Source organism: Centroberyx affinis, unplaced genomic scaffold (genome assembly GCF_046629955.1).
Source record: "Centroberyx affinis isolate AG114_WGS23_722 - 3 ecotype Tasmania unplaced genomic scaffold, CSIRO-AGI_Caff_v1 ptg000670l_1, whole genome shotgun sequence".
Taxonomy (NCBI): Eukaryota; Metazoa; Chordata; class Actinopteri; order Beryciformes; family Berycidae; genus Centroberyx; species Centroberyx affinis.
Genome location: NW_027279293.1, coordinates 1 through 72,089, shown reverse-complemented (window position 1 = coordinate 72,089; position 72,089 = coordinate 1). Strand labels below are relative to the sequence as shown.

The 72,089-nt window shown below is 39.9% G+C and overlaps 1 protein-coding gene across 1 annotated transcript; it reads right to left on the bottom strand.

Moving 5' to 3' along the window:
- Window positions 1–34,461: 34,461 nt before the first annotated feature.
- On the bottom strand, window positions 34,462–71,440 carry rnf31 (ring finger protein 31). Its single transcript, XM_071519183.1, has 24 exons — window positions 71,223–71,440; window positions 66,777–66,975; window positions 66,279–66,425; window positions 64,694–64,849; window positions 61,795–61,851; window positions 60,016–60,241; window positions 59,688–59,850; window positions 59,150–59,283; window positions 58,053–58,225; window positions 56,799–57,032; window positions 55,809–55,994; window positions 53,473–53,640; window positions 51,747–51,932; window positions 47,659–47,865; window positions 47,367–47,540; window positions 45,966–46,064; window positions 44,933–45,022; window positions 44,581–44,695; window positions 44,108–44,220; window positions 41,444–41,554; window positions 38,511–38,556; window positions 37,469–37,565; window positions 37,077–37,242; window positions 34,462–35,875 (listed from the first exon to the last, which is right to left on the bottom strand). The coding sequence occupies exons 2-24, from the start codon at window positions 66,972–66,974 to the stop codon at window positions 35,825–35,827; spliced, it is 3,297 nt and encodes a 1,098-aa protein (XP_071375284.1). The 5' UTR covers window position 66,975; window positions 71,223–71,440; the 3' UTR covers window positions 34,462–35,824.
- Window positions 71,441–72,089: the final 649 nt, after the last annotated feature.

Sequence of the window (72,089 nt, the reverse complement as noted above, 5' to 3'; positions counted from 1 at the left end):
TCTTTCTGATGCCTTTTCCTTTACATTGGAACAAAAACAGCCCCGAAAAAACACACTCTGGTGAACATGACTGATTATGGGCAGTCATACAGATGAGAAATTCAAGCAAGATATCAGAGGGTATGTTTACGTGCAGGCAGATGTCCCTTCATAATCTGGCTAGTCAGTAATAAAGGTTTTGGGTTGATGCATAAACATCATAACTGGGTTAGAATTAGGGCTGGGCTCTCTCTTTGTCTTGTTCATTTCAGGTTTTGCAAAAAATGAATAGAGACACAGTTATCAATATATAAAACTTTAAATATATATGATATACTGTATGTGCTCCTCACTCCTCATCTGTCTCTTTACTGTAAAAAAAAGCCTATCTCCTCGTAATCCTAACCCTAACCCTAATCAAAAGTTATATTTCTATATATTTCACTACCTATATCACTATATTACTACAACCTAATAGTGAACTACTTTGGTTTGATGTATGGAAACTTAACTTAACTTAACTTTAAGCATAACTCATTTTAGAAGTAAATTATTTAACCTGTGATGTCCTTCTGTTAGGAAGCTGATATTTTCAATGCCACATCAAAGATCACCATGAAAAGCCTAATCCATTCTGAATGGCTGGAGTCTACCAGCTTAGTAAAATATACAGAAGCACAAATCAAAAATTACATTTTTAAACATTTTCTCACATTTAAGGGAAACAATGTCTTAAGTTGAAAATAATATAGATGTTTCATGTGAAGAGAATTAGTTTCTGCATTTAATGTTCAGCAGCCCACATAAGTAAACCTGAATGGGAGGATTCAGTAACTAACTGACTAACCAGCTGACTGGAGAGAAATAGTAACAGTTTGTTTACAGTGATCCAATATTATATTGAAGATGTTGAGCTAAAAAAACAACAACAACAAACTGCTGTATCTTGTAGGCATCTGACCATGAAGCATCAACCAAGTGTCAGTCCAAGCTAACACTCCAGTGTCCATCTGGCCGCCTGTTAGTCAACTCACCACCACACAGCTGACTGATTTTTGCTGTCTTTCCAGATATGGATAATCAATCACTTGATTAAACTAACCTATAACATATCTTACCTTTCTTCCTCTTTTGAAAACGAAGATCCATATAACCTGTCTTGTCTTTTCCTGACATTGTGTTTCCTGGCTGTAGCCCACCTTGCCTTCTCTGACCTAGACTAGGACCGACTGATTAAAATCATCCATAACGTAGCCTATTCCTTTAGTTCGACTCAAACTACACGATGACAGATCGGCAGAGCCCCCTACCAAACAGACACACATAGCAAGCAGCAACAGGTGAGTTCGATTCGTGTCCCGGCATGTGCCTTGATGCACCCAAAGCCGGGCTTCAAAGCTGGCTCACGTAAAATAACCGGCCCACTCTGACTACTAACTGGAATTTACCTCGCACTCTGTGCAGGCAGATCTCTGTAGAAAGGCTCACAATGGAACGTGGATGGTGAGGGGTGACAGAAATCTTGAACAATGTAAAACTTCACTTAGGACTACATAAACTGACATTAACTGATCAAAAATATTCAGGGCTAATCTCAAAATATTGAAGAAAGACCCTGGCGACGCCACTGCTTGGTAGCAGCCTTCTCCAAAACAACTGAAGTCAATGGGGACCAGTTCTTTAGAGTTCCAAAACAAAAACAGCCAAACAATCACACTGTGAATAGAAAGACCTATACACCATTATTTGTTGCAAATCAATCAGCTGTAGTTAAGATTTGCACTAAATGATGGTGTAAATATACTGTAGGTCTTTTTGGAACTCTGAAGAACTGGTCCCCACTGACTTCAGTTGTTTTGGAGAAGGCTGCTATGGAGTTGTGCTGCCAACCTCCCTGTGTGTTATATGGACAAACTTCACCTGTGTTTCAACTGGCATGAGGGTGAGGAGATGATGACAGAATTTTCATTTTTGGGTGAACTATTCCTTTAAGAGCAGTTGTATTGCTGGTTTTGGACTTGGGAATGCCTGATCATAGCCTCAAGCAGGGCACTGGAATCCAGCCACTAACACAACCTCCTTATATACAGAATTTCAAAACAATATGTGATGAAAGCACATATTATAGGAGCCGACATAGGCCAAATGGGCATATAACACAGAAGGAAACAAATATTTTCCAAGCCAAGTCATAGGTTCTTAAGGTTGATACTGCTAACCCTTTCCTAACATAGCTTTTGGCACAACCTACTAAGACATTATTGGGTTATTTACAGTAGGGGAGTAGGGGACGAGTGTGTGTGCCCTATTGGAGTGTTTTTCCAACTTAGCCTCTCCATCTGTGTCTGTCTAGGCCATTGTAACAGCACCCAATATACAGTATGAATAAATGATTGATTAAGATGGTGTGTCCTCCAGTCAAACCCCTTTGTTTGCTGTACATGCAATATTAATAGCCTAATACACACACACATCATCATCATCATGAGTAGAAGCTGTGGTTGAATGAAATTGGCTACTGAATACCAGCTGACTAAATGGATGGATGGAAGCATGGATGACAGATAGAGGAAAGGATGACAGCAAGGAGTCACTAAAGAAGCTGTTATCAATGACACATAGTTGCTCAGCAACAGCAAAATTTCTAAAGACGCTGTGTGTATGTGTGTGTGTGTGTGTTTTGTGATTACAGCGTGGAGAGATTTGAGATCTGCCAAGCTGAAAGGCAGCCAGAACTCTGCTCCCTCCTTCCAACACAAACACACACACACACACACACACACACACCTAGACCAGCAAACCCAACCTGTCACAAGCCACAAGTCACAGTCACAAGTGTGTGTGCGTTTTCTGTGTGTGTGTGTCTGTGTGTGTGTGTAAATGTGAGAGAAAGATTGAGAGAGACAAACAGAGATAAATAGAAAGAAAGAGAGACTGAGACTTTGACTTTTATTAACAGTCATCTATATAGAACTTTTTCAAACAGGTGTTACAAAGTGTTTTGCAACAAGGATAATAAATAAAATGAGAGGAGAAATAGAAATAACATAGAATATAAAAATAAATACATTGCATAAAACATTGCATAAAACTAACAGATAACAATAAAATGTAAAAGCCCAGGGAAGTACACACAGGCCTTCAAATAAAAATGTAGGGGTTCTTTTATTTTGAAAAATTTAAAATAGCAATAAAAAATATAGGTTTCCAGCAATAAAAAAATATAGATTTCCAGTTGACAAAAATTGTCCAGTACAGCACAAAATAAAAGCAAATTGCTTATAACTATACTGTGTAACACAAAAACTGTAGTGGCAACTTCATATCGGCAAAATAAAAATAAACATCATTAGTCAAACACCACTGTACTTTTCCAGAATAGAAAGTAATTCTAAGCAACCCAAAATTAAAAATAAAAATTAATAAAAATTGGATGCATACAAATTAAAAATAGTTTCTTGGGGGATAGCAGTCCAGCATTATCAACAGTAACAACTACAAATAACTTTCTCCTTCCAGTTAAACTTCTTACTTATACATTTCAATAACCATGATGCAGTTGTTTAACATTTTTGGTAAAACTACATTTTCAACTAACCTCAATGGTGCAGAACCGTCAGGGTGCACAGGGAAATCCTTCTATCATCATCTGCAATTACCAACTATACATCCCCAGTAATAAACATCTACTGATGCAGAAAAATATTGCACTATTAAATTCAGTACTAAATAAGGATTATCACATTTTCTTACTCCGTAGTCACCGGCAGCTCACAGGCATCTAAGCATGGACAGAACAACAACCTCAACCTTCCTGCTATTTGTTGAAATTTTTACATCCCAACTGCTATCAATAAATCAAATGCTCTGAGAAAAAATCTCTGTGGCGCTGTAATCAGCCACTTCAAAATCTCAGGGTGCCCAGATCTTAACAACCAATCAGGACAGCTCTTCCGCAAGGTCAATCACACGCACAAACAGTCTAGTCCTGCCTGCCCTGCAAACCGCAGAGAGGCTGGCCAATAGAGGGCGCTAGGGCGCTACCCTCCCTGATGGAAAGTGTTTTTTATTTTTTATTTTTAAAATAAACATTTTTAAAATAAACAATAATTACTTCTTTTAAGTATGTGTGTGTTTAAAATGCACAATAACGTGTAATATATAAAATATAAATCATTATGTTTGGGGGAAAATTAGCTTCCTGTTTGTCCCCTCTCTCTCAATATCTCTTCTGGGGCGATAGAAACATCGCCCAGTCAGTGCAGCAGCGCAGCCAATTGCTGACACAAGATATGCACATAGCAACATAAATTTAGCCAATCAGCGTCCTCGAATCTGATGCCTAAAGGGCGATTAATTTATCGCCCCAAGCAGAGTCAGTTGGTGGTGGAGTAGGGACACCTGACGTTATTGACAATGATGAATGCGGGTACTCAAGACACAGGATTTCAGCCGCCCACAAATTCAATAAGATCTCTTCTCCAAAATCCATTTGAGAGGAGAACTTTGGTGGAGAAACTACAAGTCAAAGAGCTTGGGCCCGATCAACCTGACATCAAAATAAATCAATCAAAAACAGGCTAGCGAAAAGGGTAAATCGTACATGCAAGGCTTCTCCTGTACAACAGAAAGGCTTGGCTAGCTGGATGCAGTCATGTAAATGCCGTATTTTGCTTCCCATGCTTACTTTTTAAAACGGTGGGGACAGATACAACATGGACTGTTACAGGAGTAAGGGACATGAAACATTTATCTGAGAAGATTAAGAAACATGAGTGTACGAGGGCACACATGGAGAATACGGTCAAGCTAGCCATGCTAGGCAGAGTTAACATCGCTACGCAACTGGACGAAGGCCACAGGATTAGGGTGAGGAAACTGTGTTCAATTCTGCGGGGCCTTTGAGCTGGCTTTGCGTGGCCACAATGAGACCAAATCCTCAGACAACCCTGGTATGTTCAGGGGTTTAGTATATCTTGTCGCCTCGCTAGACAGTGTGTTGGAGGAGCACCTTAAGACAGCTACCGTTTTCAAAGGCACCTCAAAGACTGTGCAAAACAAACTTTTGGACTGCATGCTGTCAGCCCTTAAAGATTACATTCTGGAGGAAGTAAAAAATGCTGATTATCTTGCTATTCAGGCAGATGGTGGGCATCTGCCTGAATCGGCATCTTGGTGCTTGTGCTACGGTACATCGACATCCATAAAAGCGTCCAAGAGCGTTTTTTCGAGTTCATCCCTCTTCAGAATGCAACCGCTGACACAATCGCCACAGCGCTGTTGGAGAGGCTAAGCACGATCCTCCCTGAGGGACAAGAGAGCAGACTAATGGCCCAGGCCTATGACGAGGCTGCCGTGATGAGGGGAGCCACAGGTGGAGTGCAGCGTAAGGTAAAGGATGTCTACGGAAGTGCACACTACGTTCACTGCTATGCTGCCTCATAATGCACCTCATTATGCAGCAGGCAACATCACACATCCCCAGGATCAGTACTTTTTTTTCAGACCTTGGTGGATTTGCTGCATTCTTCTCCCGGTCATTCAAGCGAACCGCCGTGCTCGATCAAGTGGTGGCACGCAGACTTCCCGGAACTTCGACAACAAGATGGAACTTCCACAGTCGTGCTGTTAACACTGTGTATGAGCACAAGGACGACCTCCTACGGTGTTTCCAGACCATCAGAGACTCTGGTAACTCCAACTGTCAGAGAGGCCGGGCGCTTTGTGAGAATGCTGGAAGATGAGGATTTCTGCTTTTTCCTGGCATTGTTTCACAAGATGGACACGCTGTTTAACCAGCTGCAGAAGAGGAACATCGACTCTGTCTACATCACAGGAATCATCCAGAGGTTTACTGACAGCATGCAAACGATCAGGTAAATAATTATTTATCATTGGCTGAGAAAATTCTTATTATGAAAAAACGTAAATGTGCATGGCTGAACACACTAGAGCAACTCATAAATACTTGTTTCAACATTTTAAAGACAGTGAATAGGAAATCCAGTTAGGATGATAATGTAGATACAGTTTATTAAACACAGTACACAATGACAGACTAATTTTTTGTCATCAGTAGGTTAGTTTCTGAAACAGTAATTGTGGATGTTGACTTGTGTTTGGATCAGGGACTCCATTCCTTCTCTGCATGGGGAATACAGTGGATCTGTGCAGCAGCACCCACAAAGAAATGGAGGACACTAGGACAAGGAGAACAACAGTGGTTGGCTACAGAGGTAAGCTGTAACATAGTTCTGTTCACAAGACACTCAATTAGGTGTTTTTACTTATTTTATATTTTATTAATGTGTAAAGATGTGTAAAATTACCCTCTGCTATGTTTCACTATCTGCCTTCTTCAATTCCTGTGTAATAATAAAAGAGTTATACATTTTTTTTATTCTGCCATGTGATAGGTTCCATTCACCACGCAGCTACTGAGGAAGGCTGACACTGAAGTGTTTAGATGTGGTTATTTCACATTCCTGATATTAAGCAGTAAGCTGTCCTTGCTTGTCACAAAATAACATGCTCATCTTGTAAGAGGATACTGATGACATCATTTAGACTGAGAGATGTGAAAATTTAATTCTGCTGTTTACTATGTGTACTGCCCTGTTTTTTCTTAAATTATGTATCATTTCATAGGTATGTGATACCGTTTTGAGTCATGCCAAGGAGCGGTTCTCTTTCACCAAGCACCTCATCAGTGGCACTCTGTTGCAAGGAGACTTTTTCCAGGAACACACCGTAAAGTTCCCGGATTCAGCACTGGAAACCACAGTGGAAGCCTACCCCATGTTGAACAAGGCCAAGCTCAAAACAGAACTATCCCTGATCTATGAGAACGACGAGTTCAAGGCTTGCAGTGGTGCGCTGGCTCTGTTCCAGTTTTTCATGGAGAACAACCTTCAGGGCACGTTCACTGAGCCAGTCAGTCTTCTCAAGATTCTCATCACCACACCCATGACAACAGCAGAATCAGAGAGGTGCTTCTCTACTTTAAAGAGGATCAAGACCTTCCTGAGGAACACCATGACACAGGATCGCCTGAATGCTCTGGCTATGCTCTCCATGGAGAAAAAACGTATCAGAAACATTCCTGACTTCAATAATAGGGTCATTGAGAGGTTTGCCACTCAGAAGGACAGAAGGGCAACATTCCTGTACAAATCAGATGTCAGACAGACACACACACACACACACACACACACACACACACACACAAGTTCCCCTGACCCCATTTTTCTTTGTATATAGTTGACCTTAGCATAAGACATCATCCAGCAATATATTTGTGCAATATGCTGTTTATGTTTTTGTGTAAGAACGCCTCAACTTTTTAATATTGGCATTAAATAATTACTGACTATTTCACAGCACTGGTATCCTGCAGTTTGTGTTAAATTGTATTGGGGAGGTTACTGAAACTGACTGAATATGGCACAGCCCCACCTAGAATATTTTTCACCAGCCGCCACTGGCAGAGAGAAAACTAATATATCCACATTCACGAGCAAGGACCAAACCATCAAAAGAATGCGATTTGAATGTTTATTCAATGATTATGTTAGGTTTTCAGTTAGCACAGTTTGTAGCGTTTGGGCTTCTTCTCAGATATGGGTGAGACGTTGATTGCGGTGTGAGGAAGGCTTTGGAGAAGAATCCACCTGGGCTCAGCAGACCCATTGAGGACCCTATGAGAGAATAGAGAGAGGGAGAGCGAAGAGAGCGTGGGTGGGAGGGGAACGGAAGAACAAGGACAAACAGGGGTGCAGGGCAGGTAGGCATATGAGACGCTGACTGAAGTGTGGGGAAGGCTTCGGAGAACAATCCGCCGTAGCTCCCAGGCTCAGCAGACCCGCAAAACCTTCCTGATGAAATAGAGATGACTGTTCGGAACATGGATCTGAGCGGCTATAGAGATGATGGACTTGGGATGACCAATGACCCATGAGTTCCATCACGTGCTTCACTGCAGGAAGATGTAGTAACGGCTCTGATGCGAAAGGAGTGGCCGGAGAAGTGAAGGGGAGAATGAAACCAGATGCATGACCGGTTTCTGAGATGAAAAGTAGATCAGAAGGGGCAGCATTCTGAGATCTTCTGAGATGAAGGTAGTTTGCCAGGCTTTTTTGAAAGGACTTAGGAGTTGAATTTTAAGTTGAAAACAGGTCGGTTGACCAGTTTGAGCGGTCTTGGTCAGTTTGAGTAGAAGACAAGAGTGACATGGGAAAAGAACGACAGATCAGATGCAGGGCTGACGAGACAGATCGAAATCTATGGTTGGAGAGAGAGTTGGCAATAGCCTTAACCTTTAGGCGGCACGGTGGATCGGTGGATAGTACTGTCACCTCACAGCAAGAAAGTCGTAGGTTGGAATCTCTGCCCTGGTCCTTTCTGTGTGGAGTTTGCATGTTCTCCCCGTGTTTACGTGGGTTTCCTTTAGAAACTCCAGTTTTCTCCCACAGTCCGAAGATATGCAGGTCCGGTGAACTGATAACTTTAAATTGCCCATAGGTGTGAGCGTGTTTGTGTGTAGTATGATATATGATGTATATGATGTGTATGTATATGACATAGTATATGATGTATAGTATGTATATAATGTAGTAAATGATGTGTATATATATGTACCATATTTCCTCTAATAGTGGCCGGTAGTCAATTAAAAGCTGGGTCTCCGATAATGGCCGGGGCCGTGGTCGACATGAACAAATAAAGGCTGGCCCCAAATACAGGCCAGGGAAAAAAACAAAGGAAAAAACAACGGTGGATACCGGTAAACTCCTGGTGCCTGTTATATAATGTAACTGTAGTTTGTAGTAACGTACAAGTGCCACAAGATGGCAGTATGCCACAAGATGGCTCGGCCGGCGGAAGTCTCTGGAGCATGCTGTCGATTACCGTAATTATCGGGAATGCATTGCAGTAACAAAAACGGCTACCTAACGAACACCAACAGAAGCAGATCAGAAAACAAGGAGGCTTCGTACTAAAATATGAGCAAATATACTTCAAACAGAGGGAATTAGAAATAAAGGCCTGTCTCTAATATAAGCCTGCTTCCAATAAAGGCCTGGTACCCTCTGCAGTAGAGGTAAATAAAGGCCCGGGCCAATATTAGAGGAAATACGGTATATACACTATATGATGTTATGTAAAGCCCTTTGAGACTTGACTGTGATAAAGGGGAAGACTAGCCTAGCCTTACAGTGACCAGGAACATAGGCTGCATGGGGGATGAACTGATGTGTCGCAGACAACCTGGGAAGACGGCGCATGAGAGGCATGGTGGATGCTGAGTTGGAGCAGCCTTTGTTGACGATGTCCATGACAGAGAGGTTGTTCAAGTGAATGAGTATTGATTTCTCAGATCATTTGTGTCTCCATAGAAGAGTAATTCATCAACCTACTAGACAGTTTAGAACTAACACAACATTGCATATAACAATGCTGTACATGCTGCAAGAAAAGCCAGCATGCATCGCCTGCAGCTGCGCCGTGATTCACAAAAATAGAGCATGCACAGATAAGTTGGGTAGGGAATGGCCATCAGTTTTAGCAGCTATGCTGGGGCGAGTTAAATAATTGTGCATTTGCCTTGCCGGTGAGCTTGGAGCAGACAAGGATGGCAGATTTGATGGGGAGCATGTTGTCTATAGACCACTTGCTGGGAGCTCACCTGGCACAATGCCACCAAGACAAACGCCTCGGCTGGGGTGTTGTTACACTCTGTCAGGGCGTTGATGCTGTTTCTCAGTGGGTGACGATCCTCTAGGCCCAGGTCAAACAGCGGGACAATAGATTTTATCGCCATTGGCCATGTCACTTCAGTGTGACGCTACTTCCTGTTTATAGTCACGTCGCTTCGGTGAGATCAGGTTGAATGGAGAGAGTGAGGGCAAGCAGCTAGCTAGCTAGCTAGTCAACTAGTTCACAGAACACTCCAATGTTCTGATGTTCTTTAATGAAAGATTCTACTTAAAAGTTAAAAAACCACACATGCCAGCACAGCCCCTGTCCAGCCAACGCATGCATATCACGATATGGGAGACTCAATCAGCTTAATGACACTACTTATGACTGGATCTGTTCTTTGTGGTCTGGCTAATTCAGCTTCACTGTACTTGGGAACTGTGAGAAGACCCACTTGGAATTCTTCCTCTTCAAACACAGCTGGAATAGCGTCTGGATGGATTGCGAGAGACTCTATTAGGCAAGAAGAAAGCAAGTATTCTTTCACATGTGCAACAGTGTGGTTCTGACAGGCTGCCTTGACTGTTTCCACAGAGAAGAAACTGCTACTCACAGGATTCAGATGATGAGAGGTAAACTCATGGATTCTTAGACTCTCTTCTTGACTGTCGTTGGCCAACTCACCATGCAGCCTCCTCAATAGGCCAGACACCGTTATATGCGTCAACCTTCCATTTGCATAGGTTTGAAAGGAATTCATTGATGTTTTGAATCTTTGGTTCATACCAAGTTGTTTAATCTTTTTTGCCTCCTCCGCAGACAACAAACTGCTTCATGTGCACCCTCTTCAACTCAATCAATTGCTTATTGTATTTAGCATAGTTTTGCGTAACCTCTTGCAGGCATTCATAATCGTCTAGGAGCTCATTGATTTTATTCATTCTGAAAGTGAGTTTGGGAACCTGTTCCTCAAAGCCTTTCCTCAAACACAGATTCCACATTCTCACAGATAATTGCAGACTCAGCTGCCCCTCCAGAATCCTTTCCAGCCATGCTTTGCAGATAACACTCTTTGATGCAGAAACACTTCACCAACCATGTAAGCACTTGCCTTGTGCTACATGGATATAAGTTTATTATAAATGGATATTATATGTTTTATATAATGTTTTGGTCAAGATAAAGGACCATAAACATTGCGTCACTAAGAGACATGCTGTTGTGCCTGGAACAATTGTAAAAAGACAGTTTAGGTTGGCAAGATACAAGGTGCCATTCCAAACACCAATTAAAGGGACATGCCAACAAAAGTGTTTTCAGAGGCTGACCTCACCAGTGTCACATGAACAGTGTTGGGGAAAGTTACTTTTGAAACTAACTAGTTACTTTACTTCGTTACTTGCCCTAAATAGTAACTTATTACGTTACTAAGTTAGTCTTCATTAAAAGTAGCGCATTAGAGTACTTTCACGTTACCCACGTAAAATCATGCCTTTAAAATACGTCTTCTGCTGATGTCATCACTCTTAATGTACAGAAATCATCAGGTTTGGGACACAGCCTTAGGTAACAATCTACTGTTGTCTAAAGAAAACATCAAGGAGCTTTCAGTTATCTGGTTCCACAGTAAATACTCAGTGGGGGCTTGGACCGACTGGATCCTTTCTGCCGTCACTGCATCACAACCGGTCCGCAGGTGATTTTGACTTTATCAACACTATGAAACATTGGCTCCGTGTTTCTCTCTATAAAAAAGACTAATTTGAGAAAAAAATATGCTATCGACACGGAGCTATTGACATTAAAAGGTGCATCAACCGGTGAATATCAAACTTCAAACTAACTTCATCCCGGTGATCAACGGAGCCTGAACTGATCTGCTCTGGTCTCAAAATAAACGGCAGACTGCGCTTTTCAGGTTAGACAGTGAAAGCTAAACTTACAATTAGCAATAATGTTCTTATCCTTCCCTCCTTTATTTCCAAGTTCTGCAGTTTATTGTTATGTTAATTCTGAAAGCGAGTTGTAACCTACAAGCCTCCACTGCACCGCAGCCTGCTGCATAGTCTGCTTTTAATAACATCATGTAGCGTACAATACCTTTTTTTTTTTTAAAAATTTGCACTAACTAAACGTTTAACCATTTGAAAGAAAAATAAAAGTAGTTACTCGTTACTCGTTACCACAAAAAAGTAATCTGATTACTGTAACGCATTACTTTGTGAACTAATAATCACAACACTGCACACCACACACAACACTGCACCCCCAACACTGCACATGAAATGAGGAAAAATGCAGAAAAAAACAATTGTATCACTCAGACCCCACAACAAGAAAATGCTTCTTTCTCATCTTGATCCTCACCCGGATGAGAACTGCTAGTTTGCAGCTATGGCTGACCAATTAGCAAACCTGGGAATATTTAGGTAATCTGCAAATCTATGAGAGGAGTTTGTATCAGATTTAACGTCCAATCATTTTGCAATAGATGGGATCACATAACACTCCAAAGAACAGCAGAAATCTACCAAGTTCAGTTTCTAATCATCTCAAGTCCTAGCTGTGATGCTACCTCGATAATGTCACCAACAGGATACTGTGGAGATACATTGAGGCCATTGAGAATGTACTTTCTCATAGGATACCAGCATGCAGAGGAGACATAGGACCAGGCTTCAATAGAAGACAGGAGATGGATTTTAATGCAAGTCATCAAGAACACATGTCTGTGCTTGGTTACTGTGAATATGATGACAACGAATCTAATTTGGAGATCCCAACCCCTCCTCCACTACCTGAAGATAATCTCATTAATAATTAAGTTCACCCTTCAGATGGACATGTCAATGTGAAGAGCTTTCAACAGGGTCTCACACCTTTTCAGATATCTAAGCAAATCTTTCTTACCCTGGATTTATGTACAAGAGGCATTGGCAGACGATCTTAAATTGGACAAAGACAGAGATTTTTCCATCAATGTGATGAATCTCTATAAAGCTTCTGGTTGAAACAGTGGTTTTCACAACAGCTTTTTACTAATGGATGAAGGCCACTCGAGGTTGGTAACATTTTTTTTATAACTTAAGGATAACTGTCCTTGAACTCAACTGCATCTTCAACCAAACAACGGCTGCTCATTTTAAAGACAAGAGTGCAAACTCATCCAGGTTTAGTGAGATAAATATGGCAACAACACATTGTCATGAGCTTAGAATTATAACGTTCTATCTGCCTTCAGGATAGTTCTGAGATATTGAGCTTCAAAGTTTTCAACATCCATTGAGTTAAATGGAGATGGGTCCGTTTGTTTTAGAAATTACAGACTCAAAAATCATTATTTTCAAAAAATAACACCACACATATGTTGACAGGACAAAGTCAGATAGAATCTTATAATTCCAAGGTCACGACATTAGTGCTGAAATGTTGACAAAATTACCGCTGTTGTATTTCGTAACCACATAGTACTAAATATCAGTTGAAAACTGAAAAAAAAGTGTTTCAGTGTGGAATTACTCTTTAAGATACATTTTAGATGAGAAGTCATATGAGGAGTGGTGAAACATGCCTTTGATCAACATTGTGTAAGCAAATGCAATGTGATTTTTGAATGTGCACATTTCAATACGCAGAACCAAGAGCCAGGAGGTGTTGGAGCATTTGTTACTGCTGTCCATAGCCTGGCAGAACATTGTGCATTTGAGATGCTCAGAGAGGAGGTGATCAGGGAGAGATTCGTAGTAAACGACATGCAAGATGGTCTGAGAGTTTGTAACTACAGTAGACCCTGTGCTGAAATTAGCAAACCTATAGCCAGAGAATGGCAGAGGGGGGAAGGAAAGAAACAGCAACCCATTCTGTGAGGTGACTCAAGAGAGGAGCAGACAGCTGAGAACATTTAATATAATAGATGCAAGGGCAACATCAGATACAGAGAGGCCCAACGGGTCAAAAACAGTTCCTACAGCACCTCAGAGAAAAAAGATAGATCCTGCAAGAAGTGCAGATTAGGGGATCATCAATCACATCACAGAGCAGCATGCAAACCAGTGGATGAGAGATTTCGCCTTTCTTGGATTGGTGATTATTGAAGTGGACAATGTGAAAAATGTATGAATAGAAATAAGCAAACAGGCCACTGTAGCCTCCTAAACTATCACTGTATGGTCCTGGAAGGCATTCTCTGGGTGTGAAAGGATATTGTAAAGGAAAATTGGACATCAGAAATAATACAACTGAACAGGACATTTACAAGGTACTCTAACTAGACTGTTAGGGCTTCTTGTTATTGAAGTATTAAACTTCATTAAACATATACTGTCCAAGTGGGAGACGATGTCTAAAAGTTATCTCAGTGTTCACAAACCTGGGGAAGTTGAAGGAGCCATAAGATTGAGCTGGAGCCATGGACTGGGCCCATATCATATGCCCTGTCCATTTCACAGAGTCTCCATTCCACCCATATATTTAAAGCAGAATTGTATTGTATGGGAGGTAGGGGGTAGATAACAACCCGCTAAATGTTGCACTGACCTGGCCATCATCCTGAACGCCAGGGCCAAACAGAAAATTCACCTGTGTGTAGAAGTTAGACCTGTGAACAAGAGGGTCTGGTAAGAGCGAAAGAATCTCCCAACAATTCACCACACACTAGCCATGCTCTCAGGTGCAAAGATATTCACAAACCTGCGAGCCACATCAACATTTTGGCAAATCCCTCTAGCAGAAGACAGTCCCCTCTTGACTAGCCCCAGAGCATTTCCAATGCAGATGCCATCCTGGTGTATGGCCAAGACCGGAAAGAACATGATTCCAGACTGCACCAGGTTTTAACAGTGACAAATGTGAATTTGCCAAGAGAAAAATGGTTTTTTGCCTTGGGTCAGGATTAAACCTGACCCAAGGCAAAGGGAATTCTGGAAATGCCAGGGCCTGCCTGCATTGCTGACATAAGGAGAGTGATGGGCATGGCTAACTTCCTAGGAGTTGGTGGGCCGGAAACAGAGTATGGTCATCCCCAGCTCTATGAAAGAGGAAATCCTGGATTTTATTTATTAGGGTCACCAAGGAAGAGTCGCATGCACTGCTAGAGCTCGTCAGTTGTTCTGGCACCCGGGGGTATGTCTGGAAAATGTTCCACATGCATAAAATACAGAACAGCACTGAAAGAACACTGAGACAACTCCTATAGAACATATACATAGTAGAGATCAACTACTTGTCATAGTAAATCTTTGTGTAGCCTCAGCCAATATGGACATTTCAGCTCTGACTGTCTGTGGTCACCACGGGGTTCCAGAGATTCTGGTGTCAGAGAACAGCCTACAGTATGCTTATGCTCTTTTCAAAGGCTTTGCTACAGAGTGTAGCTTCACCAGGAGCGCATCTATGTTCCCAGGGTCCTATGTTCCCAGGGTCCTATGTTCCCAGGGTCCTAAGTTCCCAAGGTCCTATGTTCCCAGGGTCCTATGTTCCCCAGTTCAATATTCTGTTAACACACATTAACCCTCCTATTGTGTTCGGGTCAAATTTGACCCGTTTCAAGTTAAAATATTTCATAAATATTATCCAATTTTTTTTTTATTGGAACAAGGCTTCAAAACAGCTATATAAACACAACAAAACCAATGGTTATCATTTTATTTGATTTTGAAGGTCTCTAAAAAAAATTGTTACATCTGTGGTGTTCCGGGTCAAATCTGACCCGGCAGAGAATATTAAAGAGTCTGGGTGGTTCTGTGGATAAAATTTTACTCAAACTTGACTCAAACTCTTGTTTGGGTTGGGTTTGATCCACAAAACTACCCAGAATGTTTTATTGCTGCATGCCATGCAGCAATAAAGAGAGCACATATGTAGAACTGGGGAACATAGGACCCTTTGTCATGTTCCCATTATGTGCCATATAAATCTGGGGAAGATTGTCACGGGTAGGTGTGGTGAGGACCCAAACGCAGGACAGCAAGGCAGGTTGTGATCAAACCCCAGGACTGGGTGTTTAATTGAACAGATAGCAGGTGACACAGGAAATCCAAAAACAAGAGCTCTACACAAACTGACATAACACAATGATCCGACCAAGACTGACTGGGGAACAAGACTAATATACACATGGGGGTGATTACAAATTAGACACAGCTGGGGCAGACAGGTAACATGGTACACGAAAACTAAAAGAACTAGACAGGGAAACATACAAAGAAATACAAAACCTAGACAAAGCAAAAGTCACAACCATGACAAAGATAGGACCCTGGGAACATAGGAATGACTCCAGCTTCACCCACATAACCAACCGCCCAAGATAGCCTTAAGCAAATGCAGAAGGAGACCATGTTGTGGCCATTGTGAAAGGCCAAAGGAAGGAGGGAGGAGATCATGGAAAAGCCTTGCTCACCTACCAAGCTACCTTGCTGGATAGTGGCTATTCCCCAGCACTGCTACTTCTCAAGAAACAGCTGAGGACCAATCTACCTCAGGTGCCAAAAGGTAGGCCTACTGTCTCCGTGATGGCAAAACATCAAACAAGAGGAAGGAACGACAACAGCACTGCTACAATAAGCGCTATAGACATTGTCACCTGCCTAATGTTCATCCAGGTCACAGAGTATAGATCTCCTCAGATGACACCCATGAAACCCATTATTCTAAAGGCAGCAACTCCCATGTCCCATAACCTGAACTGCCTAAAGATGAAATAAAGAGAAACACAACGACCCAAAGAGTGGGATCTGATGTGATGTCTTCCTCATTGAATTTATACAAAATGGATAAATGTGAGAAAAAGACACTCAAAACTTCGATTTTGTTGTTAAAATCCACTTTAAACGTCTCAGAAACGGATTACTCCATGTCCAAGTCCACCCCATTGTCTTACCGCACAAGTGACATTTTTTGCTTCCGTTGGCCTCTTAAAGGAATAGTTCACCCAAAAATGAAAATTCTGTCATCATCTACTCACCCTCATGCCAAATGAAACACAGGTGAAATTTGTTAGTCCATATAACACACAGGGAGGTTGCCAGCACAACTTGGTAGCAGCCTTCTCCAAAACAACTGAAGTCAATGGGGACCTGTTCTTTAGAGTTCCAAAACAAAAACAGCCAAACAATCACACTGTGAATAGAAAGACCTATACACCAGTGGTTCTCAACGTGGGGTCTGGGGACCACCAGGGGTCCTTAAGGGCGTTCCAGGGGGTCCCCGGCAAATTGATAAATTATTAAACTTCACCATTATTTCATTTACAAGAAGTTAACACAGTTAGAGAATGTAGAAGAATGACTGTTTTGATCATAGTTTCTCTGTTATCTCTCTAACTACAATACAGCTAGTCATGGAATTCTGGACAGAATCATATCTAACAATAAAAATATTCTCAGATTTGAGACAGAATCTCATCAAATGGGGGTCCGTGGCTCTAATGTGTGCAAAATTAGGGTCCTTGATATGAAAAAGATTGAGAATCACTGCTATACACCATTATTTGTTGCAAATCAATCAGCTGTAGTTAAGATTTGCACTAAATTATTGTGTAAATATACTGTAGGTCTTTTTGGAACTCTGAAGAACTGGTCCCCACTGACTTCAGTTGTTTTGGAGAAGGCTGCTATGGAGTTGTGCTGGCAACCTCCCAGTGTGTTATATGGACAAACTTCACCTGTGTTTCAACTGGCATGAGGGGGAGTAGATGATGACAGAATTTTCATTTTTGGGTGAACTATTCCTTTAATATGCGAAGACTAAATTTCGAAATGAGATACATGGACCAAACATGCAAATCCTCATATACACCACCATAATGCTGTAGTAAGCGTATTTATTGGGTTTGTTTGACCACTCATGTATCAGGCTCTAAATAATAATGAATGGGCTTTTGTAACATTTCTACGCATATCAAAAGCTTTTGACACTGTTAATTGTGATATTCTATTTCACAAATTATACAAACAAAACAAACAAAACTGCATTCTTGACAGACAACTATTTATTGTTGGAATGCTTACATCCACATTGCCAGAAGAATAGTAACAAAAGCAACACAACAACCCTGCTGCACTGAATATTTCCTGCTCAGATTGTAACTTGAGAGAAAACTGGTCCTCATTCTCCATCTTTCTCCCAGTACTGGTAATTTCAGAACCAACTCATTATTGTCCCCCACCAAAGGGGGGACTATGGATCGGTCTCCGTCCGTCCGTCCGTCCGTTCGTTCGTTCGTTCGTTCGTTAGTCACACTGTAACGTTGAGTTTGTGCCACTAGGGGGCAGCATTGACAATGAATGGGGACTCAGTGGTAAAGCAGGTCATACAGTTAAAGTTATCATACAATGTGGGGGACAATGAATGGGGACTCAGTGGTAAAGCAATACAGTTAAAGTTATCATAGGTAACATAATAGTCTACACACGTTACATTTCTTTACTGTAAAACACTGTAATTATAGAAATCAGCTAAAAAGGGGTCACTGTCAATGTTATATCAACTCAGTGTATTGACAGTATCTTAATCTCTCCAATAACTCAGTCTCAACTTGCCATGCATACACAGTGGTAAGGCTGTCTTATTGCTCAGCTTGAAACTGTAATGGATCTTCTGCATATGAAGTAAAAAGGGTAGATGCTTTTGGAGAAAAAAAAGCAAACAAATGGCTTCTAAATTTTCCAACAATCCTACATTTAACATATTGTCTCCTCCACAAAGAGGCCTAACATGTAATCAGCGAATTGTGCAGACCAATTCTCTGTATATTCAACCACCAGCTACAAACCAAGCTTGGATGTTAAAATGCACCCTACATGAAAAATCTAAATTGCTGGACACATTATTTTTGTCAGATGAATTACCTCCTGACAGGGAATGTGTTTCAGGTATCAGACAGCTTGCTGAGGAGCTGTCAATCAAATATCTGCTCAGCATGGAGTGAATGTATGTATGCGAAGTAGCAGTTAATATTCTGTTCTGACAAGTACCGAGTAAATGTAGGAGGAATCTGCAGTGATAGCATCTGGCATGCCATCATATCTAATCTGACTTCGGTGTGCCGGTCGATAATGTGTTTGTGTCTGTTATGATGCAGAGAGCCCGAGGCACAGAAAGATGCAGTATGAGCTCTACCTGGTTTAATTCAAGTTGTAATCTGCAAAATCCATGTTTCTTTTGAAAATTTTGCCTCTACCCCGCTAAGCGGTCATTGCTGTGGTGTTTCTGCACTGCGCTTCCCAGAGATCACCTGTCAATCAAACAGCATGTCCAGGTCCAACACTGTGACGTCTTTTTACTTGAATTTTCCGTCGATGAAGTTTGAGTTTCTACGGAAGCCGAGAACAGCCCTGCTTGCAATTATTTTTTTAATGCTCGTTTTCTTGAGATAACGGGTTAATTTATCACGTTATCTCGAGAAAACAAAAGGCTGATTTCTCGAGATAACAAGATAATTTATCATGAGAAAACGACTTTTGTTTTCTCAAGATAACAAGATAATTTATCACGAGAAAACGACTTTTGTTTTCTCGAGGTCACGGGATAATTATAGAGAACTCGAAAATGAGAGTCTGGTTCATTTGATCACACCTGATTTTAGCCTTCAAGATCACTGTCATGATTGTCGGGGAGGATTCATAACTGCTAGTCTTCTCCTTAAATGACGAGGACTGATCTGAATGTTATCTCTAACAGAAAGACACAATGCAATTTCTGCCTGTGTTAGACCTTGACTGAAGTACAGTCTGATGCATTGATCAATAATGGATACTCCTTGATCTGACATTTTCAGCTTAAATCAGTTGCTACAGTTGTCAAGACGCCATCTATGCATGCTGGCATGGCACTCCTGATCTCTGATAAACATTATAAGTAATAAGAGGAAACAACATTTTGTTTTCTTGTGATAACGGGTTGATTATCTCTTTAACTCGAGATAACTTGTGATCTCGAGATAAAGGCATTAAAAAAAAAAATTGCAAGGCTGTTCTCGGCTTCCATACGTTTCTGTAGGTGGCGCTCTTTTCTTTGTCTGTTCAGCCATGGTTGCCATTACTGCTCATACTAACTACCCAGTTCCTCTATTTGGGTCTAAACCGGAAATGTAAAACACATCACTTCACTGTGTGCCAGAGGGTTTTTCCAGAAAAGACATACCAGGCAGACACATCAATCGGTGATAGAAAGTACCAAAACAGACAGTTATTTCTAAGAACATGTTGTGGATTATTCCTTTATTACTTATTACTGAACAGTGAATCAAACATTCACCACACAGTTTTGCTTTTCATGTATCATTCATTAGTCAATGTTGTTTTCAAGTTGAGTTGTCAACCTTCAGTTTCGCCTGCACTTTGTATGTTCCTCATCCTAATTAGCGCTGTAGCCAAAGTACCTATTTGACAGTGATTGCTGACTGGTCAATATTTTAACAGCTTTGGTTGAAAAAGAAACAGACAGACAGATGGACAGGTTTAGACTGGCAGTGAAACAGAAAGAGACAGACAGACACAAACAGACAGACGTGGAGTGATAGGCAGACAGGAAACTAGATAGGGAACTGCATCTCTTTTCTTCACATCTGATTACCTCACTGCTCCTATATCAACTGCCCATTATAGTAGGCAATCTGAGGACAGTTACTGGCACAGAGATTACAGCTACTAGTACAAGGAATAGTCACACTGAGGAACCTGAATGGAGTCATTCCTATGTTCCCAGGGTCCTATGTTCCCCAGTTCTAGGGTTAGGGTTAGGGTTAGAGACCTTCAAAATCAAATAAAATGATAACCATTGGTTTTGTTGTATTTATATAGCTGTTTTGAAGCCTTGTTCCAATAAAAAAAACTGGATAATATTTATGAAATATTTTAACTTGAAACGGGTCAAATTTGACCCGAACACAATAGGAGGGTTAATGTGTGTTAACAGAATATTGAACTGGGGAACATAGGACCCTGGGAACATAGGACCTTGAGAACTTAGGACCCTGGGAACATAGGGCCCTGGGAACATAGGACCTTGGGAACTTAGGACCCTGGGTACATAGGACCCTGGAAACATAGGACCTTGAGAACTTAGGACCCTGGGAACATAGGACCCTGGGAACATAGGACCTTGGGAACTTAGGACCCTGGGAACATAGATACGCTCCCACCTGAATTACCTCATGTATTAGTAATATGATTTTTTTATACTGAAAGATATTCAGTGAATGATACGTTCTGCCTGCAGTCACCATGAATGTAGTTCAGTCAGGAGAGACTAGGATGAATGCTCAAATTAAAAACTTTATTCATGACATGAAACATGATGGAAACTTTGGCGTAAGCTCCATGGAGGAACTCCTCCCATTCGTGAAGTTAGGAGTACATCCAGGATGGACGTAGGAATTAGGAAGCCCCGCCCCCCTGGGGAGTTCCTCTGGAGCCTGGACACTGGTGGTGATGGGGTGGAGGAGGGACGAAGGTAAGCACAACGACTTAGGAAGGGCGATAGCATAGTAGGTGACGTGTATATACTCCCGTCACTTAGACTATTGGCCCTTTGAATAAGAGAGGGCAAGTGTTCGCCAACTCTCTTGGGTAAAGAGAAAGCATGAATGAAAGAAAGATAGGTAGTCTTTCTGATTGAAATTGCGTAATACTTCACTAAACATGGCAAATGGTAATCATGATTAAAAATATAATAGATACTGTTTTTGAGTTCCTCCTTTAGCCTCTCTGACATTATACCGTATTTCCTCTAATATTGGCCCAGGTCTTTATTTACCTCAACTGCAGAGGGTACCAGGCCTTTATTGGAGGCAGGCTTATATTAGAGACAGGCCTTTATTTCTAATTCCCTCTGTTTGATAAGTATATTTGCTCATATGAATACGAAGCCTCCTTGTTTTCTGATCTGCTTCTGTTGGGGTTCGTTAGGTAGCCGTTTTTTTGTTACTGCAATGCATTACCGATAAGTACGGTAATCGACGACGGCATGCTCCAGAGACTTCCGCCGGCCGAGCCATCTTGTGGCATACTGCCATCTTGTGGCACTTGTACGTGGCCGGGGCCGTGTCGACCACGGCCCCGGCCATTATCGGAGACCCGGCTTTTAATTGACTACCGGCCACTATTAGAGGAAATACGGTATGTATAAGCATGCAGCAGCTAGGATTGTAACACATACAAACAGACCAAATCACATCACTCCAGTTGTGGCATCTCCTCACTGATACCCCGTTTGGTTTAGGATTGATTTTACGATTTTACTGATCACTTTTAAAACACAGTTAGGCCTGACCGCAACGCTGTGTCAGACCTATGAGACAAGACTAATCTTAATGTAGTGACTAAAATTGTGTATAGGGCTGATATAATTGTTACTTCCCAATCTGGTTCCATACACAGCTAAGTGTCCAGAATAAACAGGAAGGGAGGCCGATGGCTCAAAAGATAGAACATTTATTCACAAGATTTTGCACATGATAAAAAACCATTACAAAGAAGCAGGCAATCGAGCGAGCCTGCAGCTACACAGTAGCAATTTTTAAGAGTGTGCAATAAGCTAAGCACTGACACAATCACTTGATATAAATAGCAAAGGTGCACAGGAAGGAAATTAGAGGCTACTAATATATTTAGGACCCGACACACTCAGTGCAGAATAACCAAATAAGATCCCATAGGGCAAAATACCACTGCACACATTAAGAATCACAAATCGCTTACAATTTCACACAAGGAATAATAGGTAGATTAACACCGCAACTACGTTATGCTATGAGCAGACAAAAGGCGGTACCTAAATTTATATGGAGCCTATAACTCCCAAATAATTAAGCTACAGCTCAAAGATTGCACAGTGCCCGTCAAAAATATTGCATTAAGACTAAAGGTGATCAGGGGCTGTATTTATCTTACAATTAAGACTCCTCTAAAGATACAATTTAGGGGTAAAAACGCTTTGCTAAAAGTTGAGATTAAATGAATAGTTTGGTATTTTGAACCCTGGGCCCAAATAACATATTTTCCGTCATGATCCCTATTAGTAGAAACCATAAATTCGCTAGCTGCCTGCTCTGCAAGGAGGTAAACCCATTTCATGAAAAGACTTGAAAACTTGTGAGGCCTGATCCAGTATCTCTCACTAGCTCCTTTCACACTGCAGCAAAAACCCATTTGCAACTGGGTTAGACAGGCTGTGTGAAAGGGTCTACCCAAATGGCCCTCCAAGCCCATACAGTACATCACTTGCCGAAAACGCGCACCTGAGGCAATGAGGCAGCTGGGTCTTCTTATGAACACTACTGATTTTTCCCCCATTCATGAGGCCACTGACCCTGAGGTTAAGGTTATGGCCTTCACTTCCACTATTGGGTCCATCCTGGATAAAGCTGTCCCACTAAAGAGAGTCTCAATTACTAACAATGACAAGCCCTGGATGACTGTACAAATTAAAAAAGATTAAAGAGAGACAGCATGCGTTTTGCTCTGGCGACAAAACTGCCTACAGTAATCTACAATCAACTATTGTCAAAAAAATCAAGAATGCCAAACAGCGATGCTACAAAATGAGGTGGAGGAGCTGCAGTGCTCTAACTCAAAACAGTGGTTTAAGTCTGTTAAAGCACTTATGGGGATGGATGATGATGGGCGAGCTGTGGTACCACAAGACCCCAACATCTTGCAGCGTGAGTGTGACAGTCTGGCCAAGCATTTTGCTTCAGTATGGGACCAAGTGGACCATTCCATCTGAGGCGGATGTTACTCACAAGCTGGCAAATGGTGCTATACCTCTCCTGAGCATTGGGCAGGTTAAAGCTAGACTCTGCAAAGTCAATGCGAGGACAGCAGCCGGACCTGACTGCATTCCCTCTTGGGTATTAAAGACTTTTCATGAAGAATTGGCACCTGTGTTATGTGATGTTTTTGATACATGTATCCAACACAATATTTTCCCAAATCAATGGAAAGAAGCCTTGGTCAAAGCTATTCCCAAAAAAGCAAAGCCCAGCTTTCCAGCTGACTACTGTCAAATTTCATTAGTCAGTTGTGTTTGAAGGGGTCCTAAGGGATGCCCTTCTGGAGGACACAAATTCCAAAATTGCCCCAGCACAGCATGGGTTTATGGCTAATAGATCAACTGTCACTGCTCTGATTCAGATCCTGCAATGCTGGCATGAAACACTCAATAATAACCCCAAAATGGACGTTCATGCTGTTTTTGTTGATTTCTCCCATGCTTTTGACACAAAGCACTGTCAGTTGCTTCATACACTGGCTGACATGTCTGTCAGACACCCCTTTGGATCATTGTTAAGAGCTATCTGAGTGACAGAGAGCAAAGGGTGCAGTGGGGTTCCTGTGTGTCTGATCCCTGTGCAATACCAGCTGGTGTCCCCCAGGGGGGGCTATTATCCCCATTGCTCTTTGTCATTTGCATCAACAGCCTAGATCAGGCCTAATCAATTGGCGGCCTGCGGGCCACATCCGGCCCAGAAGCAACCTCCGAGTGGCCCAGCGAGCTTGAATTAAATAGGCTATTTTAATAGCGATTTTAATATTTTAATATTGTTCTTATAAAAATTTGGACTCGTTTTCACTCCGTGGCAGAAAAAAACGTTACACGAGCCTACAGAAACTCCTGCAGGTTAAACTGGACTAACAAAACACTTTTGGGGCTGACTCTAACAGACTCACTATAAACAGACTGTAAGACACTCCAACACTCCGTGTAGGAGTCGGTTTTACACCGGTACTTTATCCATTCAAAAAGAATATCTGATGTTGTGAACACGTTTGTCTAGTCCTCGAATATAAGACGACCCCCACTTTCTCTGAAAATATGTCTCTGTCAACCCTGAAACGTAAAATTGACAATGAAAAGCGTCGGTTTAACCCTGCCTGGACTAGCAAATAGTAGTTATGTGTAATCAGTGGTGGAAAGTAAGTAAGTACATTCACTCAAGTAGTGTACTGAAGTACAGTTTTGAGGTACTTGTACTTTACTTGAGTATTTCCATTTTATGCTACTTTGTACTTTGTACTCCACTACATTTTAGAGGGAAATATTGTAGTTTTTACTCCATTACATTTATTTCACAGCTATAGTTACTAGTTACTTTTCAGATCAAAACATTTGATCATCTTTATAAAATAACTATAAAATAGCATTGTTATAGATTAGCCTACCCAAAAGTATAGCTAAATTGTTAAGATTAGCTTCACGTTGACAACTTTAAAATGCTGCTTACATGTACATGTATGTCAAGAAATCAGAATTAATATTCCAATAATTTATGAAAGATATAACTCTCAAAATGGGGACACTTTCAGTTTACATAATGAGTACGTTTACTTTGATACTCTAAGTACATTTTGCTGCCAATACCTATGTACTTTTACTTAAGTAAGATTTTGAATGCAGGACTTTTACTTGTAATGGAGTATCTTTACATTGTTGTATTGCTACTTTTACTTAAGTAAAACATCTCAGTACTTCTTCCACCACTGTGTGTAATAGAGTGTGTTATTGGTTACTGTTATTGCCACTTGTTATGATTCTGTGCATTGAGCTCTTTTTTATTCTGTTTCTGTACTTTGTGATGTGCCTAGGTCAGATATGTGACCAAAAATATTTTTTTTTGTTTCAAAAGTGAAACAATAAACATTGCTATTTTTTACTACATTCATTTGCGTTTGTTTAAATGTATCATTACCAAAAGCTAAAAAAAAGGTTTTAAATAGGCTGCTGAAAATGTCTGGCCCATCTACATTTCCCGGTTTTAAAATCTGGCCCAACTGAATTTGTAATTGAATAGCCCTGGCCTAGATTCACGTCTGCCTCCTTCTGTTATCCCTGTGAAATATGCTGATGACCTTACAATCACGGAGCTCCTCATGGGGTCTCTACCTGGCCTGTCTCAGAAGGCCTTGGATTCTGTGGTTGAATGGGGACAGGAGTTTTCACTGGCAATGAAGGGAGCTAAGACCATGGACATGGTAATCAGTGTCAGGAGAGGGGACGACATCCCCTCTCCACCGCCTCCAACAATTTCTGGACAAAACATCAGTAGAGTCGCCACCTTTAAACTGCTCGGAGTTCAGATATCATCTGATTTGTCATGGGATGCCCACGTTAAGTGTATGCTCTCAAAGACACGGCCAAGGATCTATTACCTCAGTGTTGCCAAAAAAGCTGGTCTTCCATGTGACGTTCTAAAACAAATATACCTGACCTTCATTCGTCCAATCCTTGAGTATGCCAGCCCAGTTTGGGGCGGGCTGACAAAAGGCCTCTCCGAGGAGCTGGAGCGGGTACAAAAGCGATGCTGCAGGATTATTGGCATTCCGTCTTCTGCTCTTCCATGCTTGAGTGAAAGGCGTGATGAGGCCGCCCTGCGTGCCCTCACCAACATACTCAATGATAGCTCATCCCCCCTGCATGGTTTTCTGGTTGCACCCACTTACTCGCTTTGTCGGCGCAGGGAATACTTTGTGCCCACAAGCAGAACCAAAAGACATGAACTCTCCTTTATTCTTCGTGCTCTTAAATTGTTTTTTAAATGATCTATTTGAATGACCTATTTATTTTAGGGTTTATGTTTTTAATTTCATGCTTCTGCTTATGATGTTGATTGCTGTAATGTCTGAGGCATTTCAGGATTCACTGTTTAAAAACTGTGTTTTTATGCTGTTGTGCCCTGCCTTGTCAAACTTTAATAAATGAAACTGAAACTGAACCCATTTGATCTCAACCAGCATGTCTACCCTGGACTCAATCAGGGTAGAATAGCTGTTTGCACCCTGATTTGCTTTTGTTGAAGGATTTAGTATAAACTGATTAATAAAGCAAGTAATCAATAATTCAAGGAGAGGTCTGTGTCTTTCCAAAAAGGTTTATTATATATACACGGAGAGAAGAAAGATACAAGCTGGTGGCAGGTTCTTTGCTCTCTGAATAGTGAAGCAGACAAAAAGTGATATAAGTATGAGTTTCTGTATAAAGACAAGTAGATAAGGGAGGGTTGAAAATGTAAAAATGTGAGTTTCACACGTCCTTGACTTTCTGATAAAGACGGGAACAGAACACAAAGATCTGGTCAACAAGTTAGATTCAGTACTTTCCCACTCTGCAAACAGATGCACACTACAGTACATGAATAGCACCTGCAACTGACTCTGGGCCTCGTTTCCAAATAATGATCACTTTTAGAGGTAAAGAGTGTTGTTAAGTGTGATCCTACAAAGGTTCATTCATCACCTTTGTGCGTTTCTCAAAGCAGCACTTACAGCGGGAGCAAGCCCACTTTAGTTGAGTGCATCTTAAAGCCGCTGTGATGCTGTCTATATTGTATTGGGATATTGTGAAAATATATCAAATGCTAAACAAAAATGAAACACAACAGAAACAATTATATATGTGCTTGGAATCATCACAGAGACTACACCTGTAGAGAGCTTACAGTTAACTGTTATCTCATATATTGCAATAGGCTACAGTATGTTCGTGGGTTTAATGTTAATGCATGCTTTGACTGATTTTTCTGTTGCCTGATATACTTGCTCTTACAGATGCGGTAGGCATGTTTCTTTTTGTATTATTTGGTGAAAATGCTATAACACAAACCATTGTATATGGAAATGTCCAAGAATTAGGGAATTTTGGGAAGAAGTTGGATTAGTAGTGCAGGAGATTTTATCAATCCAAATAGCTCTGGAACCTAAGTTTTTTGTTCTTGGCATCTATCCGGAGGGACACGATATAAAACGTAGAGAACAAATATTTGTAGACATGTGCTTTTTACAAGCCAAAAAATCTATAGCATTAACATGGAAAAGTACCGGCAGACCAAGTATTGGACAGTGGCTTAAGGAAATTTCTCATTGTTTACCTTTGGAAAAAATTACATACACACTCAAAGACAAACAAGAAAGGTTTCAAAGTATCTGGGGCCCATTTATAAATTATATTAGGGACAAGGATTTATCTCATATGTTGGACGAGTCTGGGGAAGGATAATTATAGCTTCTGCAATAGAGGTCATTTAAGCAATTGTTTTGGATGAATGTTGTGCAATATAAGTGATGAATATTTAGGTATTGTAAGTGCTTCTATTCTATAATTCTATAATGTACCCCCTTTGTGTTTTTTTTTGTAATTATTGTCATTACTATTATTATTTTACCAATTATGTAATGGGAGTTAATTTAATTATTATTTTTTTTTAAATCATTTTAATATTGTTTGTTCATTAATATGTATGTATCTATGTATATATCATGTATAAGCTTATATTTTTATAATACTGGATATTTGTAAGTATAGTACATAATGTTTGTTTGTTTTTTAAACTAATTAAAACTAAACTGAAATTGAAAACAAAAAGTCAAAACAAAATAAAAATAAAAACTAATGAAAAATGCAAAACTATAATAACCTTGGTGTAAGGAAGCCAGTTATTTTTCCCATGGCACAAGACCTGTTCAGCCACATTCAGGTCAGTCAGTTAACGGGTGTTAGGTAGCTATAGCTTTGCTGTGGTGGCTAATCTGTGTGAATGTTTTAGTTACAACTAGACTGAGCTAGCAAAGTTGTGGTTTGTGTAAAAGGTTTGGGGTTTATCAGGTTTTCTCAATGCTAAGGAGATGGCGCTCTCTCTCCTGTGTAGAGTGAACCTCGCTTGACCAATGTTCGTATTTCAATGTGTATTTGTAACTGCAATTGCGAATCTATGCTGACAAAAAAATATTTTTGCTGATGAATGTTTTATTTACAGCTAGATTGAGCAAGCAAAGCTGTGTTAAATTTGCCCCTCAGTTGACAGGCATATAGCCTCGTTGGAGATTTTTTTGTTCTATACTTTCAAATTATTGCTCATTTCTCCCAAGTTGCCTACAGCAGTTTTAAGCAAAAATGAATAACTAGCCTTATCACACCATTGCTGTCTGAGCGAACCACTACGTGACTGAGAGGAGGATGAAGAGAGGAGAAAGAGGAGGGGGAGAGATCTCCACAGCAGCTCTACATCAGCCGAGGATTGAACAACACATGACTGGTTTCACTGCATGTAAACAAGTTACTGAACATTTCTTTTGAAAATATTTTTCCCCCTTCCCTGTCCCTTCTCCAGAAGCTTACCACTCCAGTTGCATCAATTGCCGATGCCATCCATTTGATGTTTTGTCTCCTTTTTCATGGTTCCTTCAGCACCTGAAGACTTTTTTTATATATATACATACAGTATGTATAATTTCAGTGTTCCCCTCTCCCGGGGCATACCACTCCATTTCACCACACCCATCCATTTTATACAGAGATCATTAGTGGGAAAAATATAGGCCTAATAAAGAAATAAGATAAAATGAGATGGAAATAAATTAGATAACATTAGATATTAAAAACAAAGCCTAATCAATTTTAAAATCATAAGTTAAATATTTGCAATGAATCCTACAGGTGACACGGTGGGGTGTATTTTTCTGTCTCAAGACGCACTTAGCGTTCTAGGACTGATCAGAGGCAGCCATCATCTACACTAATTTTTAAGAACGTGCTAAAGAAAGACGCTTTTCCGAAACACCTCACAAACTAAAGAGGCTTTGTAAGATGGATGCTACGATCATCTTAGCCCTTACCCTTAAATTCCCCCTGAAGTAGCTTCAAAGTTAGAAAAAAGAAATCCTAAGTGTACAACAAGGTCACATTCATATTCTGTATCTGCTGTTCCAACGCTTTCTTGAAGCTCTAGCTGCTTATATTGAATGAAATATTAAAATACAAGACGCCATGTTTTTATGGCTGCACCATTACATCGCATGGAAAAAATCTAGATGTTTGTGCATCAATATACACATTTCCCTGTAATTCAGCATGATATATTTGGTGTCTTTGGAAAACTTGTTATCTTGACTAGAATTTAAAATAACATTTTTTTTTTTACAAAGCTTGGCCATGCAACCGGCGTTTGTAATGATGGACCCAATGGCGTGATTGCCAAAATGCCACAAAGCCATAAAACATGGGGATATTACCTTTAGCCCGTATCACCCACCCCTAATATCTGGGGATTTGTCTCACAAAGTGAGATTAGTGGGTTAGTGAGCTAACTTTGGGTTTAACCCTGGCTTTTCATCTCACGCTGAGCAGGGTACATCACCATGGTAATTTAGGTTTAGGATGTACAGGCTTTCAGATCCAAACATGTAAAATGCCCACCTCCTTACCAATCTGCCCTTGTTAACATTATCATCAGTTGCCTTTCTAAATCAGCCTGCTGGCTAGTTAGCTAGCTAACAAAGCCAAAAACCAAATGTGTTCAGGTTAAGTGAGCTGACTCTTCTCAAGTGTTTTGGAGTAGAGACTAGGGCTAAAGACAGGGTACTTTACTGTGTCACAGTAACCTACATTTGGAAATAAATCAACCTCATCAGACAATTCATTTTTACTTACAATAACATTACTGAATGCACCTACACCCACACCACCCACAGCTATATTTTTATAGCTATATGTCTCTTTTCCTAGCCTGGTTGTTATACATATTTAGCCATTTGCACACAGCTAATTCTGCAATGAACCTTCTGGCACCAGCGTTTGTGACAACTGCAAAGCCTCAATAACCACTTTTTAAATTCATATAAATCTTCACAATGTATTCATATTGAAAAAAGTATTATCCAAATGATAGAAGCTGAAAATAGGCTGTATTTCAGAAAATAAGCGCATTGTGCTGGTGCTCGACCTCAGGACGATCATTGACAGGGGTTCGTGGTCTATTTTTATTTACCATGACGTCAGCGCATGGGAGGAGGGGACGACATGAGGGAGGGCTGAGGAGAGAGCTGACAAGCCTGTCGAGAAGAGGTGGAGAGAAGAGGGAGGGGAGAGAGGGAGCGCACAAGCTGTCAAAGACAGGAGGAGGAGGGAGACAACAGCAAGGCTGACAGGTCTGTCTGGAAGAAAGAGGGGGGAACAGAGGTTGGTGCACTCTTAAAAAACATTTGTCATTTGTAACACATCGGTGTGTCCCAAAGAAGACACACGTGTTAGTAGGACGGAGATGGAAAAGAAGGGAGGTGGAGGAGTAAGGAGGTGGATGAGTGGGAGAGAGGTGGAGTAGGAAAGGAGACGGAGGAGTCCGAAGGGAGGTGGAGGGGAAGGATTGGGGTTGGAGTAATAGGAAGCAGGAAAGGAGGGGTAGGACTAGGAAGGAGATGAGGGTGAGGACGGGCGAAGAGGTGTAGGAAGGAGGTGGAGGAGGGAGATTTTTCTGCCTGCACATTTTCTCCTCTAAAATAAAACAGGCACCAAGGGTTTTTGGAAAGAAGTAAAACATGTGATGGACAGAATCACCTCTGTAGAGGTCCCTCTCCAACCTAAGATTTACATTTTGAACTTGTACCCTTCCAACCTAAAACTAAGGAAGAAGGAATATACACTTACAGACATGTGTATCTTGCAAGCCAAACAGCTTATTGCTCTTTATTGGAAGAAAACAAATAGACTAGAAGTAGAAGTATAAAAGAATAGAAGTATTAAAGAATGGGTTAACGAAATGACATCATGTATGGTATTAGAAAAGATAACTTACATATTGAGGAATACACAAAATGTGTTTGAGGAAATCTGGAAACCTTTAATTACGTTCCTTAGAAATTAAAGATTTTTTTTTTTGCCCATGTCCCCTTTGGGGCTCCGTAGAAATGAAAGTGTTAGAGATACCCTAACATAAGGCAATAATGTTAGAATTTCTTAAAATAATATACATAAGTATCACCTTTGAGACAAGAATGGCACTGAGAGTACTACCTAGAGTGTAGGCATAATTTTGATGTTTCCCTTTTTATTTCTTTTTGTTTATATATTTATTTTGGTACTGCTGTGTTGTTGTTTTCTGTATGGGTTTATGCCACCCATTCGTCTTTTGTTAGTAACACGTCATTGTTAGTGTAATGTTTTGTTATTGTGTTATTGGGAAGGGTCTGGGGAAGTGGTGTGGGGGGAGGGGGAACATTGTTTGTTCTTGTCATTTGTATTTGTACTAAAGAAAACCAATAAACATTGTTTACCAAAAAAAAAAAAAAAAACAGGCACCAAAAAATGCCTTTGTTACAGGCTCCATTTTGCTATTTCCCACCAAAGCACTCGAAGGCAGCGCGAGTTGTATTTACGACTTTCAAACATTACGAGCAGCACTTGAAGGCAGCATAACCTTCCAACTCTCCGGGCAGAAGACCTCCAAGCACTCACGCAAACACAAATCAAGCATAAATATTCCCGTTTATTGTTCATCGTGCGACTGGGTCATTTCAGGCAATTTAACACAGAGCAATGAGGAAGAAATCAGTAACTTGAGGGAAAACTATGGAGCGTAACATTCTCTGCCCTTCCAGGTCAAGATAAAAGAGTTTGTTGGACTGAAATAAACTCTGGCATCACACATCGCGCAACTCTTTTTCTACCCCACAATTACCGATTAGCAAAATGTAATACAGTACAATTTTCTGATCTGGGTCTGTTACTACCAAGAGATCCATGCTGCTCAGATGGTGGGAGTTGGAGATAAATGAATCTTTGCAGATGAAGGCGGAAAGGTGTACAGCTAGAATTCAGTGTGTTTTGGAGTAGAGATCAGGACTAAAGACAAGACAGTTTACTGTGTCACAGTAACCTACATTTGGAAACACCCACAGAACATCTTTGTCAGGTATCTCTCTTATTTCCTAGCTCGTATATATGTAGACATTATTTGAGCACAACCAAGTCTCCGATGGACCTCTATAATGGAGCTGGATGTTCATAAATTTGTGACGCAACTGCCAAGCCTCTACTACTCTCTACTCTCTTTTTCCAAAGAGAGTTCTAATGTTATCAGTAAAGCTTTCAAGTGCTGTGTAACAATGCATTATGTAATAACTCGACAAAATGTAATACATTTTCACTTCATTATGTAATAACACCTGCGTTTTGTAATAATCTGCCGCATTTTGTAATACACAGCCTGAACGCAATGTGTAATAAATTTCCCCGCATTTTGTAATAAATTATTACATATTGCGGTGGTTATTACAAAATACGGGAGTTGCACTTTTTTTTTTGATGAAAATGTAATAATATGGTGCATTATGTAATAACCAACCAAAATGGCTGTCTTCATTCATAAAAATCGTTATAACATTATAACAACAATGTTTATTTTACGCATTCTAGCATGAATCATACTGACTCAAAATTCATTTTAAAAAGAAGAATCTTTCATTGGTCAAAACTACATTAATTGTCACTGTATTCCTTAGTTTAATAGAAACTGTTCATAGAGACACAGAAACTGCACATTTATTACATATTGTGTTCAGGCTGTGTATTACAAAATGCGGCAGATTATTACAAAATGCGGGTGTTATTACATAATGAAGTGAAAATGTATTACATTTTGTCAAGTTATTACATAATGCAGTGTTATTACATAATGCGCTGTTACATGCTGTCCTCTTTTTTTTTTATTCATTTTTGCATCACATTTTATTGAGAATCTTGAAATGTGTTTGATTAAAGATTCAACACTAGGGCTCAGTCTAGGCCCTGCTAGGCTGCTGGAGGTGGGCAGTGATGTGATCAGTGCTCAACCTAATAACAGTAACACCTTCAGACTTTCAGGTGATCTGTGCACTGCTTTATGTAGTAGGAATACTGCGCTCCAAAAGCAAGAGGTAAAAACAGAAAACACTACTACTATTCATTAAAAGCATGGTGTAATCCATGGAAAACTTTATAAATATGTTAACTTCTCTAACAGTAGTGGTTTTAATGGACAAAGTATGGCGCCTATTCACTTGGTGTTTCTGGTCAATGTCTTGAGCTTTTAAACAACTGGAAACTAGACATTCAGTTTTATTTTTAACCCAATGTGAGGGTAACACTTTACAATAAGGGTCACTAAGTTAAGGGTTAGTTAATGCTTAATAAGGGTTAGGGTTTGCTTAATTAACAGTTAACTAATGTGTAATTTACTAATGGTGTTCATGTTAACTAAGGTATTAATTTATACATTATTTAATAGTTTATAAAGATGACTATTAAATTATGTATAAATGAATACCTTAGTTAACATGAACACCATTAGTAAATGATTACCAGACACATTAGTAAACTGTTAATTAACTTAACTTAACTTAGTGACCCTTATTGTAAAGTGTTACCAATATGGGTGATAAAACAATTTGTTCATGTGAATTTAACAGACATGCCTTTGTCATTTTCATATTATCCATCTTTATAACTGAAATTACTATTAGTCTAAAATTTGCTAACTAGCTAGCTTGGCAAGGAGAGTGAAGGAATACTGTATGTAGCTATCAGTTGTTGTTTGATTGACTGTAACATTAGCTAAATACAGTATGTTGCAATGGTGTAGCATATTAGCCAGTAGTGCTAGATGGGCTGCAGTAGCTTTGTGTAGCTTCCTGAAGACGCCTCGGCCCTCTATACCCATGAAAACCCACCAAAAAGCTAGAGACAACTCTAGATAACCTGACGGTCATGTTGACATTTTGATTTACAAATTATGAGGTAAGGTTTCTGCATTTGTCTTTAAGTGAGAGCCACCAAGAGGTTTTTTGAGTAATTGAATTGCACAGTGTCAAGTTTCTGTCAGGGAAAGTCAAATATTAAATATCAGGGTATCTTCATTGAAGGTCCAATCCATATTTGCAGTTTGGTGTGCTCTGGTGAAACATTGTCGCCCCACAACTGACTTTTTTTATTCAGTGATTTATTGGAGTGAAGACATTTTCTTTTTTTTCCTCTGAAACTCTTTGTCTAAGCTTTTGCTGTAAGGACTTATGTGACAGATAATCACAGATAGCTTTATATGTGATTTGAGGCTGTAAAAACTTTGCTTATTTTCCATCCACAAGTCAAACTATTCAACACCATATGTGAATAAATAAAAAAAATCAGATAAAATAATTCTCGATTGTCTCTTAACATTGAAAACGTCATTCCACAGTAGCTATGATTCAGCACAGTAAAACATGCACCTACAGGTTGTAAAGCTTTTGAATGTCACTAGCAATAATATCTGAAAACCGACATTTATATACAATCACATATGGCACATAAACACGCACAAATTGCATATGGCATTTTACTGAAGCCAAATAAATAAAACAATGACAGATGTACAATAAACAGGATTTTAAGGTGTGGCAATATCATTAAAAACATGATGGTGTAGAGCAGAGTTTCCCGCAGATTCTTTTTTCATAAGCAAATGTAAAGGCCTCCAAACCTCTCTGTTGAAACCAATACAAAGGAAATTCTCTGAAACAGCATTTAGACCATGAAACTAGTCCAGGTGATTGTTTTTAAGAAGGGTGGCTGGTTTTGGTGGGTTGACTCACCCATTGGGCGATTGTGTTTACACTAATTTTCACCCATTTTCACCAATGAAATCAATAAATGGCTGGCCTTATTTGGACTAACCTTGGCACATTTAAAGGTTTAAATTCCAAAATGTTAGGGGCCAAAAAAAAAAAAAAAAGTTACCAGATATTCACAGCTACAACAATAATATAATAAACAATTGTATCCTCTAAAATGTTATTGTATTGCAAGCAAAGACCTTGATACATTTAATAAATTAAACAATATTTCATTATGAGTTTGACTTCAGTGCCATTAATCATTTTGTCAGAGCAGCGGTCATGTTTTCAGTCGACGGATATCTCATTCTTCATGTCTAGTGATGCTGATCTATGTGAAATGTCCCCAGTCAAATAAACTGATGAAATTACACAAATTAAAAACCACTCAGGCAACACTTTGGAGGTTTACATCTCAATCTTCCTGTATTTACAGTGTCAATAGACAGTAACAAAATAGAACATTTTCTCTCTCACACAGTAGGGGAGAAACTGACGTAGTTACGATATGATGACTCACTGTTTATGACATATTGTACTTGTTACTGTCCAATTATGCTGATATACTGTATAGCAGATAAGAATGGCGTGACGTTTCAAATGAGCCAAGCCCACAAAGTGCGGTACCAGTGATCTGCCCCACTCTATCTCTATGGGCAAAAAAACAACAAAAAAACACTATTTTCTGTGGTTGCTTTTTCTGTGTTTTGATAATTTATGTGAAACTGAGTAACTGAGGTGTTCTCTAATCATTTCTTGCGTGGGACTTTATCGCCAAGCGGTACTTCACCCATCAGTTTCTGGAAGAAGGAGAGAGAGATGAGAGAGGGTTGTTATTACTACCATAAGACAGTGAAAGACTTTCAAATATTACATACAATTATATTTATATACTTTAATTCATTTAATTTATATACATTTACTGTATTATTATTATTTAGTTTTAACATTTTGTATATTATATATAACATTTCTTGAGACCAAAATAGGAAACATAACACATATGAACTATATAACAAAAATAGCATAGGAGCATATGGAGTTACAGTTATGCAGTTGTGCAGAGCAATTTTACTCCAACTCACAGGTGAAGTGTTAGATGAATGTTGACATACTAAATATTGACTAATGATCTATTTTTCATATACAACTTGTTCCAGGTGAGATTGAGAAGTGCAGGTGTTGCATATTTCCATTGATAAGCAGTTATTATTTGGGCAAAGATCCATAACATTTAGCTTGGTGGATCTTTAAAATGATGTTTGTAGAAGACCAATTTGTAGAATTTCAACTGGACTAATTGCTGTCACGATTTTAAAGGCAGTTAAACTTTTGATGCAAAGAAAAAAAACATTATAGGTTGATAGCTTCACCATTTTTGGACTGATCCCTTGGCTTTTCACAAACCAAGTAAAGGCTTACCCAGTTAATGTGCTTGCCAAATTTCTCAATTTCTCAGATGATTTTTAAAGGTTTTCTTTTAAAAGATCCAAAATGGCGGCCCAATATTGGTGGCGGACATTATGGGTCCAAGAGGCAAAAATGTCCAGCATGTCCAGATACATATCTGTGCCAGGTTTCACATCTCTACAACTAACGACACAGTGGGGCTGAGCCTTAGACTTTGAGGGCTTATTGTAGCGCCCCCTGTGGGCTAATCAGTACCATTCTTTGTGCGAGTCACCAAAAATAAAAATATGTTGAACAGATAAGCTCCTAACCCACACCTGGAGAGTTTGAATCAAATCTTGGACTGAAGCTGCCAATAGCTAATATTCATTATCTTTAAATTTGACTATTTTCATGCCAAAAAATTCCAAGTATTCAGAGTTTACCCAAGAATTGTATTCTTGTCAGGGTGGAAAAGCGTCTGAAACAACATTAAGACCATGGGACACCAAACTCTCCATTGAAGGCCATACTAATGAAATAGTTTAGGTGTGTTAGCAGCTCTTTAAGGCAGGGAGACGGGCTTAGACACAGCTTTCACTGCAGGTTTACCTCTAGTAGTCTGCTGTAGTAGGTGAAATCGTCCTCTCCGTCCCCCCGTGCGTCTTCCACTTGGTATCTCCTGCAGGCCAGGACCAACTCATTGGCATTGAAGAGGGGTGCTGGGTCGATGGAGTGGCCATTGATCAGGCTGACCAGGTACTCCCGATAGTGCTTCCTGGTTACCATGGTGACACAGTGGGTAAATGCAGAGTTGAAGATGTGAGGTTACTGTAAGTACTGATAATAAAAATGTACAGAAACTCTATCACTAGCACAGTGGTTCTATTTGAATGCTTTATATCCGATATTCGATATTGGAGGAAATATCGCGATATTCAATAATATCGAATATCGGCCAAATACTGACTGAAGTACTGAAATACTGAAAGAAGGCGTCATACTCGCAGAGGCCGGCATGTCCAGGTTGTGTTTGAGCTCCGCAGGCTGAATCTGACTGCTGCCCTCCCTCATCCTTCTGCTCTATCACTCCGCACAGACCTGGGAATAAGAGTTACGGAGAAAGACAGAGAAAAGAATGAGAGGGAGATGGAGAGAGAGAAAGACAGCAGGGGAAGAAAGAAGAAAGAAAAAGAGAATACCTGTTTGACTGTGTGTATGCATCTTTAGAGTTCCAAAGGGGGCAGTTTTATCTTTTTTTGACCAAATTTTTATTAATTTTCAACGAAAAACTGCAGACATACAATCAGTTAAAAAGGTAAACATAACATAGTGGAAATATGATGTGCAAAAGAGGTTGACATTTTATACTAAGAAAAAATAAATAAATAAATATAAATAAAATAAAAATAACAAATTAAAAATAGTAATAGACAGAAATTAAAATAAATATATTATACAATTCTAATAATAATAATATTGGCAAAATAAAAATGTATAAATAAAGATTTACATATGATGTGCAAAAGAGGTTGACATTTTATACTAAGAGAAAATAAATAAATAAATATAAATTAAATTAAAATAACAAATTAAAAATAGTAATATACAGAAATTAAAATAAATATATTATACAATTCTAGTAATAATAATATTGGCAAAATAAAAATGTATAAATAAAGATTTACATGTGCAAATACATACATACATAAACTACATACTGGCAGTTTTATCTTTTAAACCTCTTCTTAAAAGCACTTCTATGATCATGTAATTTTACAATTGCCTCTTTCACTTTATTGTTTTGTCTTGTATTGTTTTCATTTCTAGCACCTGTGTTTTGTATTTCTTCTATTTTACTTTTAGGTTTACGTATTTATCTACCTCGATTTTATGTATTCACTTGTACTTCCTTTTCTTATACTGTAAAGCATTTTGTAACATTTGTTTTGAAAAGTGCTATACAAAAGGTCCTCACATGTAAAGGAATAGTAATACAAGCGTGTGTGTGTGTGTGTGTGTGTGTGTGTTAGAGTCCGGCCCTACCTGTCTGTGTTCCAGGTGGAGGGTCAGTGTTGAAGGCCACTCCGTTCTGCACAAGCACAGAAAAGAGCATAACGCTGCACACTCTGTTAACCAAGAACTCAATGCACACTGCAAAACATATCCATCTTAAAAGGGGATTTCATCAGAACTGGGTCATATGTTGGTGAATAATAATTAGTATTTGCGTGGTACACCACATGGATGGAGCATCAGGAGAGTCCGACAGGTTGTCAATCAAAGAAAAGCAGAACAGAATCGACTCAACACTTGTAATTGTTCACCATTCCTCCAAATTTCCTTGCTTTTCCCCCCAAAAAAATGCTGTCTGCAGGCCAAGAGAATGAACAGTCTTATTTTACCGGAGCTCTGTTTATGGGCCTGCAGGTGGCAGTAGTGAGCACCGCAGCCCTGGAAGCGAAGGAGAAAGGTAACACAGCAGTAGCAGAGGTGGCAGAAGTACACAAATTCCTTACTCAAGTAAAAGTGCAAATACTCGTCTATGCTCGTCTATACTCTGGTAGAAGTTGATGTACCGTTTCAAATCCTTTACTCAAGTCAAAGTATAAAAGTACATGGATTTAAATTGACTTAAAGTATAAAAGTAAAAGTCATTTCAAATGTTCTAAACTGGTTCTGTGTTGAGCGTTCCTCTGAATCCCAGATGAGAAAGAGTCTGCAGCTCAATTCACTAACGTTAACTCTCTCTCTCTTGTTGCTTCTCTCTTCTTCGTGTTGCTTCTCTCTCTGTCCCTTTCCTTCCTTTTTGCTGTCGCATTGCTGAACAAGCAGCCGATCACATCTGGCTCTTGATCAGCTGCTTCCGGGATGGAAGCCGTCTGATGCGGAAGATTAAAAAAAAATGTAGAAAATCAGTTGATGATTTCCCGAGAGTAACGACGTCTGTTTTGAAAATGTATTGAGTAAAAGTGAAAGTCTTCAGTGAAAGAAAAACTTGAGTAAAGTACAGATACTTGAAAATCCTACTTAAGTACAGTAATGAAGTATTTTTACTTTGTTACATCCTACCTCTGAGCAGTAGTACATGCGCATTACAACAGATGTTTTTTTGAAAACTAGGCAAATATCATTAAGAGGAGAGTGTTGGAGTAGACTGATTTGATCATCCTGTATTCCCATTCCCTGGAACACCCTGTCCTCTGTGAGACCTCTCTAGCACAGACGGTCAAGAATCTGTGACATCAGACTGTCACGGTGGTCCAAACTGCAGCCACAACCTGATCCTGCAGGTTAACACTCAACAACATCCATCGAATTGTTCGAGCTTTCGTAATCTCCCGTCTGGACTACTTCAATCCCCTCCTAGCTGGCCTCTTGAAACAATCCAGTCCCCACAGCTCATCCAGCATACAGAACAGCCCGCCTCATCTCCAACCTCCTCCAATTCTCCCATGTCGTCTCTCTCCTAGACTCCCTCTACTGGTCCAGCTCTACACCGACATACCTCCAGGCCACGGTCCATGGACTTAGAATTAAACCAATGAAAGTGATTTGATCCTGAATGAGAAATCATCCGACTCCCCCGTGGGCATTTCATACGCCATTACTTAGTTGTTTTTTTTTACCATTTTCACTGATATTAAGAAAGGGACTAATTTGTGTAAATGGCAAATATGAAACTACAATCTGACTCAGAAATAAAGCGAGCTGAACCGAGGAACATTTCAAGTTCATTCATGCCACAGTAGAATGGGGAGAGTGAGCGCTCATGACGTGTCCCGGTTCTCACTGCACAACGCCATATGAGTCAGATGATCTTCTACAGCGTGTGTATTGATCGTCCTCACAATAAATGTCTTGATCTCTTAATTTATTCTGTAATGGGGTGAATGATCTGAAGCTATTTGCTTTGATGCGCACTTTTCCCTCTCGCGTATATTACCGCTATATTGAGTTTTCAGTGTCTCCTCGCTTTCGACGATTATTCCCCAGTAATCTATGTCTGATTTTGTCTGATTACTGTTTAGTTTCCATCTTCTCAGGCACTGTCAATCAAAATAAGGCATCAAATAAGGCATCAAAAGTTGCCAATGCTGACAAACTATTTTTTTGTTCATGGACCAATAGATCTAATGACAATTATTCTTTGAGTTGTTGGGACTATTTACTTTCATAGCCTAATCATATTGTGATGTAGGCTACAATCATGAATAGGAAATAATGTAATACTACGGAAATTGTCTAATATTACATTATATCTGTGTGTATGTGTGTGTTACCGACCTTTTGCTATCCCAACTCTAGCAGTCAGGCGATACTGTGTTACAGTTTATTTGTCGAGCTGAACTAAATCATTGGCCCAGTTCCTGTGCTTGCTAAAGGATTACAAGGTCTTTTCTTCTTTTGAGAAGCTGGTAATTGCTGTAGAAACATGTATGCTGCGCATGACTTTTTTATTAGTTATTGTGCAGTTGTCTGTAAACAGTGTATTCATGTAATTAATACCTCTCCAGATTGTAACATTCCATCTATTCTATGAATTTGACATTTCTATAAACCTTTCTAACATTGACTTTAATAAGGAATATATTACATTTAGGGGTGGTTTTCAATGTATAATCAATTTAACTCACAAAATTATGCACACTGCAGTGTTTCACTTTTCACTTTAAATTTATTTTGATCAGATAAGCTATTTTACTAAGCTGCTTGCTACCACTGTATTTATATTATGACTAGTTGCTGTCACAACCTAATAATTATGGATCATACAATAACCACTCTCTAGTGGCAATTTTATATAATGCATTACGCAATGATGATTCTAAAGAGAAAGCTAACAAAGTGGTGATATCCTCTATAGCATGTAAAAGAATGAATGTACACTATGTGTAGCACAGATGCTTCCAGGCAGGCGTTGTCTGTAGGATGATGGTGGTAACTCAACACGTGTGTGTATATGTGTGTCTGTTTACCTGCAGTAAAGCCTGCAGTCTGCCAGGCTCCCAGTCTCTCAGATAGAAGAGGCAGTCTCTGGGATGATGGGCATGTAATCCCGATACACTGCACTGGTCCACTGCACAGGTCTGGAAGGGAGGAGAGGAGAAGAGGATGCACTTTTCAGTATTTTTTTTCTGTCCAACATCTTCATTGACATCAAAAGAAAACTTAGGATGCATTCACAGCAAGCATGTTTGGAGTGGTTATTTGAACTCTGGAGTGTTTACTCCTTTAGTTCAGCCACGGGAACTTGAGTAGCACCAAATAACACCTGAGAGTGCGGGACTCGGTCCTCTTACAACTTAACTGGTGCGAAAGCCAGAGAAGGTCAATCACAGCAAAGAGCACAGACAAGTCCCTCATGCTTAGCTAAGGCATCAGATTTGTGTTTTCTAGCTGTAAACCAAAGATGTAAAAGTAAAAAAATACAGTTAATTTCTATACATAGATACTAGTCAAGCTGCAGCCATCGATTGTTCCAGTGGTAGCGAGTTGTAACAAACTGCCAATCCATTCTAAAACACCATCAGCTATAAGCCTATCCCTTATGGGAAAAAATGTTACCTGATGTTCGCTCTGTATTTAAAATTATAACTGATTATACCATCAAATATGTTACTTTTTGTATACATTTATTTTTTTTATTTATTTATTTTTGCAAGATAAAACAGCAGCAAAAACACGACAACAAAAGAGAAGAAGCAAATTGTGCAGGTGAGATTTAGAAAACCCCTAGAGGCTTATAGAAGGAATCTCACTTCAATACGCATTACAAGCAAATACAAAAGTCATGTAATCCAAAAAAGAATATGCAAACAAGCAACCATAAAATAAAAAAGCAAACATAAAGTAGGCAATAAATAATAAAACAATAAAAATAATGTAATGAGGGTGTGGGTGCTTTGGCGTATGTGTGAGTGTGTGTGTATATATGAGTGTGTGCGCGTGCGTACTGAAGCACACTTGTGTTCGGACAACTCCTTACAAAAGAGAGAGAGAGCGAAAGATAGTCAAAGATAGATACAAATATCTCAAATGAGCTTGTCGTGGTTTCCCCAGGTGACAAAAGAATCTTTTCTCGAGGCAGAAGAATGGTCTAATATGAAGATCTTTATTGGCAACAAAGACCTGAGTTTTTCTGCAGAAGAACTGGCCTCATGCCAGACCACAATAGCTTTTATACACATTTTTCAGCATGACACCCCTTTAAGTTAACCACTCCTTCCCATGGGGTTTTTCCATAAGATCTCTCTGTTCAGTGTCACTTCTGGGTGGGGGCTGAGCATCATGTGAGGATCGTACCATATTGATGGACAGTCTCCTGACGTTTCTATCAAGGTCTCCTCGTGCATTCCTAGACGTCTGATATCCCTCAATGCGGCAGGCTAGTGGCCTTGTGGGTTATTTTGGGCCTACTTGGAGCTGTTCATTCTGCTAGTATATGGCTTTTGAGATCTTCTGTTTTACAGGCCTTTGACTTGATCTTATGCGTATTAGGATATATGTTTACTATATGTATATATAAGCTATAAGCATGATTTTCTACTACAAGCTAATTTCAATACCGATCCATAGTAAATTATACATTGATGCCAGCAATCATATTGTAAGAGTGAGTCACATTTTCAACATAGTGGCTATCTCAGTTACTGTACTGACTGTACAACCACAAAGAACTACACGTGTATAAACCAAATTGTGATTGTCATTATTTTTCTACTGTAGGTAGATGACCATGGCCCTCATGTTCAAAGTTTAACAAGTGGTGAATGGATGGATTGTTGGATCCCAGGACAGTTGTTTTGATGTATGTTCATTTTGTATGGGTCAAGGTATGACCTATGTTTGTTAACATTTGAATTTGGTGGGCTGACTTTGTTGTGATTTTGGAGATGTGGGTTGATGGGTCCTGTGGGGAGGGGGGAGTGGGGACTTGAGTGTATGTTTATGAGTATGTAGGTGTATGTGGCTTTTGTGTTTTTGTTTTCTTGTGTTTATGTGTGTAAAAAAAAAGAAGCAAAATGGCTAATAAAAATTGGATCACAAAAAAAAAAGTGGTGAATGGATGGCGCCATTAATATTTTTGACCAAGATAAATATACCACAAAAATGTGATACAGTCCAATTAGGGCTGGGCGATATGTATTTTTAGGCTGAATGACAATACACGATATATATCTCGGTATTTTCTACGAAGTGGGCTAAATGTTCAGTTGTAAGTCGGGCTGGGCGATATGGACAAAATCAGATATCACAATATTTTTGACCAAATACCTCGATATCAATAATGTGACAATATTGTAGGGATGACTATTGGTGCTTTCACAAAATATTTACACAATGAGATTTTTGATAAATAATCATCAGTAATGTGGATATAATGACTAAGTGGGTAAAGGCAAATAATAGAACAGCTAGAACAGTCTGGTAAGTTCAGAAAATGACATCACTTTACTGTAATGCAGCCTTTAAAACCAGGAAAAGACACTTATGCCATATCACCATATTACGATATCCAAAATCTAAGACGATATCTAGTCTCATATCACGATATCGATATAATATTGATATATTGCCCAGCCCTAAGTCCAATGCTTACGTGCGAGTTCCAGCACACCAAAAGGATGCGGCAGACTTACGGTGTGGAAAGGGTTGTTGCAGCCGCTGCAGAACTGGTAGCGACACTGAGAGCAGCAGAAATGCATGCAGCCTCCTTTAGACAGCGCATACTGAAAACGACAGTTAGGACAAGCTGGAGGGGAGGGAGGGAGGGAGGGAGGGAGGGAGGGAGGGATGGATGAATGAAAGAGTCGTCACGAGAAGGCGAGACGGGCAGAGATGAGGAAAGAACAGTAAGAACAGTGAGGGTGAGGGAGGAGGGGGGGGGATAAGAGAGGAAAAGAAGAAAAAAGAAAGAGAGAGGGGTCAGTACATTACTGAAAAATGATTTCAATCTAAGGTGGAAAGAAGCAGAAAATCCCCCCCCCCTCCCCCCCTCGAAGTTGAACCATAAAGAAAATGACCTGAAACAGTTGCTGCTACAAAAAATGACAGTGGAAATGCTGTGTGTGTGTGTGTGTGTGTGTGTGTGTGTGTGTATGTGTGTACTCACTGATGCCATTGTCTCTGAGGTATCCAGCCAGGCCCTGCCTCTGGTACTCTGGATCATTCTCCCTCTTCCATGACTGGTACTGTTCACATGACAGACCTGCATGCTGAGACTCCCACTGCAGAGAGACAGCAGAATTAAATAGATATACGCCCATGTATCTATCTATATCCATATTCATAACACTTAGCGTTAACGCCATTGCGCAGGTGAGGTGATTCGTGGCGTTATTGTCTGCGGTGAAAGCTAATGAAAATCAACATGTAAATGAAGTGCTGCCTATTTAAACACCCCCATATCATCTGTGCCCATGTGAAAACACACACACACACACACACGCATACCTAGTACTTACAGGTTTTTTGCACTGAGCGCAGAAACTGTTGTGACACTGAAAGCAAGTGACCTTGAGCTGGTCTCCATCATAGATGAATCCATATGAACACTGAGGAGGAGAGGAGAGGAGAGGAGAGGAGAGGAGAGGAGAGGAAGTTGTAATTGTGATTTTAACTGACATACATACATTGTTGTTTGGCCATCAGAACATCTTGTTGTCAGTGTTGGCTAGTTGTCAAATGTCCACCTTTTATTGTTTTTTGCACAGTAAAATAAAAAAATAAAAAAATAACAGTCTGTGATAATGGCCAATATGCTTTCTGACCAGGTAAGCTGATTGGAAGTTGAATCTAGTTAGGAGTTAGAATAGTTAGAATAGTGGAACTGGAATAAAGTTGTGTACTACTGGAAAAGTACAAACTCTTCCCGTTTTGTGCTGTAAAGCATCTGTTGTGCCGTAAAGCAATTCAGCAAATTTCCCACCAAATCCCACCTAGTGGCACACAATGTAAAATGCAGTGTAGAGGCTACCAATCTTCTCTGCGATGGTCTTGTTTGTTAACGGTATTATATCATAGTAAATCATAGTAAAACAATATCATAGTAAAACATTAAAATGGATCAATAAAACAACAATCATGCAATTATAAGCTTATGCTAAGTCACAGTTGAGTAATCCACCTGATTTTAAATGGGGAAATCTCAGACATAATTAACAGGTTAATTATTCTTATATTGATTCAGATTTTTTCCTTATTTCTTTCTTGGATCATCTCTACAGGCTGCAGGATGTCAGAACTTGGTTAAATACTTACTTACTTTAAATATAAAGTAATATAAAACACCAGCTCCATCAAATTGATTGTCTATTAGTGACATAATCTATTTTGTTTGACAAACATGCAAAATCATGTTGATCTAGTCATTGTTATTTGAAGCTTCTGCAGTCTAGTTTATTCTCAAGGCGTAGTTATGTAAAATATCATAGTTGATTAATGTTTTTTGCCATAGTTTTTGTTGACAAAACCAACAGTGACTGCTCGTCTACTCACATGACTGCACCAGAGGAATTTGGGGTCCTTGATGAGAGCTTGTTCTGTCAGCTTCTTATGGAAGAGCTCATAGACCTCCGGCTCCAGGCACTCTCGCAGCTGAAACACAAATATGATATATTGAATATTTATGCGGCAAGACCGCTTTTCACCACTGATACTAAACCAGAAAACGACATTTTAAAGCTGCACTATGAAATTTCCGTATACTGGGGACCACAAAAAAGCAGCGAGATGGAAATGTTTGAATTTTGAGGACTTCAATACCCAGAAATCCAACTTGTACTTTTGTTTTCCTTTCAAATATGCTTATAAATTGTGCATTTTCCTTTCCTCACGCCCTATGTGTGAAGAAGATTTCTTGCCATTGACACCAGACACCAGAATTTAATTTGGGCAACTAGGGTGAATCTATGGCATCTCAATTAGTGGGGATGGGACACCCTTCTTTATTGCAGCTCTACTTCATGATTTAGGCTGATAGTAGGGCTGAACAATTAATCAAAATTTTATCGACATCGCAATATGGCCTACTGCAATTTTCAAATCGCAGGAGGCGAAGGTGAAATGTGTGTCAAAATAGCATTTTAAATGAAATATTGTGGTGCTGCAGAGATGTCCTGGCCTACACATCATATTCTACAGACTTAAGAAAACATCTTTGTTTGGTACAGATCCCCGCAAAAAACACACCATAATCATGTTTTTCAATGAAAATGAGAATAAGGATTTAAAAATTATCATTCCCTCTAATATTGCAAATCATATCGCAATTGCAATATCAGTCAAAATAATTGCAATTAGACATTTTTTCAAAATAGTTCAGCCCGAGCTGATAGGAAGGCTGTATTTCTATATAAAAAGTGTAGATAGGAAAAAAAAAAAATAGGGTTTAAAAGATACATTTTTAAATTAGAATATATCAAAAACTAACTCTAGGTCAAGCTAATGTCACTACATAATCATTCTAAGGGTAACCTTGGATCATGAGACAAACAGAATGAGCACCGGAGGGAAAAAATTATGTATTAAATGCATTTTCACATATAAAATGTACTTGCATACAGTACAATAGTCACAATTTCTAAATTCAAAATTCTTTTCATCTCCTACAAGGCTTTACATGTTTTTACTGATAAATGTTTAAATTGCTAACATTTTTAAATTGATAAATCCCAAATGAATGTGGATAAATTTTTTTTTTGAGATATTGAATATCTGCACAAAATATCACCTATTGGCAGGTTCAATCCAAAAACATTGGATTCCTTCAAAACCCATTTCAGTCAAACATTAGTCTATATGTAATCCCTATGAATACAGTGGGACTGTACAGAGTCTGGACTTGTTATAGTAGCTCTCTCCTTTATCCCTTCCTCCTCTCCTCCTCCACCTCCGTACCTGAATGTCCAGGGTGGAGAAGTAGCTGTTGAGGTGTTCGGGGTCGTTGATGTCGGGCTCCCAGCAGACTGGACACACCATGTCTCGGATGTGTTTGTCCCTCACAGCGATGGTGAAGTGCTGCTGGAAACAACCGCAGCATACCGAACACTGGCAAGACGTCAGAGACTGCATCTGAGAGAAGAGGGAGTAAGAGAAAGTGGTTAGGGAAGAAAGGAATGGAGGCAAAATGGTTAAAAAAAGTGCTTCAAAGGCAAAAAGTTACATGTAGACAGATATAAACAGACGGTACCTTATTATGAGGGAAGACAGAGAGGCAAATGGGACATTCTTTGGCCAGGACTCTCTTGATAAACTCCCTGTCGTGGGACTCGCGCACGGCCTGCACTACGTCCTCCAGGGAGTAGGGGGCGCTACGCTCCAGCAGCAGGGACAGCGCCAGCTCACAGCGACCCCAGCTAGGAAGGTCATACACCGCCAGCAACCTCCGACATATACGCTGGAATGAAAGATTGCATTACAAAGATGTAACACGTTGCTGTTGTTTGCATGGATGGCTGATACAGGGTACCCATGGGTCCTTAAAATGTATGAAAAAGTCTTCAAAGAAATGATTGAAATTTAAGGTCATGAAGAGTATTAAAATGTATTAAATCCCTTTATTAGTGGTCTTATTTTTTCACCCTGTAATGTCAGTGTTTCCCCTATACTATATACAGTATCTCTAAGTAGGCTAGGCTATAGAGAGCCTAAGTCCCTCCCCTTCCACTTTCCACCATGGGACCTTATTTCGAAAAAAATATGCGAGAGACAAATAATTGTTTGATCCCGTTTGAATTGTGCCATGAATTACACATATGATGTTTTGTCAATTTAAGAAAGTGGCAGTTTGTGGTAAAACAGTAAAGTAATGTTTAGTTGTGTGTGAAAGCGCTCAGTGAACTACATCTCTCGTCTCGCACAATATACATCACCGACACCGACATGGAAGGAAACACAGGAAACACACAGGCATGGCGTTAACGTTAGCCCCCACTGTACTAAAACTATCCTAAACCAGTTTGAATCCGTTCTTACTGTCTACCTTCCAGGTTGTGTATAATACTACTGCTATCTGAGAGGGACTGAGCTTCAGCGGCTCTGGGTAGCTTGTGGAGAGAGAAAGTTATGATGTCACTTACGCCACTTTTGGGTGTGTAGTCTTTCTAATTACGTATATTCAGTCTTATACTTCAACAGTTTTACGACAAACTGCCACTTTCTTGACTTGCAAAATTATATTTTAAATTGACAAAACATCATATGTGTAATTCATGGCACAATTCAAACGGGATCAAACAATTATTTGTCTCTCTCCGTTGACTACCGTACATATTTTTTCTGAAATAAGGTCCCATGGTGGTCCACCAGAAGGGGAGGGACTTAGGCTCTCTATCTCCTCAGTCAGTAACGTTATAGTTAAATCTCCCTTTGTGATTGACAAAGAGATCCATGGCGGTTGATGGCAATACATACAGAATAAGGAAACAGACTTAAATTGCCAGTTAGAAGAAATTATTAGCTCTCTGCTCCCACAAATCTAGCGTCACGTTACTTCAAGTCTTCAGTTGCTTTTGTTAGCTTCATTACAGTCAAGAACTAGCTATGGCTAAGAAACGTGATTAGCTAATGTGATGGAAATTCTGGTAATAAAGGCAAATTTGAACAACTCTCTTGGTTATTCTTTATTAAGCTTTCTGCGCAGAAAGGACCAGTTACAGAGCACACAAGAACTCTTGTAGACTGATACAGACAAAGGATGAAGTTCCCTTTAAATAGCATCTTCTGTTGTCTGTTCTGTCTGAACAATAGCAGAAGTCTGAGTATGATAGCAGATGTCTTGAATATGATAACAGAAGTCTGAGTATGATAGCAGAAGTTTCCCTTTTGGCTAGGGTCATGTCCCGGTCACAGAGATAGGTTTGATAAGCTAAAATCAACTTAGGAAAGTACCTATCAAAATTATAAGCACATGATATAATTTTCCATTACACTAACGGTTAGCAAGTTCTGTGACAGCCAGCAAAACTTAACATTTGGTAAATGGAAGACTCTACTAGGTCAAGTTTCGTCACATTAGACCTTCTTGGCTAAGTCAGATAAAACAGGACATTTCCCCACTTCTTTCAGGTGAGTTTATTGAGGTAAGGAAGAGAAAGGTGGGAGATGAGGAGGAGGAGAGGTAAAGTTGGACTTAGAATTATTTGGCTCGGGTCAAGTAAAGTTAGATCTACCTGCTAAAGGCAATTTATTTTATGCTTCCTCAGTCTGGGGAGCTATGTCAGAGGAGAGTAGTTAAAAATAAATAGTGAAAGTGGTCAGGTCATGGATAGACAGAAAACTAAATATACTGTATACGTCTCATTGCAGAGTGAGCATCAATATGGTGAAAAAGACATGCCCTATAGGAGTGTATTGGAGAGCTGCACCTATATAGCTCAGAACCGATCGATGATGAGAAAATAGGGTCAAGGTCAAAAATGGCTATGCTTTAAAATCAATAGGTGCATTTGCAGAGCTAGCAAAGAATGACTAGGACCAGAGTAAAAGTGAACATTTTCTAGTTTGCATAAAGTTTGTGGGCTGCTAAGTGTTGAATAAGTTGGCTAAGTGTGGAGATGTGGCAGCCAGAAAGTACCGCACTTCAGTAATCAATTTTGAAGGAGACAAGTGCATGCATCTGTTTTTCTAATCTCTTGGTAAAGAACAGGAAATGCCTAATCCTGGAGGTAACACAGAGCCCTCATCCACAGCAAGTAGCAGGTTGTTTGATTAAATTCCCAGTGCTGTGCTAACGTCGGATTGGTGGTCGTAGATTTTACACTAAGTGAGTGGGTTGCTGGGTGACAACTTTTTAGAATCGGAATCAGAATCCTTATATTTTCCAAGTATATTTGCACATACAAGGAATTTAGCTTGGTGGTTGCTTGTGTACTTTGTTAAAAGACCATTTAGGAGCTTTATTGCATGTGGGAAGTAGCTGTTCTTGTGGTGTTCTTTATAAGGAATGGAAGATTGGAAATTGGCTTGTAAATTTTCCAGATCTTCAGGATTGAGGCTGGAATTCTTTAATAGTGGCTTGATAACCGAGACTTTGAATGAATCAGGAGAAATACCAGAGGAGAGAAACTATTTTTACAGCATTGAGTAGTGGGGCAGACTGGGATAAAATATAGCCCTGGACGTCTGACACAGTCTGGTTCACCAAAACCAACCTACAGTTAAGGGTCATTTATGCTTCTGTGTTGAACCTACGGTGAATGTAAACACTACTACTTCTTCTGTTATACTTCCATGTTAACAAAGCACACCACTGCCATCTAGTGTTTCCGTGGTCTACGCGCAATTAGGCCTTTACCTTGTGCCTCGCCCTTCACAATACGGACACATGTACAACAAAGTATTACTAGAGCTTTGGCCTACTTTTTTAGTATCTTTCAAATTAATTTGGCATTTTGCATCTGGGATGATAATTTTTTCTTTCAAATTCAACATTTGTCTGAATTATTCTGTTTCCCATCATCAAAAGAGCCTGGGGTAAACCAGAGCTGGTATAATGCCTTGAAGCGCTTTCCATAAGCTGCTACTTCTCAATTCGGAAGTCATAAATATGACTTGCTGGGCATTCAGGTCATTTTGGTCGGAAATAGTGATAAAAATGTACCTTGTAACAAAAGGAGTCATTAGGTAACTAAAAAGTGAAGTTACTTTCTAACACACTATCTCACATGAATCACAGAAAACTGCTTCTGACAGCACTTTATGGCAACATGATGCTTCTGCACACTGATTTTAGCAGAACTGACACTTGTTCTCGTGCTACTAAATAAATTAATCAAGTTGTGGCATTTGGTGGCATCTTCTTCAAAGAACTTTATTTTTTCTCTTAATTCTTTAGCTCCACCTTTGCGTTTTTGGTCCACTGTTTCTCCATGTTCATTTGCGAGGTAGACTCTGTTGATTAATATACAGGTATAAGGTATAAATTTCACCACCAGTAATATGAAAGGCAGCAAATTTATGTCTGTAAATTCATGGTCATAGTTAGAGTTCTGGTCAGCCAGCCAACGATTTAAAGAAAAGAGTCTGCTGAAGATTTCGTGGCTTCCTCTGACTGGGAGAAGCCCTGAGAGGATGATTCTGCTGGAGGTTGCACGCCATAACCACGCTATTATTGCTGATCTCAGAACATCATTAGTTCCAATATGAGTAACCACGTCTTGGACCCGAGAGATAAACGCTCTTCATAAGTTCCTACTTCTCAATTCATAAGTCATTAATACGACTTGCTGGGTATTCAGAGAGATCGGACGCAAGACTACTTTTCATTTCTGGTCTCACCTGTTTGTCAGGGTGATGGATGTCTATGGGAGGCTCGGGCTTGTCACTCCACATGCGCTGGTGGAAGGGCTCCAGGAGGGGGCGCTGCAGCAAGGCCAGGGCCCCCCTCACCTCGCCCCCGCTCTGCCTCAAAACCTCATGACACCGAGGCTCATCGCCGAACCCCAGCGAACACAGCTCCTTTACCTGAGAGGGTAGGAGGCAGAAATGAAAGCTGTTAGCTATGTAATGCTGCCAAAAGACTTAGGGGTGAATTCACAAAGAATGAATCGCAACCGCTGATAAGCTTGAATTTTTTGCACTTCAGTTGCCTTCAATACAATTGTCTTAACGTCTGATTCACAAAATAAATTGCGAAAATCAAGTTATCACGCAGACACGCCCATACATTTTGATCGCAATTAGTCTTGAGACAAACATAAATAATGTCTTTGGACCAAGCCACAAAAAAAAACAAAAACAACAACAATAATTTTGGTCTCGGTTAACTGAAACAATGATATTCTCGTTTGAAATATCCTCTCTCTAGCATGCCTGGGATGTTGGCGATGCCTTCGCCTGGCTACGATCCCAGTTGCCATAGTGATTCAGTCTCGTCTCGGAATCGACTGCATTTTTACTCGGTCTCGGACAAAGAGGACTCGGAATTTTATTTCAAGACCAGTCGAGACCACAATTGCAGTAACATCATACCTGCCGGTGCATTGTCTGATTTATTTATTTTTACTGTGATTGGATGTAAAAGCTAGGTGCTCAGGCTGTTTTAACACTTCTGCCCACTGTCTTGAGCCTTTCCAAAGGTCAGTGAAATTGAATTGCAATGTTTCAGAACAAAGGATTGCCTTCTCACTGAGTACATACTGTACATCCATTTGTATTTTACTTAAATTTCTAAATAATGCTTTCTCTCTTTTTGAATTTTAGCAGAGAAATGGTGTAAATGTTGAGCCATCACTCTGATTACATGGTCTTGAAAATGGACTCGCATTGGTCTGATCTCGGTCTTGACTCGGTCTTGCCACCCTTTGATCTGACTTAATATGCTCTGGTCTTGGTCTTGACTCGGTCTCGGTTTAGGTGGTCTTGACTACAACACTAGTGTGCACATCAGATCTCTCCGCCAGCTTTCAGAAGATCTCATTTGTACAGAAAAGGGTAGTTTTTACACTGAAATGCATATGGATAACTTAGTTTAAATATGCGTGAACAGAAATTATAACATTTTTTTCAGTTTTTTTTGCGATGGTTGCAAAAACGTCGCAGTCCTTTTGTGAATTCATCCCTGAGTTTCTGTTACATAAGGTAAGCTGGATAAAACAATGAGGACTGGTAGGCTACAAGTCTTAAAAAAAACCCCCAAAAAAACAAAAACAAAGGTAAACTAGCAAGATTTATAAAATTTTTAAAAAGTCCATCAATGGACAAAGGTGCAATGATTTAGTTGTTGACAAGTGCTTAGATTAAACTATGTACTGCAATACGTTTATGATTTATGAAAAGTGTCATGCATTTATTTCCAAAGATGTGAGGGGTTATCTGTGAGGATTAGCCACAACAAATGCACTGGAAATGGTCAATATTGGAAAGCCTTGCAATTTTAGGCAAAAATGACACATGCACACCCCAAATAAACTGGCCAGTGACTGGAATATCTCACCCCACAGCTTGCATAGTGGGGTGAGATATATATGAATATAACATTTGTCTATAAATTCATGTATCATACCTTGGTGTGTCTGTCTCGGAGAGCTTGTCTTGCAGCTCTCTCAGTGTCGCCCCCTGCTGTCAGCCAGGCCTGCTTGGCCTCAGCTCTGGAGAGTTGTACCATGCCGCCTTTTTCTCTGGCGTCGACCTCTTTCCTAGCATCCTCAGCGGGACACTCACATAGCCCGTTCTGCGACAGAGGTCACTGAGTCACTAAGAGGAGTGAGTCACTAAGAGGACCAACATTATTGACAGTTAAAGAGACACCAAGGGCTCTATTTATTGTGAGTCAATGGAGCAAAGTGTACTCAAAGACACATGGTGTGAGCTCATTGGGCCTGGACTGTTGGTAAATTTGTGGTCAGAGGCGTGCGGTGTACCATCAGTGCAGTTGGAAACAGGGGGTGGATTAGGAGGAATACATTACATACATAACAGTTGGTGTGGTCCGGGGTGTCGTCAATCATGACCAATCAAATCACCTCTTTTCCTTCCCTTTAAAACCTGTGTGCTCTGCGCAAGGACACAAATTCATGATGGAGAGAGCAGTCGGGAGCGGCTCTGCCACAAAAGCTTCTCCCAAGAGGAAACTGATGTTCTTGTGTGTAAGCTGCAGAATGCTCAAGTGAATATACGGCACTTTGAACAAGCTGCTGAGGGCAGATGATGTTAAATTAGCTTGGGAGGAGATAACACATTTGGTTAACGTGTTGCTCTGGTCCAAGGAGGACTGTTGACAAATGTCAGAAACAGCTCAGTGAAATGGACAAAGAGCCAAACAGAAGTTGGCGGTGAACCACAGACACAGTTTGGCTACAGGAGGGGGCCCAGGCCCATCCACCAGCCAGTTCCTGACATCTACAGAGGATGCAGCTGCCTCCACAGTTCTCACTCCGTGCATCATGGCACACACTGACAGTTCTATGTTGGCTAACAGTCATTCACACCACAGTCATATGTGTATGTGGTTAGACTGAAATATGTTGTATCTTATTTTTTCCTGTTTGAGGGAACTGTATCGATATATCACAAGTCAACATAACATCCACAAAAAGGGTTGGTCAGCTTTTGAATAGGATCTGTTCACGAATGGCATCCAGTGTAAAGATACATGTTCAGTTCTGGTATTGCAAAGTTTGATTTGTAGATCAAAAACTGGATATTTTAGCCTACCACAACTCAAAATGTAGGTCTGCATTACAAAAATTACAAATGTAAATGTACATTTTCCAGCCTCAACATACATATTTAGACTCAGATTAAAGGGGCAACAAAAGCGATAGCGCTTTCTAGGCGCTCGAGTGGAGGAGTGGGGTGGTGGTTAAACTGGGCCGGAACAATCCGGAACGGCTCGTGATTCCGGCACCCTCAGTCGCAAAAAAATAAAAAATAAATCAATCCGGAACGGCTCGTGATTCCGGCACCCTCAGTCGCAAAAAAATAAAAAATAAATCATATACCCATATACAGCGATGTAATGTGATTTGACCATCCATCTTCCTCTATGGTCTCTCTGTCGTCTATATCTATATTCTACCATGGTGGTCCGTCAAAAACATTTTCAACATAATTGTACTCTCCTCCCTCTTTCCTCCCTCTTTCCTCCCTCTTTCCTCCCCTCCGCATCACCTCACGTCTCTGCAGCACCGTCGCCAGTGTGGTGAAAGGTGGGTGACGCTTCTAGGGGCCCACAGCCGGCGAGGGCCCACAAAAATTCCAGTGTATGAATTAATTCAGCTCTGTGGACGACCCCTTGGCTTCGCTCTGGCTGCTCTGGCTTCAACAAAATGTCAACATGGCGGCGATCATAAACCCAATCTCCATGCTTCAAAACTTCAGAAACCTATGGGTGACGTCACACTCACTACATCCATCTTTTTTTTACAGTCTATGGTTTGGACCAAAGAAAACCAACTGTAGGTCTGATTGCACCCTTAGTCAACATGCTATGGTGACGTAGGGTCAGTACAACAGTTGAACAGAGGAGGCGAAGTCAAAGGGAAGACATCAGTTCAGGTAATGCTTAAAGGGATACGGTAACATTTTGAATTTTATGGGCAAGGGGCTAAAGGACAAATGAAGGAAAGATTTCCCCAAATGTGACAAGTGGTGAAGCAAAAACAGCTAAAATTGAAAATCTGTAGGAATGCCTTTTTTTTTTAAATTATACTTTGTATGACCTGCAGAGGGCAGCAGTGAAGTACCATGCACAATATCAGAATGGAATGGTTGGTAGGTGGTTACAAAAAGAAAATACTGATTCAATAAATAGAACTGATTGATGAAAAACACTGTGAGGAGTACTGAAAAAAGACAATGGGCCTGCATACAAGCATGAATGAAGCTTATGGTACTGACCGTGTGCTCTATTGTGGTCTTATCAATTGCAGAATGAACTGAGGAAGACGCCACCAACATGCAGATCTGGTCTAACAGGAGAGGCAGCTCTACTTTCAGCCATTCACAGGGCAGGATACTGGTGTCCCCGGCTACCCGCATGCCTGTGTACACCTCCTCCGGGCTAACTCCTTTCGTTTCCCCGTCCTGAAAGACAGAAAGGGACAAATATAGACACAATAATATACATATAAAATCAACTGAAGGAGATATTGAGATGAATACTGTATGATTTATAGGTGTCAGAATGTTCAAAATTATATGAACTGAAGTCAATTACTATTGACAGTGCTAATGCAACAGACTTTTTCTGGATTGCGCAGACATTTGACTGAAAAAGATTCATCTTTGGCCCCTAGTGGTCAAATATGGTAGTATTCTCTCTTGCAGAGAGACCAGATAGAATGGGGCCCTATGGGGGATTTGCAAAAAACTGTGTCTTGTAAATGATTGAAAACTCCAGCTGTGGACTGACTTTACTGATATGTATAATACAACCCATGTAGTACTCCTGTAGTACTCCATGTACCTCCTTCATTCTGTGTTACTGTCTGGATATCGTGTTAATAACCTCAGTTTTCAGGGATTAATACATTCATCCACTTTGTGTTTTATAAAGACTATATCTACATTCCCGTACTGTACTGGTTTTGTTGCTGCTTTGCACATCTGAGCTGTAGTTAACATTTATTGTATTTATTGTTCTATTTTTACCTATTTATTGTTCTTTTATTGCATCGAGTACAGAAGTCACAAGCTTAATCTCGTTGTACTTGTACAATGACAATAAAGATATTCTATTCTATTCTAGTATTTCATATATTTTTTTTTCATATAGTATTATATATGTAAATTGACAAAACTAATGCTTCTTAATACACAGATCCACCAGTGCACTTCACTGTTTAGATACTGAACACATGCAGTCTAAACCAGAGGATGCTGACTTGCCCTAATCAGCTGAATCAACTTCAGCCCCTCCTCCTTCATCAGCCTCTGTCTCCGCGATTCGGGATCCTCCGGAGGAGGGTCTTTGGGTTTGATTGACAGGGCCGGAACCCGTCTGACGGGGGAGGGGGGGCGGAGCTTGGCGGGCAGAGGCGCGGGCTCCGGGCGAGCCAGGTCACACATCTCACACACTGTGGCTGGAGAGTAGTTGAGATAGGTGCAGAACTGACATACCCACTGCGGAGAGAGACAGAGAGAGAGAGACAGACAGAGAGAGAGTCACAAACAGTATCTGTAAATGCTTTTTCTGGTTTGTTGTCTACAAGGGGTTTACCATATCATAATTAACAATTAATAATTGACAACAATAACAATAAAACGATACGAACAAACAACAACAAAACAAACAATAGAGACGATTGGAGAATTGCGTTGTTTTCTCTCTCTATTCACTGCCATTGTATGGCGAATTTCAGCAGAATGACTAGTTTTTATATATTGTCAGAATCTGCTTTGTTGGCGTTTGTTTATGTGCTAGAAGTGTGATTTTCAGTGTTTTGCCAACAATTCTCCAATCATCTCTACCGGAGAAACAGAAAGCAGAGAATCGTCTATTTTGGGGTTATATCATGGCCAGGAAGCTACACAAACCAAGGTACTACCAAAGTTCAACATCACTTTAAATTCATACAGCACCAAAATGATAATAGATAGAATTCTAAGCAAGGCAAAGGAAAGTCAAAATCAAAACTGACCGCCATTTCTTGTAATACATCATATCTCCCTGGCCGTAACACTTTAAAATGCATTTCTAGCCCAAAGGGTCACAAAAATGGACTTAATTTTGCATTTGGGCCTATCACTAAAAACCTCAAACTCAAAACCTTACAATTTTGAGTATAACGGCAGACAATAACAAGTTCAAAATCGGTTGATGCCGAGACGACGACAGAAAATAATGGCAGCAGGGGAAAAGGTTAAGAGGACAGTTCATCTACGGCGTGGTGTGGCTTAACCAATCACAGAGCTGGAACACAGACACGGTGAACTTGGTAAGAGAGGGCCAATCAGAGACCGCTAAATCAAGCACTGGTTACACTTTGATCTGACTGCATCCCATTCACTTCGGCTCTCCCTTCCCGACACATCTCAAGAATTACCTATTTTAGATTCAGAACAGCGAATTTTGCTAAAAGGCGACACGTTTGCTACTGTGACATGCACACACATGCACACACACACACACGCTTAACTGACCTGGCTGTCGGGGTCACCGGGCATTCCCAGCACAGGTGCTGGTGGTCTGGGCGGGGTGATGGGAGGGTGTGTGGGGGTCACAGGAGGCCGCGTGGCCAAACGAGGCCGTTCACACACCTCACAAAGAATACTGCTGGCTGCGTTCACCACAGTACAGCTCTTACACTGCCACTCTGAAACACACACACACACACACACACACACACAAATGCACACACCAGGAATGTCAATTCACATTTCTCAAAACAAAACACAGAGAACTCATGCTGTATTAACAGTTAAGGCCAATCGGCCAAATTGTACAGATTTGCGTAAAAGTACTTTTGCACAAATCTGAATGATTTATGTATATTTCAAATGGACTATAAGTTGGATATGACAACACTCTTACTGAGAATAAAATTGTGGATTTCCAGAAAAACTGAAAGTAAATAGAACCCAGTCCTATGGTTAGAAAATGTACAAACAAGGAAAATTCATCATCTAGCATTATTGCACAAGGGGGATTTATCAGTTGATCCACATGTCCTGATATACTGTATGTCAGTGATTCTCAACCTTTTTCATATCAAGGATCCCTAATTTAGTCCACATTAGGGCAACGGACCCCCATTTGATAAGATTTTGTCTCTCGGACCCAAATCTGAGAATATTTTTATTGTTAGATATGATTTTGTCCAGAATCCCATGACTATCTGTATTGTAGGTAGAGAGATAACAGAGAAACTATGATCAAAACAGTCATTCTTCTACATTCTCTAATTGTGTTTAATAATTCATCACTTTGCTGGGGACCCCCTGGAACCCCCTCAAGGACCCCTGGTGGTCCCCGGACCCCACGTTGAGAACCACTGCTGTATGTGACCAAATAACAGGTATTTTTAAAACACCACAGATACTACAACTGGTACTGGGAATAGGACTGGGAACAAAGCACTGAAATTACCACTACACTGCCACCAAAAATACAAGAGGAAACAGTGCGTGTACACACACACACACACACACACACACACACACACACACACACACACACACACACACACACACACACACACACACACACACGCACACACACACACTTGGATTATACAGACCAGTGATGGTGGCAGGCTGAGATTCGTCTGCTGTAGAGCTGGCTGATGCCAAGCGGGGACGCTCACACACTTCACACAGAACATCCTGGATGGAGTTGACTTTAGTGCAGTGAAGGCAACGCCAGGAGGACGAACTAACACAGAGTGGAGGGGAGGGGGGGGGTTACACAGTTATGTCAAAATAGTGTGATTCAAACTTTAAATTCTTCTCCACATCAAGTAAGCAGTCAGAGTAACATTAAAAGCAATATTCAATTGACTAAATGTTTCTATTTTATTATGATTGTATGAATTTTACGACATTATCAGCAGTTTTTTACGTTATAGGCTTCTACATATGTCAGATGCTCGATCTCTATGTGTGTATAATGCAATATATAATATCTCAATGGTCAAATTCTATATTGTTCAGTAAATAATAGACTGGAACCTGATATTGGCTGACATTTAGCTTTAGTAATGAGAATCAATACTGGTTGTGGACCAGCAGTATCAGAGTATCCCCATTTTCAAATGTCAGAACATCGTTCATCCAGACCTGTGACTCTTCCTGCTTTTGGATGATGATGTCACGGCGGTTCGATGGTGACTGGCTCTCTCCGGGTAGGAGTGGTACAGTCTGTCACATTCCAAGCACAGCCATTGGACACAGGCGGGGCAGTGGGTGGAGACATGGAATATTCCACAGATAGTGCAGCTTTCTGGAACGGATATAAAAATACAGTGTACCAAACTGTGCCAACACACTGTACAATACACTGTACTATAAACTGTACAATACACTACACCAATACACTGTACCAACACACTGTACTAATACACTAACTAAGTAACCAAAACAGTCAAAGCATGGCTCGTCTCTTCACCTGGGTGTTTGGTTGAGGAGGAAGAGGTGGAGCAGGCCTGGATGGACCGGGGGGCTGAGGACAGGGAGCGGCCTTGGCTGCTCTCCCTGGAAGAGTGCTGGTGGAGGGGGAAGGCTAGAGACTTCGCCTGGCCCTCCCTATGGCCTGAAGAGGAGGAGGAGGATGAAGAGGAGGAGGAGGAAGATGAGGAGGGATAGACCACAGCGTCGGTGTTGAGACCAACATCCTGAAAGCGAGAAGGAGAGATAGAGTGAGAAGTGGATAAGGCCTGACTTGAAGTGTTGGCATAACAAAGCATCATAAGCCAAATTTACACACGAGGAGAGAAACACAAACAAGAGAAAATAAAATCATTTGTTTATCAATTATATATTGTATCATAGCTTTTTACCCTTTTTACCGTCTCTAAAAAGGGTAAAAAGCTATGATACAATATATAATTTATAAACAAATGATTTTATATTACACAAATGAATGATAAAATAACATAAATTATAGCATTACTAATAATTAGTAAACATTATTAATGATCATTTCATTGTTTGTTAACAGTAAAATAACTATTAACTAAAGTTTAATTAACTATCAATTTACCATTTATTAATGATGGTTATTATAAAGTGTTACCAAACATTTGCCAAAAATCAATTAAAACATTTGCGAATCAATTAAAACATTCACAAATCAATTAAGACATTCACATTTCAGATTCAGGTTCTTTATCAAAATTATATTCAAAAGAATACTTTCAGAGGCAACCGACAGTGACAGAATATGGTATAACAATCTCAACAAGGTCAACTAATAGAGTAGTAAGCTTGTGACTATAAGGCCAAGAGTAGAAGTTTGTGTGTGTGTGTGTGTGTGTGTGTGTCTTCACACTGCACTATAGTTAACTTTCTGAGTGTTGGGCAGTTTGACACATCTTCGATAACTAAAAAGTGTACAGTTACTTTTTACACACACTGTTACAAACACATTTTGTTGTGCTATTAAGTTATTTCAGAAAAGATTTATTCAGGATTTTTTGTCTGAGTTCTATGCAAAGCAATCTGTTCCATCAAAGTAAAGGCAAAGGTGTAGAAATGTATGTTAAAGCGTAAAATTAAAATAACAGAGAAATGTATTTTGCACAAGTATTCACCCCCTTTGCTTTATTTGGGCTCAATTGCCACACTTGACACTCAACATTTCTTATCATGTTACTCAGATGTCATGTTTAGATTGTACTTAGTGGTTTTAGATTGTATGTTTTCCTTTTAAGCTTTTTTGTAATTTGTCTTTCTAGCTTAACAAAGCTGAGACCAGCTCCCTTAATGGGACTCAATGGGATTTTAGGGTGTAGGATGGACTGTCCACCTGATTACTACAACCCAGTTTGGGACATATGGTTCATTTATGTCCAATTCCTGAAGTTTCAGAGAAAATATAAATCATCCCTTTCCAGTGACTATAATTGAAAAGTTTCCGTGGGGTTTTCTGGTCCATTTTTTACTATGGAAGTCAATGGAGAGGAAAACTCCACAAATATTTCAAATTCTGTCTTTTCCAAAACTGTGATGACAGGGTGATGATTCTCTTCCGGTACACACATTTCTACCAGTGTGTGGGTATATACCGATATACCACCCACCACTATAGCACACTTAATATTGCCACTTCTGTTAATACAATCAGCAGCCAATCCTTTGTCACAGAGCAAAAATGTCTGCGTATTCCTTAAAATAAAGGTTGAACTGAAGAGATGGAAGATATCATGGTAGCATGACAGATTCCTACCTTGTGTCTCAGTGTTGGAATGATCCTCTCATAGAATTCAGGGTGGGGATGAGCCTCCTGGAACAAAAAGCAAACTATGAGTTAATATTAATACTTATTCTAATGTCGATTGCCAAGTCAAGCTGGATAACAGCATAACACCCAGAACATGAATGGTATAAATGTAGGAATAATTCTCTCATAGAAGACGTGGGGATGGCTGTCTTTGGACGCAAAATTGGAGCAATGCAGCCAAATAATAACTGCTTTTTTTTATAGATTATTTTCCAGACATTTCTGCTTGACTGGATAGTGCAATGGAGAAAGACAGGGGGGGAAAAAAGGTCATGAGCTGGATTCAAACCCATGATGTTATAACTACATGGCAGGTGCCTCAGTCTGATGAGTGAGCCAATATTTTTATCTGCTCGGTCATTTGCCATTCAACAATTTCTACATTGTTTCTATCCATTTCTGTTGGAAAAAAAGGAATAGTACTTCTGAGCTTGATTATGGTCATGGACTCGAGTCAGACTTGAGTCATAATTTCAATTGCTAGAGACTTGACTTGATGCATGAAGAGAAGGCTTGAGACTTGACTTGGGTTCTAGTGACTTGGGACTTGACTTAGACTTGTACGTTGATGACTTGAAAAGGTTTCTAAAGTCTTGACTTAGAGATTTGTTCCACCAGACGACTGAATTTAAATTCTGTTTTCTGAATTTTTATGGAATGATTGAATTTATTGAAGTTGAAACTGATTATAGAAGTCAAACTCATGATGCTCTTACCAAGTTTTTATCCTATTAAAACAATACTGCATTGAAAAGTCCTAGATATTTAGTTTTCTTTAAGATATTAAATTGATACTGGACTCTTGATTTGCTCTGACTTGACTTGCTGTTCTACATTTAGACTTGAGACTTGACATTAATGACATGGACTTGACTTGGTAATCTACATTTAGACTTGGGACTTGACTTGAGACTGCCTCAAGACTTGAAACTTTGGACTTGAGCAAAGTTGACTTGGTCACACCTCTGTTAATTAGTAAAAGCTAGTGTTAATAGTGGGTAGTAGTTGCATTAACAGTTTATGTGCTAATTCAGGGCCACACACATCCGTGGTACATCATTGGGCCACATAATTTAAGGATTTTTCTTCATTACATTACGATTGCTGTGTGTGCCGCAACTAGTTTGGCTCCTGTCTGTGTTTTTTGCTTCTGTTAGTACTAAGTAGCCTAGCTGCAGAAGCCAGGAGGCAAAATGATGTTTACTAGCATAAAGTATAAACTCACTCCCCTCAATAAAAAAGAGCAATAAATCATGACGCCGATTGACACCTGTCAATCAAAAATGTGTTGTTTGATTGTTGTAATCTGCGTTTAAACTCTTTGCGCCAAAATATGTGCTTGAGGTACATGCAGATCTAATAGTAACATAAGGTACCTGGAATCTTCAGAAGGGAATATACATATTTTACCATTCCCCAAAACGAATAAGTCATAGAAAAATGTCAGCTCGATTTTCTACTGTCACTGTATTTAGTTGGCTAATTAATGTTTGTTCATGTCAGTTTATTGACAGTGTTTACTCTGCACAGTTTGATTGCACACAGCATTGATATGACTGTAAGAGCTCTGCCTGAGGATGAGTGTATAGATCTACTGCTCCAGTGAAATCATACAGGAAAGCAAGTTCTCCAAAGGTTATCGATAAATTCAATATGGAACGTAATAATGAACAGGCATAGAAAGTAGAGATGCACCGATCGATCGGCCGGTGACCGGAATCGGCCGGTTTTCAGCTGATCGGCCATGACCGGTGACCGGCAGATCAGTCTCATATATCCGATTCTGTGCCGGTCAAATTTAAGACAACGGTAAAAACTCTGCTGTAATAGGTCATACATCCATACTGATCTCCGTTCCAGCGCGTCCCATCTGCTCTCCCCGCTGCTGTCCTCTCCACCGCGCTCACGGGCCGCATTGATCCACCCGATCCTAGCCGAAAAACCCGTTCGCCGGGCACCCGGTGACCAATCAGCGTTGTGACCCCCGCCGAAATCTCGGTCGGAGAGCTACCTCCCGATCTCAGCAGAGTCAAAACAAAAAGTCATTCTTTTTCACCACAAGATGGCACTATGACTCCATTACATTGGGCTGGGCTCCATGGATAACCTTTTGATGTAAATAAATGACATTAGGTGTGTTGTTATATAGATCTGTTGCACCAGTTTTCTTTTGGGAAAGTATAAAGAGGGATATACTGCAATTCATTTTCATTTGGATTTTATTTGTACAAAAAAGCTCTGTCCAGTAACCTGGAGCACTTTTTTATTTTGAGATTTGTTTGAGTGAGAGTGAGAGAAGGTCCTGTAACCTGGTGCAGTTTTGGAGAAAATGTAAGTTATTAATAGTCAATGTTTTATTATGAACATATAATTGAATTTTAATTTTCCATTAAAGAAAAGTTACAAAAATGTTTGTGTATGCTGTCAATTATAGTTCTTAGAAAGAAAATCGGAATCGGCCAAAAAATCGGAATCGGCAGGTCAGACTTTTAAAAAATCGGAAATCGGAATCGGCCAAGAAAATTGCAATCGGTGCATCTCTCATAGAAAGTATAATATTGTTGCTGAATTATACTGATGAAGCTGAATTACACTCAGGTTAGCCAGGTTTGAGCTCTATACACGCATAATTCTTAGCTTTATGGGGCCAAATTTCTTGTTTAGGGCCACCAAAACACTGGGGCCGGCCCTGTGCATGTGATCATTAACATTGGTTGCGTTGCTAAATTAGCCTGCTGGCTAGTTAGCTAGCAAACAAAGCCAAAAACCAACTATTTTACAATTTTTTTCAGGTATCTCTGTTTTTCTTGCCTGGTTGTTATTTAGACATTATTTACACACACACCTTGATGAGCATATCTAGCTCCATCCTCAGGCTCATCACCTCCAGTGTTATCGTGGCAACCTGGCCCACATTAGGCTCCACGACATCATCGGGGAAGCTGAGGCCGTCTGGCTGCTGATTGGAGTAGCCGTAGAGACAGAGAACTGCCCTTCCTCCCTGGGAGCGGAAAGAAGGAAGAGGAGGACAAGAGGAAGTCTGGATGTGAGCAGGAAGCAGGCAGGAAAGTTGTTCTCTCTATTAGAAGCAGGCGTGTGACTGGAAAGTTTCTGGCTTGAATCCCTGGACTGTAAGTGAAAGTGAATGAGTATATGTTCTGATACTGCATACATGTTGATATTTTATCATATAATGTTTACATGTATTTTACATTTATATTATTTTCATATTTTGGTATATTTTTCACCTTATAAATATTCTGCACTCATTTCTTCTTTGCCTCAATAGCTGTTATTTTGCACACCCTGATAATGCTTTAAACCACAGCTTTGTTTGGAATTGTCGGTTGCAAATATTAATATAATCCCCCTTTTGCTCTATTCCTGTTTATATTCTATTTTCTTGTTTCATTTTTTTTTCCTGCTGAATCTTATGAGTGACATAAAACATGCGACAAAATGAGTAGAACATTTTTACATGTTATCTTTGGTAGCAAATGAAAGAGGAAAGACTCTTATTTGACCAGGCTAGGTTTTGAACTCAAGACTAAAGATGATTTATTCTTACTGTCCTCAGTTTGGACTCAACACTGAAGGTGATGGATTCTGACTGTCCTCAGTCTACACTCAAGACGATGGATTCTGACGGTCCTCAGTCTAGACTCAAGACTAAAGGTGTTGAATTCTTACTGTCCTCAGTTTGGACTCAACACTGAAGGTGATGGATTCTGACTGTCCTCAGTCTAGACTCAAGTCTAAAGGTGATTGATTCTGACTGTCCCCGGTCTAGACTCAAGTCTAAAGGTAATTGATTCTGGCTGTCCTCGGTCTAGACTCAAGACTAAAGGTGATTGATTCTGACTGTCCTCAGTTTAGACTCAAGTCTAAAGATGATGGATTCTGACGGTCCTCAGTTTAGACTCAAGTCTAAAGGTGATGGATTCTGACGGTCCTCAGTCTAGACTCAAGTCTAAAGGTGATGGATTCTGACGGTCCTCAGTCTAGACTCAAGTCTAAAGGTGATGGATTCTGACGGTCCTCAGTCTAGACTCAAGTCTAAAGGTGATGGATTCTGACGGTCCTCAGTCTAGACTCAAGTCTAAAGGTGATGGATTCTGACGGTCCTCAGTCTAGACTCAAGTCTAAAGGTGATGGATTCTGACGGTCCTCAGTTTAGACTCAAGACTAAAGGTAATTGATTCTGGCTGTCCTCAATCTGGACTCAAGACTGAAGGTGATTGATTTTGACTGTCTTTAGTCTAGACTCAAGACTAAAGGTGATTTATTCTTATTTATTCTGTCCTCATTTGTTCCTATCCTTTTTATTCCCTTTGGTCCCTTTTTATATATTTTTACAAGCCATGTCTTCTGTTTTATGGCGGGACTTTGTTTTTAGATAAATACAGTTTACTATTACATTATTATGGTACCTGAATAGCATCGACAGTTGCCCTGAATACTGGGTTGTTGTGTTTGACTGTCCTCCAGTACTTTGGCCTGTTGGGGTTGGTCAAGTTACAGCCATACTTCTCTAGGATGTTCAACGCTGTAGACAAACGCTGGAGAGATGCGAGGGTCTGGAGGAGAGGAGGCGGAGAGAAGGAGGAGGACAGGAAGAGGGGAAGGAGAAGGTGGCAAGAGAGAATAGCAAATTAGCAAATTGTCAACAAACAGAAGCCCTGCTGAATGAAGACACATGGACCAAGAACTGAGTCTAGACTGGCTGCAAGTTAAACAGGTTGTCTGAAAGTTTCATCAAATTAAATCTAAGATTTTTTTTAATGCCAGTTAGAATGAAACACAAGTCCAATTTCCCCACTGAAATGAAAAAAAGGTAGTCCCATCAGAATATACACTAGGTCTGTGTGACAGGGCTGATTTCTCAACGAAAAAATACTTCAACATTCATCATCACCATTCTCTCTCACCTCTTTCCTGTTGCTGCCGAAGCTGTTTTCTATGATCATGTTCTCGGCGGAGATGTGGCGGTATTTGGAGCAGGGCGGCAAGGGGAGGTTAGCCATGGCCATCACCCCGGCCCGCACCTCCACCACCGTCCCGCCAGAGTAGAGACACACTTCAGCCTGACTCCGAACCTCCTGCAACTGCTCTGATAAAGACGCCATCCTACACACACACACACACACACACATACACATAAACAGTCACTGTATCATATTTAAAAAGATAAATAAGATTGTTTCCTATAGTCCTAATTAATGTACCACAACTCTGACACAGTGAGTTAGCCATTTTGGATGTTGAATGAATATTCCGATCAGAAACACTGAGTAGCTCCAAAGACGGGTTTAACCATAATGTGTAGCTTTGGGTTGTATTTGGGTTGTAAAAGGAGGTCATTAGGGCTGGGCGATATATCGTATAATATCGATATCTTGATATGAGACTAGATATAGTCTGGGATTTTGGCTCTCGTAATATTGTGAAATATCTTAAATGTTACTTCTTACTGTTCTTAAAAGCTGGGTTACAGAAACAAGATACAATTTTCTAAACTTATTAGCCGGTTCTGGCTAAGTAAAATGAACAATGATTGGCTTTACCTGCTCACCATATCCACATTACTTCTTACTGATTACATATTACTGATAACTAAAGATTATTATTAATTTTCAACATTTTCTTGTGTGTAAATATATTATGAAAGCACCAATACTCATCCCCAAAATACCGTCACATTACCGATATCGAGGCATTCGGTCTAAAATATCCTTGATTTTGTCAATATCGCCCGGCCCTAGAGGTCATATTCCCATTCATTTTCAGAAACGTTCCTTGGGAATTTCAGGGAATTTGGGAAATTTCCAAATAGATGCAAAAAAAACACCTTGCATGTTAAATCAAATGTGCTTCTCTACAACTGATCTTGTATTGAGCAGGGTCAGGGGGTTGAGGCACTGTTGTCTGACGACTTGACACTTTACACTGATTTACAGGATAAGATCAGTGCTGCATTTCCATAATCTCTACATCACATCTACAGCAGAGGAGAAGGCAGCTATGGAGTTCAGTCAGAAACGCCTTGGCTTTTGCATCTAGAACCAATTCATGCAGCTGAGCCAAGGTGTGCTGGGAAGGCCGTTCTATTAAGAGAGAATCTCAGCCTGTGACATCAACCTGGTGGAAGGGACTCAATTAAATTAGGGACTACATTAAATCAACTGTATATATTCCTAAAGTTTCCACAGATTCCCAAATTTACCTCATAATTCCGAAAGTTGCATACAAATTCCTAAAACCTTGCAACCCTAGAATTAGTGTTATTTAATGACAGGTGGAGATTAGCAGAAACACAGAACAGCAGGGTTAGGGTTAGGGTCATAGGGGAACAGTAGAGAAAAGGAGTGAGACAGATGAACAGAGACCAGCAGAGAGGAGTGAGACAGATGAACAGAGAACAGCAGAGAGAAGGGGTGAAACATGAACTGAGAGAACAGCAGAGAGGAGTGAGACAGATGAACAGAGAACAGCAGAGGGGAGTGAGACAGATGAACAGAGAACAGCAGAGGGGAGTGAGACAGATGAACAGAGAACAGCAGAGGGGAGTGAGACAGATGAACAGAGAACAGCAGAGGGGAGTGAGACAGATGAACAGAGAACAGCAGAGAGGAGTGAGACAGATGAACAGAGGAGAACAGCAGAGAGGAGTGAAACAGATTAACAGAGAACAGCAGAGAGGAGTGAGACAGATGAACAGAGAACAGCAGAGAGGAGTGAGACAGATGAACAGAGAACAGCAGAGAGGAGTGAGACAGATGAACAGAGGAGAACAGCAGAGAGGAGTGAAACAGATTAACAGAGAACAGCAGAGAGGAGTGAAACAGATTAACAGAGAACAGCAGAGAGGGGTGAGACAGATGAACAGAGAACAGCAGAGAGGAGTGAGACAGATGAACAGAGGAGAACAGCAGAGAGGAGTGAAACAGATGGACAGAGAACAGCAGAGAGGAGTGAGACAGATGAACAGAGAACAGCAGAGAGGAGTGAGACAGATGAACAGAGAACAGCAAAGAGGAGTGAAACAGATGGACAGAAGAGAACAGCAGAGAGAGGAGGGACACGGATGAAGAGAGAACAGCAGAGAGGAGTGAGACAGATGAACAGAGAACAGCAGAGAGGAGTGAGACATGAACTGAGGAGAACAGCAGAGATGAGTGAGACAGATGAATAGAGGAGTATCACTGAATTGATATAGACATAAATTATTTTGATATTTTAATATTCAAAAAGTTGTGTGTCATGATGAAATTAGCGTTTTAAGTGAAATCCGTCAGATGTCTTGTTTGGAAACTGACATTATAGATTACTGGGGCTCATTATGTAACTTAAGGGGTGTAAACATATTTAGGCTAATATATAAAATCCCACAACAAAATGTATTAAACAATTTTTTATATTTAATTTGATGCAATCTAGTCTAAACATGCATCAAAACTGACACAATGCTTACATTTCATCATTAAATCATATTCATCCAGCTCCCCTTTGAAACTGGGGTTACCTCATTGTAAACAGTCAGATAGAACCTTATAGAACCAAACCCAGGTTGACCTTGTAGAGTTTTAAGGTTCTGTCTCTGTTTGTCTCTGTTCTCATTGTCCTAGGATTCTGATATTGATAATTTACTGAATTAACCTACAACCATATTATTACTACATTCAGGCATCTCTCTTTTTCTAACATGGTTGTGTCTTGACCAGTGGTGGAAAGTAACTAAGTACATTTACTCAAGTATTGTACTTAAGTACAATTTTGAGATACTTGTACTTTACTTGAGTATTTCCATTTGATGCTACTTTATACTTCCACTCCACTACATTTCAGAGGGAAATATTGTACTTTTTACTCCACTACATTTATTTGACAGCTTTAGTTACTTTTCAGATGAAGATTTGACACAATGGATAATATAACAAACTTTTAAAATACAACACATTGTTAAAGATGAAACCAGTGGTTTCCAACCTTTTTGGCTTTTGACGTCTTACAAAAAGCAGTGTGTAGTCAGGTCACATTTCAGATGTCTATGAGTTGTTAACAGCTCCACCAAATAGTGATTTTTCCCTCTTAACCTCACATGGTTTCATTTCAATAAATGTTCAAATGATCCAATATTTCAGCAAAAATCAACGATTAGAGAAAAAGTCCAAAAACTGAAAACAGATTTGTGTATCAGAACTTTGTTTTTTCTTCTTTCCTCTCCCATTGATCATTTCACGACCCCTCAGCTTTATCTGGTGACCCTTTGGAGGGGCCCGACCCCTAGGTTGGGAACCACTGGACTAAACTAGCTAACTGTGTATAAAGTAGTTCAAACTAGCTCCACCTCCAGCAGCTACAACAGTAACATGCTGCTTACACACTGATGCTTCAGTATTAATAATCTAATGATGTCATAGGCTATATAATAAAATATCAGTCAGAGGGACCAAACCACTACTTTTACTTTAATACTTTAACTAGCCTACATTTTGCTGCTAATACTTATGTACTTTTACTTAAGTAGGATTTTTCATGCAGGACTTTTACTTGTAATGGAGTATTTTTACATTGCTGTATTGGTACTTTTACTTAAGTAAAGGATCAGTACTTCTTCTTCCACCACTGGTTTTGACATTATTTACACACAGTCAATTCTCCAATTGCCTTCCATGATGGAGCAACACCTGGTTGATAGATTTGTGGCACAACTGCAAAGCCTCTTTCATTAATAATCTAAATCAAAACCATCATGTAGTTCAGGGATTCACTGCTAAATTAAATATATCAGTATATGACAGTAGTGTAAGCGGATATCAGCTGTGTCAGAGGTGTAAGCAGATGCCATTGACACTATGAAACCAAACCCCTTAATTTTATCCCTGAAATGTCCTTCATTTCTCCATTACATAAACATTAATTATCCATTAAAAATAACAGCTTTAAAAAGGTATGGCTAGTATCATGGTTGATTCACAGAGACTAAGGAATTTTTCATGCCTTTTGTGCATGGTTTACAGGGTTATTCATGAGTTATTAATGGAAAGTCCCTGAATTTTACATTAAATTAGGAAGTAAGGAGTCAAACATTAAGGGGTGTTTAAGGGGGCTTCTCCATTATAACTCCCTTAATTCATTTGAAGGGGATTTTGAATTAATTAAGGGGTAAATGACCTTACATTTACCCCTTAATTCATGCAAAATCCCCTTAAAATTAATTGTAAAAGATTACTGGTTCGTAGAGACGCAGTGGTCATGTCAGTGTTCTCAATAGATGTCAGTAGTGTCAGTAGATGTCAATGGTGTCTACATGTGTCAGTGTCAGTAGATATCGGTATAAGTAGATGTCAGTAGTGTCAGTAGATGTAGCCTACCTCTTGTTTGCAGGGACACAGCAGTCAAATCACGAGTTAGTTCCTTCTGTGACGTTCATCCTTCAGCACCTCGAGCCGTTAATTTGAATTCATAAAAACGTTTTGTGGAAAGACACGTCTATCCTACAGCTACCAATGCCCTACAGTAACGTATATTCTGTAGCAACGTAACATAGCTGTATTCTACAGTAACGTAAATCCTACGGCAACGTACACCTTACATTGACAATACAACACTACTGCACAGTGTCCGTGTACAGGCAGAAAGCAGACAGAGCTGGCAGAAGGGATCAGCTGAGCAGACAATTGTCAACAATGCTGTATTATACACCACTACCGGTTTCTGGTCCTAACTACATGGGAGAGGTGTCGTAAAGTGACGTAAAGCGGCCTCGGACGACATCTAGTGGCGTTTAATATTTTAAAAATATTTTATACACAAATGCAAATATTGTAAAACACAACCCTGTTTAACAGCCTTTAAAAACGAATTAGAAACATTTTCCAAATCTCTAAAATGTATGAAAAGCATGAATGCCCAAAAATTACACTTTGTATTTGCGCAGTATAAAATAATTTAGCCCCTGGAATGTATACATTGTTCTTTGTTTTTTCCCCCTTTAAATTACTATTTCTTTTCTCTTTGTTTTGTTTTTGTTTTCTCTATTTCCTTTTGATTATTGTCTTTGACACATATGTACTGTACTCATCTTACTCTGGTGATATAGAAAGAACTGTCATTGTCAATTTGTTGTGTATTTGAAGACTGTAATAAAAAAAAAAAAAAATCTCAATGAGATTTTATCTGCCTTGGGTTTATATCATAGGTTTTTATATCTCACTCCAAGAGAAAGGTCTGTTCAGTAG

Bases quoted from the DNA above. Each gene is read 5' to 3' on its own strand.
- rnf31 (XM_071519183.1), bottom strand. From the start codon at position 66,974: ATGGCGTCTTTATCAGAGCAGTTGCAGGAGGTTCGGAGTCAGGCTGAA. The intron at 58,226-59,149 runs GTCTGTATAATC...TGTGTGTTTCAG, and splicing joins TCAGCCTGCCACCATCACTG to AGTGGCAGTGTAAGAGCTGT. The intron at 44,221-44,580 runs GTGAGTACACAC...CCTCCCCTCCAG, and splicing joins CCTCAGAGACAATGGCATCA to CTTGTCCTAACTGTCGTTTT.